Below are 72,089 nucleotides of genomic sequence, written 5' to 3' on the forward strand. Positions count from 1 at the left end.
AATATACATTTATTTATTGTTTAAGCTATTATATTAATATTACATGCAAATTTGATAATGAAAGCTATTGTAAGACATAAATATCCACTCAAAATTCCTTTGTATCCCCCTCATTATGCCATCTCTATTTTTATTCCATAGACACCTATTTATCCGAATCAAATAAATAATAGAATATTATTATCCTCACCTATTTGTAACTCCCATATCTATTCCCATCCATTGAGATTGAATCTCCACTGTTCACAATCCTCTTTCTAGCTCTATAAATCAATTCCTTTACACATCATTTCAAGGCTTTTTTGAATGATCATTGGCACATGCATGTTGTCTATAATTCAATTCCTTTAAATGTCATTTCAAGGCTTTTTTGAATGATCATTGGCACATGCATGTTGCCAATTTGGATAATGTAGGTTCCATCTAAGAGAGATCTATGTTGTGATAATGGAGGTTCAAATATGGGTTTTATATTGCATTTCATTTTTGTTTTGCTTTTATTACTATGTTATCTAAGTGTAGTGTATTTTGTATTAGAGTTTTTGGGTTTATATATATTCATCTAACTTGGTTTTATAGCTCATATTTAAGGTCTACAAGGTCTATGACATGAACACTATGCCCATAAATCATTCAAATAATTATAAAAATATTTTACAATGATGATAGAGGACATTAATACCTTTGATTTTTAATAATTATACAAATGTAATTTTTAAGTCCAACATAACATATCATTTTTCCAACTACTAATATACAATAAAAAAGGAAAGCCATTAATTTCTAAAATTCACATCATTTAAAAAGTTATTCCAAATACTAAGCTTTTCATAGACCAGCTAAGAATGAGATCTAAAACCTCACTAAAGAGCTTTGCAACTCTAAACTACTATCTAAGTCCATCTTTAATTTCAAATAAAATAGAAATAAAATGATCTCTACACTATTGTACTAAAATCCCTTAAATTACACATAAACTTATTGGTTCCTACCATGGGAGAGCTATTGCATTCAACTCTATTTTTCAATTAGTTGAACCAGCATTTAAAATTAAAATTTTTGACCAAAAAATCTATATTTTATATTTATTTTATATTTTACATAAATATAAAAATACCATTTTTCTTTTTTGTCATTGACTCATATTTTTTTAAAATAAAAGTGGATTATTCCACTAAACTTTTTTATTAATATTTTTTATTTTTTACACAGGATTCAAAGAGCATACCGGAGGAAAGAACCATGGGAAGAAAACCTCTGGTCACAGCTCATAAAATAAACCTATAGTATCTGACAGATCAGTTTATGCACCCCACCCAAAACCACATACAAAATGTGGTCACAACACATATAATATCAGTTTTGCATAGAGCCCATATGACAATTTGCCAAAAAAACCCATTGGATAATTTTCAAATGTAGACTCCACAGCTACTACCAATGGAAGAAGACAAAATTTTCTAAAGCCCTGTGCCAAATCCCATGAGCCAAAAACCTTCCTGCCAAAAAAGAAAGTATCAAAAAACCTTTGGAAAAACACTATAGTATCAAATACCATGAGCTCGAACTCTCCTCTAGACAACGAACATGAATACTTGAAATGAAAGGGGAAAGCGGGAATAATTATCATCATAAAATTTTACATCAACATTACTCAAGAAAATCATATAGCTATTGTTGCAAACCTTCCCATACCCTAGAAGGAATTTCCTCAAAACCCACCTCTCGCTGATTAGCATTGCTATCAATGGCTAAATTTGCCAAATAATCTGCAATCTTATTAACTTCTCTGTAACAATGGGATACCAAGAAAGATTCAAACAATTCTATTTTTGTAAAATGGGATCAAGTATATACTGCAAATTCCAACAATTGGATTTCTTTTTCATAACACATTGAATAATCACCATAGAATCTCCTTCAATTATTAAGTCCTTAATTCCCAAAGAGATTGCCATATCCAGTCCAAAAGACAAAGCATGAAATTCCGCATAATTGTTAGTTTTAAAACCAATAGCATGACACTTAGCTCGAATAAAATTTGCATTGTGATCATAAATTATCATGCCTACCCCAGCTGACCCAGGGTTACCACGAGAGGCCCCATCAAAATTCAGTTTAAAGTGCCCCTGCGGAGGAGATTTCCATCTAGCAGAGCATCTCTTACCTATTGCATCATTCTTTTTTAAAATTGAGCCATGAGAGGGTAAAACTGACAGCAACTTCCAAACTCTAGTAACTCTACTATCCCAGTGCGAAAAAGAAGTAAGATTTTCCAAATTCTTATAAATAAATGACAAAGCAACCTCAGAGATTGAAGACTCAATTTTTAATAGAACCTCAGACACAAGAGACCTTGTTTTTTTAAATATCATGTTGTTTCTCTCTAGCCAAACATTCCAAATCACAATAGATGGAGATATGATCCAAAGACATACATAAAAAGATGAGGCAAACATAAAGGGCCAAGATCTGAAATGGGAAATGAGATCCTTACCAATAACAAAGGATATATTTAACTTCTCAAACAACCACTGCCAACATTCATAAGCATAATCACAATGTAGGAACAGGTGTGAAGAAGATTCTAAATTTTTGTTACAAAGGACATAGGGGAAAACAACAGTAATACCAAGCCTGTCTAGTCTCATACCTGTAAGGACTCTGTCCTGAACTGCCAACCAAGCAAAGGCTCCAGCTTTAGGAAGACAAGCCGAATGCCAAAACAACTTATAAGGCCAAGATGATAAATCTTTAGCAACCATAAGAGAGTTGTAACCATCTTTAACAGTGCACTTACCAGAAATATTCTTTGTCCAAATAAGTTCATCCTCAGAATCATAAAGAAATACAATTCTATCCCCCAAAATCTTCTCAAAATCTAATTTCATGCTTTGATCAATATCTAAGAAATCAATCGACTTCCATCTAGCTAGCTTAAGGGGTCCACTAGTCACAATTTCAAAATAATCTGCTACAAAAACACCCCAAAGGGAGGAAAGAACAGTGATCAAAGGAGACCAATCCCTAATAATCACCAAAGGTGTGTGTCCATTCCATACTTCATCCCAGAATTTGACCTTTCTACCATTATGAACAATCCATGAGAGATGAGGCAAAATAACTGATCTACATTTACAAAGGAAATTCCAAATAGCAGAACCCGAAGGAAAATTTGAGACTTTAAAAATGTACTCTCTCGGTCCATTATTTAAATATTTGGCAAACATAATTTGTGCCCATGAGGACCTAGGCTTGTCATATAATTTCCAAACCAACTTAGCACCTAAGGCTAAATTTTGATTTCCCAGACTCCAAATTCCTGTTCCCCCAAGTTCCTTAGGCAAACATACCTTATCCCATGCAACTAAAGGGAGTTTCTTCTTGCCATCTTAATTATTGTTCCAAAGAAAATCTCTAAGAGTATCCTGTAAACTAACAATAGCTGCTTTTGGAGAGTTCAAAACAGACATGAGATATATGGGAACAACATTCAAAACAGACTTGATGAGAAAAATTTTACCCGCCAAAGTTAACCATCTATGATTCCATGAGAGAATTCTTTTAGAAATGACCGAAATAATCTTATCCCAAAAACCAATCTTATCCTGTTTAACAAAGAAAGGAATCCCAAGGTAAGTAAATGGAAGATTTCCAGTCTCAAATCCCCAAAAGGATTGCAACCTATGCTGAACCAGTTGTGATGTATTAAGGAAAAAAATCTTTGATTTATCACCATTCACTTTCTGACCAGAAAACGATGCATAATTTTGTATCATTCATTTAATCACTTTTGCCTCTACTAACGAAGCATGTCCAAACAACAGAGTATCATCTGTAAAGAGACAATGAGAAATACTTTGGGGAATATTTTGAATCCTTATACCTTTCCAAAGCCCCCCCACTTTAGCAGCCCTAATAGCCCAACTAAAGGTTTCAGCTAGGAGAGTAAACAAAAAGGGAGAAAGGGGATCTCCCTGTCTTAAACCCCTAGAGGAAGTGAAAAAACCACAAGGACAACCATTAATTAAAACCGAGAATCTTGCAGAAGAAATACATGCACGAATCCATTTGACCCAGGCCTTGGAAAAACCTAACTTCTCAAGAACAACACATAAAGCCCCCCACTCTACTCTATCATAAGCCTTCATCATGTCTAGTTTAAGTATCATGGTCGGGGTGCTTTGGGTGGAAATAGAATGCAGCACCTCATGTGCTACAATTGCACCCTCTGTCATCTCCCTTCCGGGAACAAAACCACCTTGCTCCAATGAAATGATCCTAGGTAGAATTTTTGCCAACCTAAGGGAAATTGCCTTCATAAATATCTTATACAAAGTGTTACATAAAGCAATGGGGCAGAAGTCAGCAAAAGTCTTAGTATCCTCTTTTTTAGGAATAATTGCAATCATTGTAGTATTAAGTTTTTTTAAAATAGACCTATTTCTCCTAGCTTCCTCGAGAGCCAATAAAACATCATTTCCCACAAAATCCCAACATTTCTGAAAAAATAAAGGAGTAAAACCATCTGGTCCCAGAGCTTTATCCGGATTCATGGCAAAGACAACACTCTTAACTTCTTCTAAGGAAAAGGGAGACATCAACATCTTATTGTCTTCCAAAGATACTAAAGGAGGAATATTAGATATAATATCATTGCTGAGATTTTCATTTTCCGAAGATAATAATTACTTAAAATACCTAACTGCCTCTAAAGCAATGTCCTCTGGCTCTATCAATAAATTCCCATTCTGACACTGAATACAAGATATTATATTCTTACATCTTTTAATCTTAGTTGAAGAATGAAAAAAATTTGTGTCCCTGTCACCATCTGAAAGCCATAATTCTCTAGATTTCTATCTCCAATAGATTTCCTCTCTAGCTAACACCTCCTCAAGCTGTAATTTTAGTGACTTCAATTCATCAAAAACTTGTGGCACCATACCATGTTGAAGCACATGAGTATTAAGACACTCAATCATATCTTGAATCCTTTGTTTCTCCTAAATAATGTTCTTAAAATGCGAGATATTCCATTCCCTAATATTCAATTTCAAATAACTTAACTTCTTAGCAATCTGAAACATACGTGACCCAGAACAAAAAGGAGCAGAATTCCACCATTTCATAAGCAGAGGCAAAAAGGAAGAATCCCTAAACCACATGGGCTCAAATTTAAATGGAGACTTAAAAGAAGTCCTATCCTCAATAACTGAAAGGGAAATTGGAAAATGATCAGAACCCGAGACCGGTAGAATAGAGGAAAAGAATTCAAAATCTGAATCAATCCAATTCTCAGATAACAAAAATCGATCTAATCTCTCAACAATCTGAGAAAAATCCCTTCTCATGTTTGTCCATGTGAAAACTCCATTCTGAGACTTACAATAAAAAAGGCTCATATCAGAAATGAAATCCCCAAAGTCATCCATAATCCTTTTATTAGGGAAAACACCTCCATTTTTCTCGTCTAAATCAGTGATAGCATTAAAATCACCCCCAAAGATAATAAAGGAACCATGTTTTAAGGGAGAAGAAATCCTCTTTAATTCACCCCATAACTTACTCTTCCCTTGAATACTTGACGGAGCATAAATGTTAAAAAGCTAGAAATTAAGCTTCGAAATCTTGCTTATAACTAAAGCCAACATCCAATTTGTAGCAGATGCCACTAACTGTACATCAATATTATAATTATTCCAAAGCAGTGCCAAACCTCCTGAAGCACCACAAGCTGGAGAAGAAAGAAAATTCCACCTTCTCCAAGATGAAAAAACCAAATCAACAGACTCCTTTGACAACTTTGTTTCTTGCAACATAAAAATATCACACTTAATTAAGTCCATCTGGGACTTAATTAAGCGTCTCTTGTTAGGGGCATTTAAGCCCCTAACATTCCAAGAAATAATTCTCATTGTCCTCAAGGGGAGGCCAAAGCTCCCCTCTTCCCATTAATTGGAGAATTTTTGCTTTCCCCAAAGCAACCTTGCAAATTACGTTTCACAACCCCTGATCTTGTCACAGGAGGACTAGTCACAAATATATATAGAAAATAATGAGCAACTCAAAAGTGTTGCAACAAATTGAAAGAAAAAACCAGATCAACCACCAAAATAGATGACACTATAACAACTATTCAAAGGTCCCCAAATAATTCTCTTAAGGTTTCAACCACCAAGCTACATCATCAACATGCAAATGACCAATCTGGAACTTAATTTCTTCCAATATCTTGTTGCAGGCAACCTTTTTCAAGTGGTAACACAAAAAACAAATTGTAACATGATGTCACAGTAAAATTTTACTGTAGCATATCCATTTATTGACAAGTAATATGATTAGAGAAAACAACCAAACATCTACTTTCCCAAATATGAAGCAAGATAGATTGTCTCATTGAATCAACAATAATATTCCTTGTCAAACCAACACCAAAAATTGCTTCCTTCCAACCCAAAATATGGTTGAAAATGGCAGGGAAATGCTAAAAAATCGAAGTCCATTTTTTATTGGCCCAAACATAGTCCCAAAAAGAATGTTTACAAAAAGGGCAAGGAGATGGAACAATCTTTAGATGCTTTAATCAGTCACCTGCAGGTAATTTATGATGTAAAATTTTCCATGCTAGAATTTGAGCATTTGAATCGACCTTGGTTTTCCATATTTAAACACTAAGACTCCTCCATTTTTTCTCTTTAAACTTACAACCCCATTTAGCATTAGGATTAAACTTCAAGCCTCAAAATAAGGCCAAGTACCTAAATCTTTTTCCAGGGAAAATTGGCAGCCACAACCAATCTTTAACAACATTAAGTTGAAGGGGAGCGAATTTTCACAAGCAAATGAGTAGGGACCATGATAGAGTACTTGAAATGACTCCATACCTGCGAACCGAACATTATATGCATGTAATATTATTTATTTTAATCACGTACTTTATCACGTAGTAAAATTTATTCGCGTCTTGTATGGGACTACCTAGGGTCTCCGTCCCTGTGCATGTCAATAAGGATCTTTTACGTTTTTTAAATTTGTAGTTCTTGAAATATTTAAATTTTTTATGTTTATCTAAAGTGTATCTTTTCTTTTTAATGACAACTTAATCTATGTTCAAACTGTTGCCAATATTACATTATAACAGACAATGAAAGATTGTTGACATTTCAATAAGGATATTGAGAAGGTTGTTGATGATTATGGACATAACTGATTAAAGATGTTTTACTATCTTGATATTATTATTTTGTCATTGATGTCAAGAAATTGATTTTCTAATTCAGTATGATGTTGCCATATCTTAAGAAACATGATATGAAGATCATAAAGAAGTCAGTAAAGACACAGGAAAGAATATGATGAATAAGGGGATAAGTTATTCAATGGGCAACTCTACCGAGTCAGACAATGATGAGATCTTGATGTTTTAGATTGTTTTAACATCATACATGTGTTGTAAAATGTAAAGGTTAATACTACACAATGATATCAGGCAAACAACCTAGTCGGTAAATCCTAAGGTTATCGCTATCGGTTAATGAAGATAGAATGTCTACCGAGTGAAGTTTATTATTCACCGAGTTGTAACCGAGCTATAACAAAATGCATTAAATGTTTACATGTGATATTTAATGAAAGATGTTGATGAGCTGGAGTGGATCAATGATTGGTAAGCCGTGGAAGAAGTTTGTTAACGAATGTAAGGCAATGGAAAGTCGTTAGGAAGATCTACAGCTCAGATTGAACCGCATTACCCTAACACAAGTTCCAAGGTGAATGTGCAAGTTCCAAGGTGGGGTAAAACATTTTCAGATCAAAATATACATTGAACCTGGACAAGATTGAAGATCTGATGGCTATGATTGATCATGGGAAATGTGATCAAGGAGATTAAGCGGTTAGAAGATTGTTTATAAATAAGGAATTGTTGATAAACAATGTATGCGGGCAAGTGTATGCACAGGGATGCTACATAGTGATCACCGAGCACAGAAGCTTGAAGATCTGTTGGAATAACAGAGTATTGATGCCCAGCAGATAGACCAGATTAGTTCTATGTCTAAATTGTGATTGAACAAATAAGAATTTGCTTTAGCATTTTAGATGTAAAGTTGCAGATAGATTGTATTATTGTTAGCTTGTGAAAGTAACAGGAAATCTCTTAACTGAGTGGACTTAACAGTCTTATAAGTAAATCCTCTAACAAGGTGACATTCTAAATGAGTGTTTGAAATCCTTTGACAAGGTCACTTCTAACAAAGTGAAGATCCTAACAGATCTGAGGGAAATCCCTTAACCGGGTCACATCTAGCAATGTGTTTTGTAATCTTTAACAGGATTGGCTTTTAACTGAGCATACTCTAGAAGAGTATATTTCTTAGTGGGTCCGAAATCCCACAGTGGTTTTTCCCTATTTGGGTGTCCACATTAAATCTGGTGTTATGAGGTTTATATAGTTCATATGCTTTTGAGTTTGCATGTTTGACAGTTTTATTCTATGACTGATATATGTTACCGAGGTTGAATCTGATGTTTTCATTGATGATTAAGTTTGTATGATTCACCCCCCCCCCTCTCATCTTGTTGGCTATTGGATCTGTACTTATACTAAGTATCAAAACTATCAATTGGTATCAGAGCTTTGGACTCCGAAACAAAAGTTTAAAGGCACTTGAGTTAAAAGATCCAAAGATGTATAAGAGGGATGCACCCAAGCTGAATAAATCAAGTTTCTCTACATGGCAGAAAAGGATGAAACTACATCTATCAGGAGTTGGAGAATATGCTATATACTATCTGGAAAATGATTTTGTTACACCGAGAACCTATCCATTGACTATGGAAGAGATAAAGGCAAAGCAAGAACACATTCAAGCAATGATTGAAATAACATCTGCATTGACCGATTTTGAATTTAATGATCTAGAAGGCTACAATGATGCAAAGGCTATGTGGACTAAGCTCATATCTATATATGGAGGAGATGAACATGTTCAAAGAGCAAAAGTTGATAGTCTAAGAGGACAACTTGAATCTATGAGGATGAATGAAGGTGAGAACATAACCCAGTACAGTACAAGACTAAAGGAGATTGTAAATCAAATCAAGGGAGCAGGAGGAACTATTGAAGAAAAGGATGTGACAAGTAAGCTGTTAAGAACCCTTCTACCTGCTTATGCAATCCGAGTCTCTGCAATCAATGAATTAAGGTCTATACCAAATATGTTAGTTTCCTTGGATGCTACTATTGGTAAGCTACATGCATTTGAGTTAAGTAATTTTGATAACAGTGGGTCATCGGTAAATAAAGTTGAATCTGCATTTAGTTTTTTTCATTTGAATGAATCTAATGATTACAATGAAAGAAAGTATAAGTACTCTGGAGGAGATCATAGTGGAGCAAGTGAAAGATTTCGAAATAACATGGAGGAGGTACACAAACTGTATGAAGAAATCAGAAAGCAAGAAGAGTTTGAAGCTCTATTGGCCAAAAGGCTACCAAGAGGCAAAGGTAAGTATAAGGGAAAACTACCCTTGAAATGTTTCAATTGTGATAAGATTGGACATATGGCTTCTAACTATCCTGACAGAGATTTCACTGAAAAGAGAGATTACCAAGATGACAGACAAAAAGATAATCATTACAGAGGTCACCGAGACTTCAGAAGAAGAGATAGAAAGACCTGCTTAATTGCTGATGAGGAATATGAAGATCATAAATCAGATGAGACTGATACAGAGGAAGTTGTTTATGTGGCTATCAAGGATGGATTAGATGAAGAAAGGTATGAAGAAAAATCCCTAATATCTCACATAAACACTAATGATTCTTGGATTATAGATAGTGGATGTTCACATCATATGACAAGAGACAAACACAAGTTTGTTATGTTAGAAGATTATGATGGAGGCTATGTTAGATTTGGTAATGATGCACCATGTCCGGTAAGAGGTAAAGGATCCATAACACTTCTTGATAAAGCAAGATGCAATGATGTTTATTGGGTTGAAAGTTCGAAATATAATTTGTTGAGTGTAGCACAGCTAAACAACACAGGTTACCGAATATAATTTCAGAAAGGAATTGTCAAAGTTCAAGACAAAAATGGAAAGTTAGCTGCTACCGGGACACAGACAAAAGGTAATACATTTCACCTTGACTCTACTCACAACAAGTGCTTGCATGCAAAGATTGATAACACCTGGTTATGGCATAAAAGGTTTTGTCATGTTAATTTTGATAATCTGATCAAGATAAGTAAGAAGCACAGAGTAAGAGGTCTACCGAGTCTTGAAAAACCTGAGAATGCTATATGCCGAGGACGCCAAATGGGCAAGATGACAAGATCCAGCTTTACAAGTAAGTCCTACACTTCTAAGGGAATTTTAGATCTTGTGCACACTGATCTTTGTGGTCCTATGAAAGTTCAAAGTTATTATGGTGACAAATATTTCATATTATTTGTGGATGATTATTCAAGGATGATGTCAGTAATGTTTTTAAACGAAAAATCAGAAGCTTTTCAAATGTTTAAATGGTACAAGGCTAGAGTTGAAAATGAAACAGGAAGACAACTGAAATGTCTTAGATCAGATAGAGGAGGAGAGTTCACATCTAATGAGTTTAATCTATTTTGCAATGATCATGGTATTAAAAGACAAGTCTCTGCACCAAGGACTCCACAGCAGAATGGAATAGCTAAAAGAAGAAACAGATCTATTGTGGATTGTGCTAGAACATTGATGATTGAGAAGAAGGTTCCACAAACATTTTGGAGAGAAGCAATAAGCACAGCTGTTTACACCTTGAACCGAGTTCAATTGAAGAAAGGTACTTTGAAGACACCTTATGAAATCTGGTATGGCAAGAAACCTAATATAAGTTATTTTAAGATCTTTGGAAGCAAATGCTATGTTCATAAAGATGATAGAAATGGCAAGTTTGATCAGAAAAGTGAAGAAGGAACATTTCTAGGATATTCCTCTAGAAGCAAAGCATTTAAATGTCTAATCAAATCATCTAACAAAATAGTAGAAAGTGCAAATGTGAAAATTGATGAATTTGCAGAAAGAGCTAATGATAGGGATTCGAAAGAACTAGAAGACTATGATGAATTTGTCTATGTGCAACCGAAAAGTCTTACTGAGATAACTATTGAAGGAAATGAGGAAGATATCCAGTTACCGAGTGATGAAGAGGATCATACAGAGCCTACCGAGCCTGTATTAGCCAAATATGTCAGAAGACATCATGCACCAAGTCAAATTATAGGAGATAAGGATGATCCAGTGATGACAAGGAACAAACTGAGACAGAACACATGTTTGATATCTGAATTTGAACCGAGAATAGTAAAAAAGGCATTTAACAGTGAAGATTGGATAAATGCTATGACTGAAGAGATTGATCAAGTCAAGAAGAATGACACATGGACATTAGTCCCAAGACCTAAGGACAAAAATGTAATCGGTACAAAGTGGATCTTCAGAAACAAGCTAAATGAGAAAGGAGAGGTCAATCGGAACAAAGCAAGATTGGTTTGCAAAGATTATGCACAAGAAGAAGGAATTGATTATGGTGAAACTTTTGCACCTGTTGCCAAACTTGAAGGAGTTAGAACATTGTTGGCATATGCTGCTTTCAAAAACTTCAAGGTATATCAAATGGATGTCAAATCTGCATTTCTGAATGGAATATTAGAAGAAGAAGTTTTCATTGAACAACCTGAAGGATTTGTTGAAGACAATAATAAAGATCAGGTATGTAAATTGAACAAAGTTTTATATGGTCTGAAACAAGCACCTAGAACATGGTATGAAAGACTGCACTCTTATTTGATTAAGATTGGTTTTATAAGGACAAGTGAGAACAACAACATGTACATGAAGAATGATGAAAATGGAATACTAATCTTAGCCATATTTGTTGATGATATTATATTTTGTGGAAATGACTCTTTATGCAAAAACTTTGGTAATGAAATGAGCAAAGAATTTGAGATGTCATTAATCGGTGAGATAAAGTATTTTATAGGCTTACAGATACTACAAATGAAAAATGAAATTTTCATTACTCAATCTAAATACATAAAGGAAATCTTGAAGAAATTTGGAATGGAGGATTCAAAGCCAATAAGTACTCCTATGACTACAAACTGCAAACTATCAAAGAATGATGAATCTGCATCTGTTGATGAGACACTCTACCGATCCATGATTGGAAAACTACAATATGTTGTTCATAGCAGGCCTGATATAGCACATGCAGTTGGTATTGTTGCAAGATTCTCTGCAGATCCTAAGGAAACACACATGACAACAATCAAAAGAATTTTCAGATACTTGAAAGGCACATAAGCTTATGGCTTAGTATATCAGAAAGGAAGTAATTTTGATTTGAAAGTCTATACTGATGCTGATTGGGCAGGCAACATTGATGACAGGAAAAGCACAAGTGGAGGAGCTTTCTTCTTAGGAGAAAGACTAGTGAGTTGGCTTAGCAAGAAACAAGGATGCGTTTCTCAGTCAACAACCAAAGCTGAATATGTTGTTGCAGCACTGAATTGTACCAACATTGCATGGATCAAACAATTGTTGGAAGGTATAAATGAGAAAGTTACCGAGCCAGTAACTATATTCTGTGACAATACTAGTGCCATTAATATTTCAAAGAACCCTGTTATGCACTCTAAGACAAAGCACATATCTATCAAATATCATTATCTTAGAGAAGAAGCTCATGAAAAGAAAGTGGTGTTGGAATATGTTAACACTAAAGAACAAATAGCTGATATCTTCACCAAGCCACTACCAAAGGAAATTTTTGAATATCTCAAAAGTAAGTTAGGGGTCCTACCCCTATCTCTTACTCACTGACCGAGTTCGGTGAAAGCATCACTTCGATGAATCTATTGAATATTTTTTTAGGGAGCTGATGCTGGAGCGATACACTTTAAGAATGTTTTCTGAAAGTGTACTGGAACAATATTGAGATAATACAGACAATGATACAGGGGACAGGAATTGTAAACAAATGCTCTGACCGAGACTCAGTTGATACACAACAGCAGGGAATAACTTCTTACAGAACCAACTTATGTTTTAAGTTCTTTTCTTTTTGGCACTGTTGTCAAAGGGGGAGAAGACTACCCAAGGGGGAGAAGACTAACGGAGGAGAAGACCTGAGAAGATTGAGAGAAAACCAGAAGAGAAGTCTGATGTATGGGGGAGAGCATTTTGCCTTTTCAGAATCACAGCAATCTGAATTCTTAATGATCAAATCAATTGGTTTTGCCATCAATGCCAAAGGGGGAGATTGTTGGCAATATAACAAGGATATTGAGAAGGTTGTTGATGATTATGGACATAAATGATTAAAGATATTTTACTGTCTTGATATTATTATTTTGTCATTGATGTCAAGAAATTGATTTTCTAATTTAGTATGATGTTGCCATATCTTAAGAAACATGATATAAGATCATAAAGAAGTCGGTAAAGACACAGGAAAGAATATGATGAATAAGGGGATAAGTTATTCAATGGGCAACTCTACCGAGTCAGACAATGATGAGATCTTGATTTTTAGATTGTTTTAACATCATACATATGTTGTAAAATGTAAAGGTTAATACTACACAATGATATCAGGCAAAGAACCTAGTCGGTAAACCCTAAGGAACCTAGTCGGTAAACCCTAAGGTTATCGCAGCCGGTTAATGAAGACAGAATGTCTACCGAGTAAAGTTTAGTATTCACCGAGTTGTAACCGAGCTATAACAAAATGCATTAAATGTGTACATGTGATATTTAATGAAAGAAGTTGATGAGTTGGAGCGGATCAATGATTAGCAAGCCGTGGAAGAAGTTTGTTAACAAATCTAAGGCAATGGAAAGTCGACAAGAAGATCTACAGCTCAGATTGAACCGCATTACCCTAACACAAGTTCCAAGATGATTGTGCAAGTTTCGAGGCAGGGTAAAACGTTTTTCAGATTGTAAGATACAATGAACCTAGACAAGATTGAAGATCTGATGGCTATGATTGATCATGGGAAATGTGATCAAGGAAATTAAGCAGTTAGAAGATTGTTTATAAATAAGGAACTGTTGATAAACAATGTATGCGGGCAAGTGTATGCACAGGGATGCTACATAGTGATCACCGAGCACAGAAGCTTGAAGATCTGTTGGAATAACAGAGTATTGATGCCCAACAGATGGACAAGATTAGTTCTATGTCTAGATTGTGATTGAACAAATAAGAATCTGCTTTAGCATTTTAGATGTAAAGTTGCAGATAGATTGTATTACTGTTAGCTTGTGAAAGTAACAGGAAATCTCTTAACCGAGTGGACTTAACAGTCTTATAAGTAAATCCTCTAACAAGGTGACATTCTAAATGAGTGTTTGAAATCCTTTGACAAGGTCACTTCTAACAAAGTGAAGATCCTAATAGATCTGAGGGAAATCCCTTAACCGGGTCACATCTAGCAATGTGTTTTGTAATCTTTAACATGATTGGCTTTTAACCGAGCATACTCTAGAAGAGTATATTTCTTAGTGGGTCCGAAATCCCACAGTGGTTTTTCCCTATTTGGGTTTCCACGTTAAATCTGGTGTTATGAGGTTTATATAGTTCATATGCTTTTGAGTTTGCATGTTTGACAGTTTTATTCTATGACTGATATATGTTACCGAGGTTGAATCTGATGTTTTCATTGATGATTAAGTTTGTATGATTCACCCCCCCCCCCCCCCCCCTCTCATCTTGTTGGCTATTGGATCTGTACTTATACTAAGTATCAGAACTATTAATTGGATCTGTACTTATATTAAGTATCAAAACTATCAATTGGTATCAGAGCTTTGGACTCTGAAAGGAAAGTTTAAAGGCATTTGAGTTAAAGATCCAAAGATGTATAAGAGGGATGCACCGAAGCTGAACAAGTCAAGTTTCTCTACATGGCAGAAAAGGATGAAGCTACATCTATCAGGAGTTGAAGAATATTCTATATACTATCTGGAGAATGATTTTGTTGCACCGAGCACCTATCCATTGACTATGTAAGAGATAAAGGCGAAGCAAGAACATATTCAAGCAATGATTGAAATTACATCTACATTGACCGATTCAGAGTTTGATGATCTAGAAGGATGTACTGATGCAAAGGCAATGTGGACTAAGCTCATATCTGTATATGGAGGAGATGAACATGTTCAAAGAGCAAAAGTAGATAGTCTAAGAGGACAACTTGAATCTATGAGGATGAATGAAGGTGAGAACATAACCCAGTACAGTACAAGACTAAAGGAGATTGTAAATCAAATCAAAGGAGCAGGAGGAACTATTGAAGAAAAGGATGTGACAAGTAAGTTGTTAAGAACCCTTCTACCTGCCTATGCAATCCGAGTCGCTGCAATCAATGAATTGAGGTCTGTACCTAATATGTCAGTTTCCTTGGATGCTACTATTGGTAAGCTACATGCATTTGAGTTAAGTAATTTTGATAATAGTGGGTCATCGGTAAATAAAGTTGAATCTGCATTTAGTTCTTTTCATGTGAATGAATCTAATGATTACAATGAAAGAAAGTATAAGTACTTTGAAGGAGATCACAGTGGAGCAAGTGAAAGATTTCGGAAGAACATGGAAGATGTACACAAAATGTATGAGGAAATCAGAAAGCAAGAAGAGTTTGAAGCACTATTGGCCAAAAGGTTACCGAGAGGCAAAGGTAAGTATAAAGGAAAACTACCTTTGAAATGTTTCAATTGTGATAAAATTGGACATATGGCTTCTAACTGTCCTGACAAAGATTTTACTGAAAAGAGAGATTACCGAGATGACAGACAGAAAGATAACCATTACAGAGGACACCGAGACTTCAGAAGAAGAGATAGAAAGACATGCTTAATTGCTGATGAGGAATCTAGCGATGATAAGTCAGATGAGACTGATATAGAGGAAGTTGTTTATGTGGCTATCAAGGATGGATCAGATGAAGAAAGGTATGAAGAAAAAGCCCTAATATCTCACATAAACACTAATGATTCTTGGATTATAGATAGTGGATGCTCACATCATATGACAGGAGATAAACACAAGTTTGTTATGTTAGAAGATTATGATGGAGGCTATGTTAGATTTGGTAATGATGCACCATGTCCAGTAAGAGGTAAAGGATCCATAACACTTCTTGATAATGCAAGATGCAATGATGTTTATTGGGTTGAAGGTTTGAAATACAATTTGTTGAGTGTAGCACAGCTAAACAACACAGGTTACCGAATATAATTTCAGAAAGGAATTGTCAAAGTTCATGACAAGAATGGAAAGTTAGCTGCTACCGGGACACAAACAAAAGGTAATACATTTCACCTTGACTCAACTCACAATAAGTGTTTGCATGCAAAGATTGATGATACCTGGTTATGGCATAAAAGGTTTTGTCATGTTAATTTTGATAATCTGATCAAAATAAGTAAGAAGCATCGAGTAAGAGGTCTACCGAGTCTTGAAAAACCTAAGAATGCTATGTGCCGAGGATGCCAGATGGGTAAGATGACAAGATAAAGCTTTACAAGTAAGTCCTACACTTCTAAGGGAATTTTAGATCTTGTGCACACTGATCTTTGTGGTCCTATGAAAGTTCAAAGTTATTATGGTGATAAGTACTTCATATTATTTGTGGATGATTATTCAAGGATGATGTCAGTAATGTTTTTAAAAGAAAAATCAGAAGCTTTTCAAATGTTTAAATGGTACAAGGCTAGAGTTGAAAATGAAACAGGAAGACAACTGAAATGTCTTAGATCAGATAGAGGAGGAGAGTTCACATCTGATGAGTTCAACCTATTTTGCAATGATCATGGTATAAAAAGATAAGTCTCTGCACCGAAAACTCCACAACATAATGGAATAGCTGAAAGAAGAAACAGATCTATTGTGGATTGTGCTAGAACACTGATGATTGAGAAGAAGGTTCCACAAACATTTTGGAGAGAAGCAATAAGCATAGCTGTTTACACCTTGAACCGAGTTCAATTGAAGAAAGGTACTTTGAAGACACCTTATGAGATCTGGTATGACAAGAAACCTAATGTAAGTTATTTTAAGATCTTTGGAAGTAAATGCTATGTTCATAAAGATGATAGAAATGACAAGTTTGATCAGAAAAGTGAAGAAGGAACATTTCTAGGATATTCTTCTAGAAGCAAAGCATTTAAATGTCTGATCAAATCGTCTAACAAAATAGTAGAAAGTGCAAATATGAAAATTGATGAATTTGCAGAAAGAAATGATGAAGGAAATTCCAAAGAACCAGAAGACTATAATGAATTTGTTTATGTGCAACCGAGAAGTCCTACCGAGATAACTGTTGAAGAAAATAAAGAAGATATCCAGTTACCGAGTGATGAAGAAGATCATACAGAGCCTACCGAGCCTGTATTAGCCAAGTATGTCAGAAAACACCATGCACCAAGTCAGATTATAGGAGATAAGGATGATCCAGTGATGACAAGGAACAAACTGAGATAGAACACATGTTTGATATCTGAATTTGAACTGAGAATAGTGAAAGAGGCATTTAACAGTGAAGATTGGATAAATTTTATGACATAAGAGATTGATCAAATCAAGAAGAATGACACATGGACACTGGTGGGTGAACTCACAATAATGGTTCCCACTTTTTTGCCACTTTTGACACTGAGATGAACAATTTTAAAATAATCTTCAACTTCCGACAACTATAACTTTTAAACTATTAAGAATTTGAAGATGATGTAACTTAGTGATTTGTAGAATTTTGTATGTAGATTCTGTATATATTTTTTTCAAATTTTTTTGAAGGATTTTTTAAATTTTTTTTCCCATCTCCCTTGAAAAGTAGTTTTTTATAACAAACTACATTTTTTAAGAGTGATGTGCCTCCCGAAACGCATAACTTTTTTTCTATACATGATAAAAACTCAATTCTTTCGAATTTTGGTTTGTAACATCAATATCCAAGGCTTGCAGTTGGTTTGATAGTGATATGTTCAATATTTTTTATTTTATTAAGTTTTGAAGTCCGACTAGTCATAATTCAGACATAGGTTTACGTTTGAACACATAACTTATTCTATATATATCGAAATTCAATTTTATTTTATTTGTTAGAAAGAAGACATCAATACCCAGGGCTTAGATATTTTTTAGAATTTTTTTGAATTAGTTTCCTATTTTTCCCAATGCGTTGAACAAAGAAGTTCATGTTCGGTGAAAAACCTATATTTGGTAAAATTTAAAAAACAAGTTCATAATAAACTCAATATGTAAAATAATTATATTCATTGGAAAGCTTGCTTCGAGGACTATAATACTATATTTTGGGTTGTCAAGATCATTCCATTTGAGCCTTCAACCAGAGGTTTCAAGGCCAAAAATCTGCAAAAAAATGTAGAAATCTTCAGAGAAGTGTTTAAAAAGGGGTTTGAACGAAGGGGGGTTCGAGCGAACCCCCCATTTTTAGGGGGGTTCGAATGAAGGGGGGTTCGATCGAACCCCCGCGCTATAACTGAAAAATGACATAAACGGGCATTAAAGGTGCTTCGCTCGAAAGATGGGGTTCGAGCAAAGTAGGGTCTTCGCTCGAACCCCGAAGGGTATTTCGTTTGAACACCCCCACTTCGCTCGAACCCCCCGTAAACAAAATTTTCCACTTTCGCCAATTTCCTTCGTTGGCAAAAGTGGGAACCAGCTTTGTGAGTTCACCTTGGTCCCAAGACCGAAGGACAAAAATGTAATCGGTACAAAAGAAGAAGGAATTGATTATGGTGAGACTTTTGCACCTGTTGCTAGACTTGAAGGAGTAAGAACATTGTTGGCATATGCTGCTTTCAAGAACTTCAAGGTATATCAAATGGATGTCAAATCTGCATTTCTGAATGGAGTATTAGAAGAAGAAGTTTTCATTGAACAACCTGAAGGATTTGTTGAAGACAATAATAAAGATCAGGTATGTAAATTGAACAAAGCTCTATATGGTCTGAAACAAGCACCTAGGGCATGGTATGAAAGATTGCACTCTTATTTGATTAAGATTGGTTTTATAAGGACAAGTGAGAACAACAACATGTACATGAAGAATGATGAAAATGGAATACTAATCTCACCCATATTTGTTGATGATATTATATTTTGTGGAAATGACTCTTTATGCAAGAACTTTGGAAATGAAATGAGCAAAGAATTTGAGATGTCATTAATCGGTGAGATAAAATATTTTATAGGTTTACAGATATTACAAATGAAAAATGAGATTTTCATTACTCAATCCAAGTACATAAAGGAAATCTTGAAGAAATTTGGAATGGAGGATTCAAAGCCAGTAAGTACTCCTATGACTACCAACTGTAAACTATCAAAGAATGATGAATTTGCATCTGTTGATGAGACACTTTACCGATCTATGATTGGAAAGTTGCAATATGTTGTTCACAGTAGGCCAGATATAGCACATGTAGTGGGTATTGTTGCAAGATTCTCTGCAGATCCTAAGGAAACACACATGACGACAATCAAAAGAATTTTCAGATACTTGAAAGGCATTGAAGATTATGACTTAGTATATCAGAAAGGAAATGATTTTGATTTAAAAGTTTATACTGACGCTGATTGGGCAGACAACAATGATGACAGGAAAAGCACAAGTGGAGGAGCTTTCTTTTTAGGAGAAAGACTAGTGAGTTGGCTTAGCAAGAAACAAGGATGTGTTTCTCAGTCAACAACCGAAGCCGAATATGTTGCTACAGCACTGAATTGTACCAACATTGCATGGATCAAACAACTGTTGGAAGGTATAAATGAGAAAGTTACCGAGCCAGTAACTATATTCTATGACAATACTAGTGCCATTAATATTTCAAAGAATCCTATTATGCACTCTAAGACAAAGCACATATCTATCAAATATCATTCTCTTAGAGAAAAAACTCAAGAGAAGAAAGTGGTGTTGGAATATGTTAGCACAAAGGAGCAAATAGCAGATATCTTCACCAAGCCACTACCAAAGGATACTTTTGAATATCTTAGAAGTAAGTTAGGGGTCCTACCCCTATCTTCTACTCACTGACCGAGTTCGGTGAAAGCATCACTTTGATGACTCTATTGAATATCTTTTGGGGAGTTGATGTTGGAGTGATACACTTTAGAATGTTTTTCTGAAAGTGTACTGGAAGTAATACTGGAATAATACAAAGAATGTTACAGGGAACAAGAATTGAAGACAAATGCTCTGACTGAGACTCAGTTGATACACAACAACAGGAAATAACTTCTTACAGAAACATATTATGTTTTAGTTCTTTTTGGCATTGTTGTCAAAGGGGGAGAAGACCTACCAAAGGAGGAGAAGATTGAGAGAATATATGGGAGGATTGAGAAAAGACTACAGATTGAAATAAAGACTGAAAACAAAAGATAAGTCTAATGTATGGGGAGAGCATTTCAACATTTCAGAATCACAGCAATCTGAATCTTTTAAAGGTCAAATCAATTGGTTTTACCATCAATGCCAAAGGGGGAGATTGTTGGCAATATTACATTATAATAGATAATGAAAGATTGTTGACAATTCAATAAGGATATTGAGAAGGTTGTTGATGATTATAGACATAACTGATTAAAAATGTTTTACTATCTTGATATTATTATTTTGTCATTGATGTCAAGAAATTGATTTTCTAATTCAGTATGATGTTGCCATATCTTGAGAAGTATGATATGAATATTATAAAGTCGGTAAAGACACAAGAAAGAATATGATGAATAAGGGGATAAGTTATTCAATGGGAAACTACTATTGAGTCAAACAATGATGAGATCTTCATGTTTTAGATTGTTTTAACATCATACATATGTTGTAAAATGTAAAAGTTAACACTATACTATGTTATCAGGCAAAGAACCTAGTCGGTAAACCCTAAGGTTATCGCTATCGGTTAATGAAGACAAAATGTCTATCGAGTGAAGTTTAGTATTCACCGAGTTGTAACCGAGCTATAACAAAATGCATTAAATGTTTACATGTGATATTTAATGAAAGATGCTGATGAGCTAGAGTAGATCAATGATTAGTAAGCCGTGGAAGAAGTTTGTTAACGAATCTAAGGCAATGAAAAGTCGGTAGGAAGATCTACAACTCAGATTGAACCGCATTACCCTAACACAAGTTCCAAGGTGAATGTGCAAGTTCCAAGGTGGGGTAAAACGTTTTCAGATCGAAAGATACATTGAACCTGGACAAGATTGAAGATCTGATGGCTATGATTGATCATGAGAAATGTGATCAAGGAGATTAAGCAGTTAGAAGATTGTTTATAAATAGGAAACTGTTGATAAACAATGCATGCGGGCAAGTGTATGCACAGAGATGCTACATAGTGATTACTGAGCACAGAAGCTTGAAGACATGCTAGAATAACAGAGCATTGATGCCTAACAGATAGACAAGATTAGTTCTATGTCTAGATTGTATTGAACAAATAGGAATCTGCTTTAGCATTTTAGATGTGAAGTTGCAGACATATTTCATTACTATTATTTTGTGAAAGTGACAGGAAATCTCTTAACCGAGTGGACTTAACAGTCTTATATGTAAATCCTCTAGCAAGGTGACATTCTGATTGAGTGTTTGAAATCCTTTGATAAGGTCACTTCTAACAAAGTGAAGATCCTAACAGATCTGAGGGAAATCCCTTAACCGGGTCACATCTAGCAATGTGTTTGTAATCTTTAACATGATTTGCTTTTAACCGAGCATACTCTAGAAGAGTATATTTCTTAGTGGGTTCGAAATCCCACAGTGGTTTTTCCCTATTTGGGTTTCCACGTTAAATCTGGTGTTATGAGGTTTATATTGTTCATATGCTTTTGAGTTTGCATGTTTGACAGTTTTTGGTTATATGACTGATATATATGTTACCGAGGTTGAATCTGATGTTTTTATGGATGATTAAGTTTGTATGATTCACCCCCCCACTCTCATCTTGTTGGCTATTGGATCTGTACTTATATTAAATATCAAAACTATCACAAACAAGAGTAATTATTATTATTATTATTACTATTAATTATCTTTTTTTAATTTAACTTCATTCCATTTCAAATAATTTAAGTACAATTTATTGCATGAATTTATGTTTATACTATATATATTTTTTATAAATTTATATTATGAATTTAAATGTAATAAAATTATAATTGTCAAAAATGATATAAAACTTTTATTAATGACAAATAATAGCATCACAATAAAGTTGTAATATTTTTTGAATTGTCTTCTAAAAATAAACTGATAATATTTGAAATATAATTTATTTATTTGTTTGTTTTAAAATATAATTTTAATATTAGCTTTACGTACTATATATATATATATATATATATATATATATATATATATATATATATATATATATATATATATATATATATGAGATACTAATCTTGTGTATGAGTTTTTTCCATTAATGTTTCGGATCACACTCCATGATCCATCATCAGAATGATGCATGCTCTCTATTTGTCATCTTGATGATGGATCATGGAGTGTGATCAGAAATGTTGATGAAAAAAACTCATACACAATTTAATCCGGAAACACTCAAGATTAATTATAAGTGATGTTTACTTTAAAATATAAAATATATGATATAAATAACTAAGTTAATAATATGTTTGTAAATAGTTAATTGTCTTTGTAAAATTTTAAAATTTAATATTTGAAAATTTAATTTATATGTTTCTCCATATACTTCTTACACACAATATATATAAAATTATAAGTGATGTTTACTTTAAAATATAAAATATATGATATAAATAACTAAGTCTATGATATGTTTGTAAATAGTTAATTGTCTTTGTAAAATTTTAAATTTTAAAATCTTTTTTTTTTTAAATTTATATATTTCTCTATATACTTCTTACACACAATATCTCTACCTCTCATAATACCCCTCTCTACTATTTGTCTTTATCACGAAATTCCTCTCTCACTTTTCTTTCTATCTGTAAACTAACCAAATCTTTTTTAGTTTTACTCTATACTAACTAGGGGAAATGATCCAGTAGTTGAGCGTGTTCCAATTCTTGTGATAGAAGTTGTTGATTTAATACCCTCATACTTGCTGATTTAATGTTCAACTTTTGAACAACATTGCACCAATAGTTGTATGATAGGTACCACTAATTGAATGAAATATACCATTTGTTGTGAAAAGTAACCAATTATATGATGCCACATCAGCTGCACAAATATTGGGGCCTTTTTGCACACCTATTGGTCTCACTTTTTTTTTGGGTTGTTTTGGACACCATGGCAAAAACCATGCTGATGTGGCATCATATTTGATGATGTGACCCTAAAACCTTAGTTATAAGCAGGGGACTTGTCAAGTAATCATTGTAAAAAAATCAGAGTGATTTGAAATTTCCTTTCCCTTAGACTTCCACAATAAACTTGACTTGACGCATTGCGTCCTTGTTTTCATTTACACATATACTTACCTATTCACCTGTTTATTAAAAAGGAAAAAGTGGTTTATTTCTTTTGATTGCCACCCTTCAACAGAAAACACTTGTTCCGTAGCGTTCACTAAATCTTACTCGTGCGCAGTGAGAGATAGATGGCAAGATAGATAATCTTCAAAAAGGTCGTAAGCAAATCGTACGTGTACTCAAAACCAAGTTGCCCCGCGCCTGCAGTTATTGAGGCAAGCTTTGTGGCGGCGCTGGCAGAGGACGCCATTGATGTCCTGAAAATCATTTCAAATTCCCGCCTTTTTTCAGTCATAACTTGATTGATATAACTGGGCCAAGACTGCAAGTGGGTTTTGTTAAGAAACGGCATTTTATGATGGATTTAAGAGGGATAGAGAGATGCAGAGGTAAAAGAAGCGAAGATTTAACGAGTTTCCCATTTAGAACATGGAAATCATCTCTTAGAAATAAGCGCAGATCCATGAAACAATTTCGTAAGGTAATGGCTTTTTCTACAAACTGTGATATGTAGTATCTGCTATGTGGTAGAATTTGGATTTTCTGGACTCTGGTCAATGGAAGGTTTTTGCACTTTCTCATCTCAGTAATCTACTGCATAACATTATGATTTAACAGTCTTATTTGCTTAATTTCTGTCTTTTATATGCCCAGTTGTAATAGGTGATGAATTTTGTATCTTTTGTGAACTATAGCTTGTGGGATTCTAATACTTTGTTCAATTTCATTTTCTTTCTGAATAGTATGGCTCTTCAGACTCTCAAGAGTTATCCATTAGTCTTTGGGTAGTTTTATGCCGCTCACCATGAGTTTTATCTGATATATATGTTATAAACATAATGGAGGACAACAGAATGCCTTGTCACAGTTGTAACTGCAAGATTGTACTAGGCAAAGTTTTGTAAAATAATCTGAATTAGATTTATCAATAAAGAGGTCCCTTTGATGAATAACAATGTTACATCAAAATGCAAAGAGAAATGATGAAAAGGTGTCATAGAAATTACAGTAAACACTATCAGTTTTGCTGTATGGGTTCTTTGTTTTGCTGTATTCCACATTTACCAGAAAGTAATCATGTTAAGTAGTATTATCATTGTTGAAGGTATGTTCTTCAGAATATTGAGACTTGTGTTTTATGGCATGGCTTCTTGTGCTTGGGATGATCTTGAACCCAACATTCGACAGAAAGAACCGCCATTGTATTGCATGGTGATCAAAGTGCTAAATGTTATTGGAATAGTTGCCTTTCCTTGAGAAAGCGATGTTCTCGATTGCTACATGTTGAGAGAGAAGATGTGGATAGTGTTCTAGCAATATAAGGTCGACTTATTTCCCTTAGGAAGGAACTTGACCTGCTTAGATAATTTGTTTTGGGTTCCTTGTGCGTTTGCCCTTAGTTTCAGTAGCTTGATCCTCATTTATTAGTATTGTTCAACTAGCTAAAGTTCTTTCGTTTCCAATAAAGGTGTGAAAATAATGGCTCAAGGATTTTCCATTCAAGAGTACATGCAAACCAAGATAAGTTAGAAGGATGAATTGAAAGGTGTAATCTCCAACCATTCTTAGTAATGGTGTATTGTCTTTACTGTAGATGGCGGTTTTTGTAGTAACACCCATGTTTCCTTTGTGCTGCAAATGAAACATAGCATATGCACACTTTTGAATTCGTGTGGCACTTGATGTCATTGTACTTCTAGAAAATGGGGTTCCACTTCTTGTTGGATGTGTTCAATTAATTTAGTTATTTTATCAAATTCCTTTTGTGTTGAAGAAATTACTACATTCATGGCAATAAATGTTGTTACATCAATGGGCATCGATTGTTGGAAACAAAGACCACCCTCAAATGAGCATTCATCCTATTTGTGATGCATCTTGGAACTGTACATTTTGAGAAGATGAGTAAACATCCTTTTAACTGCTTCTATCTGTCCATCAATTTGAGGATGAAAAGTTGTAGACTTGGTCAGTTTTATGTTTGTCATTAATCAAAATGCTTTTTGGAAATTGCCTAAGAATTTGGAATCGCAATTAGATATGATGGTGGATGTTAATCTAGAGTTAAAATACACATTTTAAAAAGAATAATCGAGTTGTTCCCTAAGTTGATATACGCTTCTTACAAGGCATGCGACTCTCAATCTTTGAGAAACTATCAATTACTGCATACACACAATTACACAATCATTATATGCTTGCTAGTAGCTTAATTGGGTTATTTGTTTTGCTGTATTCTACATTTACTAGAAAGTAATCATGTTAAGTAGTATTAACATTGTTGGAGACATGTACTTTAAATATTGACATAGAGAGTTGGGGGTTAGTCTTTACATATCTCAAGATCAAGTTTTGTGATCAATTTGCATTGTTAAATCAATCCTCGATAAAGGGTAATTGATATTTCTTCCTTCTTTTAGTCTCTAGCTTTAGCTTAGAATCATGTCACTTCTATTTTACTTTTAGCTAAATGATTTATTTTCAGATAAATTTATACTTATGTCTTTTTGCTTTTGTAGTTTTTGATTCTAGTTAGTTTTCTATAACAAAAGCAAAAAGACATAAGTGAAAATTTATCTGAAAATAAATCATTTAGCTAAAAGTAAATTCTAGTTAGTTTTCTATAACAAAATGAAATAAATGGTATACCTAGTCTCTATGAGTTTGAGAAATCCTTTATTTGAAAAAGCTTTGAATATAATAAGTGAGGTTTGATGGTTGCAAAACAGCAATTGGATATGTCTAGTTTTTGTCAATATGTAGCTCACCAAATCTTTCATAGGTCTTTCAATATGTTGTTCAACACATCAACAAAATTTTGGTTCAAAGATGTGCTTATAAGCACCCTTCACCACCATGCCAATTAATTTGCACGCTTGTGCCAAATTAGTGCCCACTTGTACAACATTTGAGGCCCCAAACTTTAATATGACCTCTCTCAAAATGTGAAATTGGAAGTCTGCATTTTTATGTTTTCTTGAACAATCAATAGTTTTTAATAAAATAAGAGCCAATTATACATTTGATTATAATGTCAATGAGTTCTAAATGTCTAATACTTGTCCACCCATCTATGACAACATAAAATCCATCCTAATCCATGTTGGAAATTAAGGTGTCTCAACCTTGGTATTTCTTAGCATTGATTTATTTATTAAATATATTTATTTATGCCTACATTTGTATTTTCTTGCACATCCTATTTTGTCTTCTAGTGTGGATTAGCACAATGAGTTGTCATTATGTTGAGAGCTTACATGGGGGGTGACAAGGATGTCTTTGTCCTCACACGAGGAGGTAGGTGTCCCACTTAGTGGTAGAGATTCTTTGCCCTATGTCAATAGCTTAAGCAGTGTGTAAGAGGTTATGATGACTTGCGATGAATAACAAATTCCTATGATAAGTTCTAATGCATAAGAACTAGATTCTATGGCAGAATGGACAAGTGTCATGAGGCATCTTTGCTCGGAGAGGGTAGGCACCTAAGGTGGATGATGATAGGCTGTAAGAGAATCAACTATTAATAGTCAGTTATGACGGATTCTCTCATAGTTGTAAGGTGTGTAAGAGAATTTGCCATACCTATTTATGACAAATTCTGGGCACCCAAATTTGGAGGTATGTAAGAGGGGTTAGAGAATGATGTACAAGTGTGCCACATGCACCCATCTCTCTTGGTTCTCTCCAAAGCTTCCTCTTGGCTTGTATTCTTTATATATTGGATGTCTTGAAGAGCATTTTGTATGTTGTAATTTGCAGGAGATGGCTCCAAATAGAGACAATGTGAACTCCTATGAAGAAGACTTGCTTTGCAAGTGATTGTAAAACCATTGTTTATCTTAATACATTGAGCAGGCTTTTGGAGTGTGGGGTTTTTCTCTTGAAAGGGTTTTCCCCATGATTCACGTTGAGTTATGGTATATTGCTTTGTTGCATGTTGTTTTATTACTGTGTGTAGGTCATTACTATAATTGTAAAAGGTTTTAAGAAAAGAATGCACTATCTCCTTTCATTAGATTGGTGTAGGAAGCATATCCATGTGCCTTGCTTTCTTTCAATTAAACTCTTTGATGTCCTTAATCACCAAATTCATCTTAGAATATGTTTTAGCAAGAAGGTCAATTTGTAGATTGTATTCTCCAAGGGGTGGATCGGGGATCAATAAAAGCTACTTCTTTTGAACATTTGTTTAAAGAAATACATACTACAAAAAATGGGATGGTATGGGCATAATTTTTTTTTGACAATTGAAGACTTTGTCACATTCTATGCTTGTATATTGAAGTCAATTTTTTTTCCCATTTCATATTCACTACTTCGACTATTGTTTGTGTTTTGTGAAACTAAAATACAAATGTAAATTAAAAATGAAAAAAAGGAAAAGAAAATCAAACATTTCTTCTTTAAAGCTTTGAAAAAGTTCAAAAATAATAAAATAAAATAAAGAATATATAAACTCTATTATTTGTTTTGTTATTTCATTGGTCATTGTTCATTAATGCTGCCTTAGATTTGATTTTTCTAATTGCACCATCAAAGTTTGTGGTGTGGGGACCCAAAAAAATAATAAAATATTTTTTGATTGATTTTGGACATTTTCTAAGTGTTGGCATGGAGATAATCAGGGGATGGCAGTTGTCTCGGGGACATCCGGCCATCTTAAAGTCCTTATGTTTTTGGAGGCATCCTTGCATCTTGAAAATGTCTCCAATACAGGCATGGGGCAGTTTTTTATTTAAAACGTGTCCCTTAGGATCCTAAATTTTTTTCTTTAATGAAACCCATCAATTTTATATTTTTCTGAATTATCTCAAAATAACTCTTTAATCTTGCATTCAAGTGGAAGAATGGGATGCCTGCTTGGATTGGAGTAGGATGAAATCCTTGGGTTGCACTAAACCCCAATTCTTGTAATAGCTTTTGACTAAACTTATATCCCTACTCTATCAAATTCCCCTCTACAATCATTCTCACTCACAATAACTAGATCCTTTTCGTACAATCATTCTCACTCACAATAACTAGATCCTTGTGATATTTTCTATGTAACGATGTCCTTGAATGATTGAATCCAATGCCTACATATTTCGGCAATTCAAGCTATAACTTATTTGTCATTCATTTGAAATTGCTTTCTAAAATGAGAATCCATTAATAATGAAAAAACTTGTATATTTAAATCCTTATTCAACTTAAATGCTTAATCCAAGGGGACTGTATGCAATCTGATGCAATTTATTGCAAGAATAGTATCCTCTTTTTGAATGTTAGATGCCATATGTTCAAAATCATTCATAATATGACATTCTTGGTAGCAATTTTTCATGTTAAACATGTATTTCTTTTGGCAGGTAGTAAATAAATATTTGGAACGATTAAAGGAGGGTGAAAACAGAGAACCCACACGATACTTGAATTGCCACAACTTCAACACTCGTTCTTATATAAAGGTATGCTGTGATTGGATTTGTAGAAGCTTGCTCAATGAGAATGACCTAAGTGTTTGTGGGTGGACTTGAAAGATGACATATTTTGATATCATGCTTTACAATTTTATTTAATCCCAACAACTTGCTTCTTTTGTACTGATCTAATGTAATGCATTTAATTGTTAGCTTTTTAAAAAATTTATCAAAGGGGCGAGTATGATTATCAAGCAGTCAAGAGATGGACAACCCATAAAAAGCTTGGCTATAACCTACTTGATTGCGACTCCGTAATGCCTTCACTTTTCTCTCTTAATTACAAGAGAAATTTATATATTTCTGAACTATCTCAAAACAACTCTTCAACCTTACATTCGAGTGGAAGAATGAGATGCCTGGGATTGGAGTAGGCTGAAATCCTTGGGCTGCACCAAATTCCAAATCTTGTAATAGCTTTTGTCTAAACTTAAAGATTCTTGTGATCTTTTCTATGTAACGATGTCCTTGAATGATTAAATCCAATGCCTACATATTTCAGCTTTCAAGATATAACTCATTTCTCATTCATTTGAAACTGCTTTCTAAAATAAGAACCCACAAATAACCCACAAATAATGAAAGCTAACTTGTACATTTAAATCCTTATTCAACTTAAATGCTTAATCTAAGGGGACTGTATGCAATCTGATGCAATTTATTTTGATAGTAGAGTGGTGTGCTGTGACCCTAAAGACCATTATTCTTGACTTATATAGTGGGTGCTTTTTGGTCATCAAAAAGTACCTTGATGAAGATGGATGCTTTTGGACATCAGCACAGGTAAAAATAGCGAGTCCCAGTGACGTTTCCTGCCTTTCCTTAAACATCCTAAATACGTGACAGACATTCGTGTAACATTCAGAATGTCATTAGACGCCCAAACCTGAAATGCACTCCACTTAACTTGAAGCTATACTTTTGTTTTAAAGTTGGCCATTGTGCATTTACCAGAAGTTTACATGCTAATGTTACAATCCACAGGAATTTCTTGATAAGTTCTATTGGTTCCTAGAAGATGCTATAGAAACATGATAACATTTAACGGTATTTTTTACCCCCAAGACAACAAAGATGACATTGATATCATGTTACAATCTTCTCTTTAGTCTTTTTTGGACATTATTATAGTTTTCATTATTCCTTTTGCTCCTTTGCTTTATTGTAGATGATTCATGTAATTTAACGTTTATTTGGTTTGCTGTCACAGGATAGGGTAAGAAATGAGTTTTCTCCACTTACTAAGGAAGAGGAGGATGAAGTTAATAATGCTCTATCGGCCTCGGACAGGTAATATGACAGTTGCATCATACTATCGATTTTCAATAGAGTACGAGGGACTTATATAATAATCTTTTCATTAAAACTAAGTTAGTTATGAGCTAAGATTTCAAGTGTTGATATGTTTTTGTTCAGCAAAAAAGTCCTGGTGATACATCAAGATTCAAATATAAAAATTACGAAAGAAGACATTCGATGCCTCTTACTTGAGACATGGTTAAATGATGAAGTAAGTCGTAGCATCCACTTTTTCAAAGTGAGATGCTATATGTTCAAAACCAGTCATAATATGACATTCCTGGTAGCAATTTTTCACGTTAAATATGTATTTTCTATTGGCAGGTAATAAATCTATATTTGGAACTTTTAAAGGAAAGGGAAAATAGAGAGCCCACACAATACTTAAAGTGTCACTTTTTTAATACATTTTTTTATAAAAAGGTATGTTGTGATTGGGCTTGCAGAAGCTTGCCCAATGAGAATGACCTAAGTGTTTGTGGGTGGACATGAAAGATGACATATTCTGATATCTTGCTTTGCGATTTTATTTAATCCCTCCAACTTGCTTCTTTTGTATTCATCTAATGCAATGCATTTAATTTTTAGCTTTTTAACCAAAGGGGCGAGTATGATTATCAAGCAGTCAAGAGATGGACAACCCATAAAAAGCTTGGCCATAACCTACTTGATTGCGACTCCGTAATGCCTTCACTTTTCTTTCTTGTTTACCTTCTTTAATGTGGAATGTAATTGCAGTTGTAATGATTTATATTGTCTATGCAGATTCTTGTTCCTATTCACAAGCATTTCCATTGGACGTTGGCTGTCATAAATATCAAAGAGAAAAAAATCCAATATTATGATTCATTAGATACAAGAGACAATCATGTCTTTAATGTCTTGGTGTGTATAACTTCCTTTTCAGGCCCTGGTTGTGCTTTGAATTGTTTTAAATTTTTAATATTCTAGTTGTTGTTTATAATGTATTTATTATAAATTACTTAAAAATTATTTTCTTTTCTTTTCTAGACCAAATATATTCAAGATGAAGTGGAGGATAAGTGCAGGAATCATCTGAATTTGGGTGGTTGGAAACATGAACACATGGAAAATATTCCCTTGCAGGAAAATGGGTAATGCTCAAACGCAACAAGATAATAATTTGTGTTTTTCTAATGATTTATATGCATGTTCATCAAATGTAAGTATATTTTTTTACCTTGATGATGTTCAGTCTCATCTACATTGTGCCATTAAATTTAAGCCACTTACTCCTTTGCAAGCATATTCTCACCTTTTAAATTATTCCTAGGTGTTCTCATATATCATGTTATTCTTCACTAACTTTACCCCCGTCAAAAATAACATAGTATTATGACATGGCCAAAAGTAATACATTGATTTTTTGGCAAGTTTCAGAAACAGATGAGCTGAAAGAAAGCATTTAGCATGATAAGCCTCATGATTTTTTAAGGAATCATTTTCCAAAAGATCCGCATCTGGTTGAACAGTCCTCGACGATTAGCCTATCCAGCAGCTGATCTATTTCTTTGGTATTTTTACATATGTCATTAGTACACAGAAGTTAAAACGAATTGGCAGACACGACATGGTCACAAGATAATAGAAGTAGTGAAGACAAATGCTAAATAAAATAAGGCAGTTAAGGATTAAAGAGTTATCGAAAGATGCTCTCCTCATTGCATATAAGCATTGGCTTGATTGTATTTCCTTGTCACCTTTGTTGCTGCCTCATGAAATTTCCATTTTCTTAAATCAACTTAGTTACAATGATTTATAGTTTTGGAGGTGTATTTTTCATCTTAGGGACATGTCTCTTTAGTGTTTGAGTAAATCTCCACTCTTACAAGCAAATACATATTCAAAACTTTTGGACTATCTTCCTCAATTTTTATTTTAAAACAAGTAAATTAATCTTCCATTGATTCATGTTGAAACAGGGAGTGGAATTTCCACTTTATTTATAGAGTTGAATATATGGCTTTTTTGGGAGAGATACTTTGTTGCATGTCTTTATTTTATGATAGAAAATGCCTAAAAGATAGAGCTTTGCCCTGATATAGCCCGCCTTCTAACATTGATGACAGAGATAGTTTATTGGGTGACAGAGCTTTGCTGGGTCAGTTACAAAAGCCACTTGCAAACTCAGTCAAACCAATGATGGATAATGGCCTACTGCAACTCAGTCAAATCAATGATGGATAATAGCTTCTCGTTGCCTCACATTAAGTCTCTTCCATTTGACTGTAACTTCATTGAGTCTCATCACCACCATTGCTTGATAAGGTCATTTCCTTGTTTTGTTTGTTCAAAAACTAAGGAATTGAAAAGTAATAACTCATTATATGCAATTGTAATGTTCCTTAATTATCTATTGGATATATGTCCAGTTCATCAGTAATATATTTTCAACACAGCCAGTGAGTTATTGGCAGAATAATGAACAAGTTCAAACAATGATATTTTCATAAACACAATCTTAGTTTCCATTCCATTGGCTGGTATTTCATTCATCGACAAAACAAACATTCCGGCTGATGCATAAATAACTCCTCATCAAGGTCGCCATAAACACTTCTGATTTCCTAGAAAGCATATAAATCCATACTTTTCTTGTGCAATCATCAAGAAATGTTACAAAATAGTTAGCTCCTCCAATGGAGGTTACCTCGGTTGGTCCAAAAACATCCGAGTATACAAGCTCCAGCGGTGTTGTTTTTGTGTCACGCCCACCTTTCAAAAAACTGACTCTTTTGTTTGCCATAGAGGCAATGTTCACAAAAGGCTAAGTCCACAAGCTTGAGGCCCGGTAGCTGATTTCTTGTATGCATAACATGGAGACCTTTCTTGCTAATGTGCCCAAGTCTTTGATGCCAAAGATCCGCTTTGCTGTCCTCAATCACCATTGCAGCTCCCACTTCACCATGAGTCTTAAAAATGTAAAGATTTCCCATTTTATTACCATTTGCAATCAGCATGGTACCATGTGTTACTTTCCATGTATCCGGAAGAAAATTGACATTTAGACCTTGACCAAAGAGCTGTCCAACGGATATCAAATTCCGCTTCAATTTTGGGATATGGCGAACATCTTTCAGCAGCCATATTTTACCACCTTCTAATGGCAGCAATACATCCCCTTTGCCTGTAATTTCACAAGCTTTGTTATCTCCTAAAAGAACATTGCCAAATTGCCCTTCATGGTAGTTGATAAATGCTTCAAGACATGAGGTAGCATGATAGGAGGCACCGGAATCAAGCACCCATGAATCCGAAGTAGTGTCGGTTGTTGAAAGGATTAAGACGCTATCATCTTTATCATAAACGGTATTTGCTTCGCTGTCCTGCACTCTTTCTCGTGCTCTTTTGAAATTTCTGCAATCCTTTTTCACATGACCCACTTTGCCACAAAACCAACATTCACCATTTCTGTTTCTAGACTTCGATCTCTTTGCTGATTTCGAACGTCTATGGTAATTATTTCTGCCTCCGTTATGACTTCTACCTCTATTATCGGTGCTGACCACCGTTAAAGCTTCATCGGATGAAGGTTCATCATTCTTTTTTCTCAAATCCTCGCTGAGAAGAGTAGCTGCTACATCATTAAAAACTACTTTATTTTTACCAGATATAGATGTGCTAACTGCTGTTACAACACCATCCCAGCTGCTTGGTAAAGAACACAATAACAAAACAGCCTTGCTTTCATCATCTTGTGTCATCCCCACCGAAGTCGCTTGACTAATCAATGTATTAAATTCATTGATGTGGTTTGCCATAGCACAACCTTCCTTCATTTTTAGTTTGTACAAGCGCTTCATAATAAAAACTTTATTTGCAGTCGAAGCCATTTCATACATGGCTGAAAGTCTATCCCATACTTCTTTTGTTGTTGCATCACCCATGACATTGAAGAGAACATTATTGGACAGCGAGAGAAAAATTGTCGCTCTCGCCTTCTTGTCCAATTTTACAAAATCTTCATCAGCCATCCCAGCTGGTTTCTTTGCTATCCCTTCAAGCGCGATTGAAAGGTCTTGCTTTATCAGCAAAGACTCCATCTGCACTTTCCATAATCCGAAGCTCTGACCGGAGAACTTATCTATCTTCGATTCTTCCATGATTCTGGAAATTCAAACACCAAAATCTAAACAACGATCTAACCTGGCTCTGATACCAATTGTTAGGATGAAGAAATCGAATTGAAAACAGCAGATAAACACAATTAAATATACACAACACAAACAACAAGAACACACAGATTTATCGTGGTTCGGCAATTGCCTACATCCACACTTGAAGCAGGGGAATCACTATATTATTCACCAATTTGGTTTACATCTACACAGTTGCAATCAGCTCTGGCAATCAACTTTAGAAAATGAATTACAATCAGCTCTTAAAGAGCTTCCAGGAAGAATATGAATAGCCAAGAGTTTTGGTGGCAAACAGGGAAGGAGTCCGTTGGACTTCAACGTTGGACTTCAACTTCCAACAAAATTCATGTGAGCCTTGCATAAAATAGAAAATAGTAAAATGATGTGGGCTATCCCAATAAAAGTAGTATAGCAGCAAGACACCCAATCCTATTGGTGCAATGAGGAAGAATCAGATACTCGTAACAAATCTAAGAGTAAAGGCCCAAGCTAGAAGAAACAAACAGAGCAATCTTGTGACTTATACGGAGGAAGAGCATCTCATGGCTTCCAAGGCCACGGATCCTTTATAATTAAAGAAAAATGGTCATTACCAAAAGCTTGAGACTAGCGCACAAAGCATTGATTTCATCTATTGTATCTAGTATCACAGACAGCCTATAGTCACATGCACAGAGGACTTTTATGTGTGATAATTGACCTCCAATGGCATCTTATTAAAAATAAATTAGGTCAAGTCAAGTTGGATGCTGGCAACCTTAAGAATCAACAACAACCACTTGAAAGCAAATATGGCTGTCTTCTGATGGTAATGAAAGCGTAAGCCCAAACAACTTAGGCATAAACTCAAGAGGAAAACAAAGCTTTAGCTTATGTTCCTCGCTTTGAAAATTATACCCAAAAAAACTTTGGAATTTAATTGTTGACTTCTAAAGTCAAACCAATGCTCGTCCAAGAGATTATGGAATCTAGACATACTGAATACATATAGGTTATAAATCATCCTTCTTGTCAGTAGTATAGTCTCGGGCTTTATTATATGTGCATCCTGGTATATATGTTTAATGGTCAATGACTCTAGTTTAACGTTCGAGTGTCTTCCACGATTTAAAATGATTAAATTTACTGAGCCAAAAAAATAATAATCATACCAATATAGCGAAGAATATTTTGCGAAAATGTTTCAGCCTGTTGTTTTGTGGTTTCATCATGTCTGTCAATTCCAATCTAATTATCTTACTAAAAGCAATTCATCCTGCAGTAACATGTAACCACTTGATACTGAGGTGCTATTAAATTGAATGATGTTTCAATTTGTTCAAGCGAAACTGATTAAAAAACTTGAATGGTAAATAAGTTTCTTTGTATTCTGTTATCCATGCCTATTCTAGCTAATTTCAAATTTGCAGCTTTTTGTTATAAAATCAAGCTATATATAACGAGAAAGAATAAGGATCATTTTGAGTTTAAGAACCTTGACTAGTTGAGAATTCAAATTAATCTTCGTCTAGGCCTTCATTGTCAGACTACTCCAACCCTCCAACCAATTAGTTCATATCCACTAGCATACTGCTTGCCTGTGATCAAATGGGAGCTTTCAACAAGGTATGAATTTCCATCTCCCCAGTGATGTGCAGAGAATAGGTGCCATTCCCTTAACAAAAATGTCAGCGTTCCAAGAAACTTTTAAGGAAATATAATTGACAGGTGCAAAGCAAGCTTTCACAACCTTCACTGGTGATCTCCACATTGGATATGTGTCGGAATTTGTAAGCATTGAGAAGGCATGTGGGCTATTTTTCAATCTGTTGTGTAATTTTACAACACGCCCCATTTGTTTCTAAAGAAATGGGGACCCATGACATTTTTGAGGTTGAAATGTTGGAAATCTCTAAAAGGCGGGCTGAAAGGTTAAGAATTGGGCTCATGGTTGGAGAGATGGGAACAGTCATCTTTTAATAGAATAAAACTTCTAAGCAGTGATGGAATAAAAGTTTCAATATTTCCCGCTATCCACAATGAGCAGATGTAATATCAGGCAGAGCACGGGGAAGTTTCAATAACTAATAAGCAAATGAGCAAGAAAAGTTAAATGGAATAGAAGAGGAGAATACCCCGCGACCCGCGTGGTATAGCTTAATGGGGGAAATAACGATGGAAAGCGGAGAGCAGAAGAAATAGGAAAATGTTTTGGTAAACCCTTTTTGATGTTTGGATAAATGGGTGCCCCGATTCTTCGAAAACCCGCATCTAAGAGGTTAATCTTAGACCATGGCTTAATAAGAAACAACGAAATACTTTGGTAAGGAAGCCTTGGCAAATGTCGGGGAAATTAAGGAAAAGATTCAAACATGAACAACTTATGGTAACTCATCGTAAGAAAAACTACATCCCGACATTAAAGTACAAGTTGCATTAAAATTGCCGTGTTTTTTCGAATCCATCGCTTGAAGTATAAGGCTTTCTCATGAAGCAAATCCGTGTAATTCTCTCCACATTGTGCTGTAGCTGACTTTTTAGGGCTTCTCAAGGAAGGAATGTAATGGTTAGATTAGATTAAGGGTTAAGTGCTTTTCAAAAATAGGGTTGTAGGTGGGATACATGAAGGAAAAGATTATGGAGCAATTCGTGCCTTATTCAACTTCAGAAGGTGACTCAACTAGCGATACAAGTAAGTACCTAGAACTTCACTCTAAATTATGTGTTACTCGGGTAATAAGGAAATTAACCCAATTTTCAGAACAAAATTCTTCTGTAGGACTAGTAGTAATTGTAGTATTTTATTAGGATTTGTAGAAGACAACGTGGGTATCAGGAAGATGGAATTTAGGCGTGAATTTGAGTGGAAGTTGCCTCAGATACTACTCCAAAGGAAATTTTTCACCGATACTAATTTGGGTGAGTGCCATTTAGGGGATCTGATTGACAGATTAAGAGAACCCATAGCCACAAAGGAAATGAAGAATTTGGGGAGAAGTGGGTTAGTTGAAGCAGCTGGATTTCTAGTAGCTGCGGAAGCTCATGAGTTAGTTGAACAAAGCCTTTGTTGTTATGATGTCAGCCAATGCAAAGTGATTAAGAATAACAGAATATATGCAAATTTGACACTAGGAGGAATCATAGACTTGCTGGGAATACCTAAACCTAAGGCCATCACCGCCATGACTAGAATCCAGGCAGAAATTGATTTCAACAATGCAAGGTCGGCTTGTGAGAAGACCGTTTGAGAGGAATGGTACAAGAGGAAGTAGGGAAGGGTGGCAGCTAAGTCACTGAAGCTTGTACTTAGGTCGGACTTACATCAAGAAGTATACGGAGCTATCACGTTCTTGAGCAAAATTGCAGGTTTGGAATTTAGCAGACGGCTCCAAGAATGGATGTTTGCTTATATATAGGGTATTAGGAGAAACATAGGGTCCTTCGATTGGGCTCAATTCGTAAGCAACTCGATTCATGATTTTGTTGTGCAACCATTAAGGAGCTTTTATATTTCTTCATATGTAGTCTATGCTTGCGCAATCAAGGCTAATATTCAGGGTTTGAACACAATGAGTATGTTGGGTACTAACCCTGGTGAAAATACAATCTATGCCTATTATCCACAAATTACAAAAGATCAAGTATTGTTGCATTTCAAAGAAGTTAATGATTATTTTGTAATGAAGCTCACCAGGGAATTGGAGAGAAGCGTTGGAGATAGAGTTCCCAAAGAAGTAGAGGAAGTGATTAGATACTTTGGTGGATGGTATACATAATTTCCCACATGGTCATATTTGAGAGCGCAGGGGTTTTCTGGTCAATCATTTAAATTACCTAGATATCCCTCCACATGGGCCTGGTTAACAGAGTTTTGTTGGCTAATGTTAGAGTTTCATGATACATATCTTAGCTCTCACCGCAAGCTAGGGTTTAAATTTCTGGTGAAAATGAGGGATTTTGTATGCAATGCTTTACAAAATGCAAGGAGGGTTGAAGAAGATCTAGTAGCCATACACTTGCCATATTTTTAGTATCAACGTAAGGACTACGACCCTTTGCGAAGGATATACCATCATATTACCAAAAAGGTGGTCCATGTTTCAAATTTGGAAGATTATTGGATAGATTGCAAGAATGAGGAGGTAAGGAAAAGGCAGTACCAGAGGTTGACTTGCATCAAATATTGGCATTGGGGCCGAATAAAACAGGAATTGAAGTTCCTCCGCAAATAGTGGATGATGATGAAGAGGTCTTATGACTTGATTATGTAAGGGATGGAATTGAGGATAGGCTTATTTTAGAACCTCGTCCCACTGATTTCGAGATAGTATCTCTAGATGTGCTAAATCAACCCATTCTAAGGGCTACCCAAAAGTGGATAGAAGAATACAAGGCTGAATTGCGGAAGCAGGGGCAAGAGATCACTTGTAAGAAGAGAAAGAGGAAAGAGAAAAAACATGTCATATATGATGACTTTCTGATACATAAAAGAAGCATAGATATGACTAAGGTGTTAGACTCAGAGCAAATGACAAAAGACTTAGAGGTCTACATGGAAGGAGTTGAGGTTATGACAATAGATGCAGACTTAAACCAATTGGCTAGAAGTAAGATTGCAGAATCTCAAGACAAAGGAAGTAGAAACGTGGAGGCTTTGACTTTAGAACCCATCAAAGTCCAACAGAAGGAAGAACAGCAAACACAAGTGCTTCAGGCTATACCCATTGTCCCTTCTCAATCGGTAGCCCAATGTTTACTTCACCCCCATATGTAAATAACGCCTCGAATCAAATAATAGGCTCAATGCCCCTATCGGAAGAAGATCCCGCAAGGATCCAAATGTACCAAGAATTACACCAAGTAGTGGCAAAATTTACAGCCGCAAGAAATCTAGGAGTTATGTACTCGAGATTGGAAAAGGGGAAAGCTCTGCAGGTAGAAGAATCAAGAGAACCGGTTGTGCAAAAGGAAATGGCTAGTAAGAGCACAGTGGCAAAATTTATAAATATAGATCAAGAAGAAACAAAAGAATCTGAAGATGAAGAACTTGTGGAGGAAGAGGAGATGGAAACTCCGCTAGAGTCAGGAAATGCTTAGCTGGATTGAGAACAAATTGGAGGAGGGATTTCAACATTTGCGGATGTGTAACAAGTTTTAAATGTGCAAGAGGAGCATGGCTCACAAAAGGAGCAACAAGGAGAGATGGAAAGTGAAAAGATAAATGGAGGGAATGAGATAAGTGAAGAAGCTCCATAGCAGAATGTTTTGTTAGAAATTACTAGTGTTGTGTAGAAGTGGCTCTGTAGTAGAATGTTCCGCCAAAGATTATTAAGGAAGTGCAAAATGTTGATTTAGAGAGTTCAACCAAGGATGTAGAAAAATTTGAAAAGGATAAAGTGGTGCAAGAGCACCCTCAAAGCAAATCAACACTCATGGAATGCCATGAGTATAAATAGTGTGATTAGGTGTTAGGCTTGTGTCAATGCCCTATGGACCATTTTGATTTTGGATTGTAATAAGGACCCAATTGTAATGCCATTGGCATGTTCGGTATTCATAAGCCTACATAGCCAAATCTGGTCAAGGGGTCAATGATAGGTAGGAATTGTTGTTTTTGAGTCTTTTAGGTGATTTTGGATCATGTGGAATCCAATTGATCAGGTTGATAATGTAAGTGATCAAAATTGTCAAGTTGACAAGAATGTTGCTTGACAACATAATGCAACCATTGTCTTTCGGCCAACCACTCCTCCCAACGGTCACAAACTTTCAAAAATCAGTTGGGGGAGTTCGTTGACACCTATATAAGGTCTTGGAGGCCGAAGACATGTAATGAGGTTGAATGTTGGTGATTGCAAAAATCGGTTGGGGGAGTTCGTTGACACCTATATAAGAGGCCTTAGAGGCCGAAGACATGTAATGAGGTTGAATGTTGGTGATTGAAGTTAATGATAATTCTACATTTTCCTGCAATATCACGCTTTGTGCCCAATTTTGTTTGTGTTATCAGATTTGTGGTGGTCTAATTTGTTCATGGATGCATAGTAGGGTGAACTAGGATCGTCTTGGTTTTGGTCCCATCCATTTTGGTGAAGTTTGAAGCGTTTGGTGAGCAAATTCCTGCTACCGGGTTTGAAACCTTCTCTTTTCCTAGGGTTTTGGTTTCCAATGCCTCTAACTTGACAAAACTTCCGGCCTTGAGGGAAGAACAAGTTAAGGGGATGTATTTTAAGATTCCAAAGGCCTTTTGCAGGAAGGTGTTGGCAGGTGTGAGTTTTTGTTGACCCTAGCCAGGCATCCTCATGTGATTGACTTGTGTTGAAGCGCAAATTGGTGTATGAAATACAAGTTTGGGATGGATCAAACATTCTGATGGTGGATTTGGTGTTCCTGGAGTGGGACAGCATTGTTGAAACCATAACCTTAATTTGTTCAAGCCCCTAGTTGGCACTTTCTTTGTAACCTATCCTAATTAGGCCTAATAGACCTAATAGGCTCAATTTGGGGTTCGGATATCAAGAAGGAGGATCAAAGTTTGAAACTTTGGAATCTCAAAGAACTCCCAAAAGGGTACTCAGATCATCCATTTGTTTTTGGGGTCCTTTGGAAGGTTGGAGAGATAAGGTGGAAAAACCAATTAGGTCGACCTAATTCAATTAGGCCTCCTTCACTAGCCCAAAGTGAACAGTTTAGGTTGTAGACCTCAAGGGTTGCCAAAAGTCATCAATTTGGTGTATTTCAGTCATGATAGAGCCCCCTGGTCCATCCCACCTTGTTGCATAGTCATTTCACGCTTGTTGGTGTTAACCTAGCCTATGTGGGAGTAGGTCTAGATTGAGATATATGGATCATCACACAAATTATGTGTGGATGATGTTCTTTGCATTGTGAAGTCTCGAAGATTGTCCTAAGAGGCTTGAGAAGTCCGAGAATTCAAGTGGTTGTTGTCATTCAAGGGGTAGTTGTGACTCTAGGTTGTGGGTGTTGGTCTATGTTGGCATTTTTGTTGTTTATGCTGTGATTGTCATTGATGGACACACACTTGTATTGAGATCCCCTTTATATGTATGAGCTTATGCTCAACCGGTATTTGTTCCAACCACTAGTCTAGAGACTAGTGGTGATTTTGCAGAATGTGTTTCCCGGTCTGAAGCAGCATGTCGACCCCAAGCGGTTTGCAGATCACAAGCAGTACGAGGGAGCAAAGCGGCACAACACATTCTTACCAGTCTTCATTTTTGTCAAACCGACAATCGGTATTTTGTATGAACCGGTAATACTCTGTGATGAGTTACCAACCAGCATTTTGTGATGAGTTACCAATCCACCGATTGTTTGACGGTGCCGACACATTGACGGTGCTTTTTGTGTCGTGTTACTGAGTATGACTAGATTCATTGAACCTAGGAAATTGTAATGTAATCCTATTGGACCGACATGAAATCAGATTCCTTTAAAAGGACATAATGTCTAGGGTTTTGAGTTGTTGAAGAAGTTGCTGAAAAGGGTTAATGTCGAGCTAGGGTTTAAGGTGGAAGTTGAAAACAATCTTATCTGAGAAGATCAAGTTGTAACTGTGAGGGAGAGAGAGAAGACTGAAGTAATGCTGAAATGCATTAGCTGTGAGCAATACTGGATCTAACCAAGCAGTTTGTGCTATTAGATTGATCAAACACTTGTTGATTACTCACATCTTTGACAAGCCTGTAGCCCTTAACCGGGTAGGCCTCAAAGCCTTTGTAAAATCCTCTAACAAGGTGGTTCACACATGTGAATCTAAAATCCTCTAACAAGGTAGTCTTTAATCGGACTTATCTCCTAACAGAGATTGAGATTTCTAACAGGATCTGTTCTGGTGAAGAACATTGTAAGACCTTAACCGGTTTGACCTTAACCGGTCTGGTTTCTATTCTACAGATAGTGACTTGTGAGTTCCATCTCACCGTGGTTTTTCTCAGTTGGGTTTCCATGTCAAATATATTGTGTTATGGTTGTATTGCTTTTTTGGGTGAATGTTTTGTTCGCATTTTGGTTTGCATGTGTGGTAACCGGTTTGACTGTCAGACTGTTTTACCGGTTTATCTTTAGACTGTGTAAGTATTTTAGTGCAAAGATTTTTGGCATACTAATTCACCCCCTCCTCTTAGTATTCATCAGTCTAAACACACCAAGTTTCCCTGTTGGCTCTGTATCAAAAAGTAACAGTGAAAAGGAAAACCCTGAGCATAATGAGGAGACAAACGTCAATCAGGAAGTTGAACAAGAACCGAACAATCAAGAACGAGGGGAAAAGAGAGAAACCCTACAAAAGAGGAAGTTCTTAGTTAGAATGGGAAGTGGTAATATACCAGATTGGTTACAACAACAAACACCGTCCAGGGAAAATGTAGAGGTAGTGCCGCTAGACTTTAATAGTTTGCTGGCCGATGCTCCTAGCATAAAGAAAGGGAGGAAACCAAAAATCAGATATGCTACCCAACTAAATGTGGAAGGTGAACAAGAGTTGTACATTGTAGAGCCAACAATTGGTAAAGATACTCAAGAATCGACCGCATAGGATTATCAGATCACAACGGTCTAGTTAGACAAGCCCTCAAGATTTGAAGGTGCAAGAATAACTAGGGAAGGCGTGGCTATAATGGAGGACAGGTTGCGTAGAGACCAAAAGAAATTAAAAGAGCAAAAGAGTCAGAACAATTGGTCCAATTCATCAGGGGAATTATTCAACCAGGGTTAGGCCCGCAGGCGATACCACAGCATCCAATGTTGGTGTCTAAAGGCGAGGCAGATGCAGTAACCACTTCGAAACATAAAGCAGGCGTAGCAGATGAATGGATTAACAAAGTGTTGATGCAGGCTAAAGCTGTATGGCATAAGGCGGTATCAAGGTGTTTTGCATGGACATAGCTGATAAGGAGAATAAGCAGGACTCAAGGCAGGTGTGAAAAGTTGTTGGAACAAATTGAAAGGGAATCAAAGAGTTTGGATGAAATGGAAGAAATACTCCCCAATGAATTGATAGAACGAGAAATATTAAAATCTGAACAAGTAGATGAAATGTAGTCGTGGAAAGTTTTGAATGAGTGGCAAGCAGATAGACTGAACAAGTGTAGGATTAAGTTGCAAAGTACAACGAGGAATGCTACCGAAGCCAAAGGACAAAATGGAGTACTCATAGAAATTTTGATGGAACAACTGATTGAAGATGCAGTACGTCTAGGAAATGTAGGGATATTACCAGAGTTTGAGAGCATTTGGAAAAGAAGATTATCTAATCTAGAGAAATACAATAGCCCGTAGATTTTAAGGGATGTCGCGCAAGTGTAGTCAGTGGTTTGAGAATATGAAATTAATATGCAGCATCTCTGTCGAGTTCAAGAACTCAATTGCTCCGTAGTTGAAGGATGTGAAAAGGCTGACATAGCTCAAGCTGTAATCACCTTCGAAGCATATTTGCTACAAAAGCTGAAGACTGATGAGCCTAGTAAAGGAGAGGAAAAGGCTTGACTTAGTCAAAGTATAAATATTATGAATCTTGTCTTATGTATGTTAGTTGGTAATTTTGTCCTATTCCGAGTTGTCGCTATGAAAGTGACCTTAGGTTTGTCAAGTTTGGGAATTGTAGACTTGAGTGAGCTCAGAAATATTTTCTGAAGCTTCGTTTCTTTATTTCCTTGTTATAGTTGATGCATTTGGTGTTTTTCTTTGCAAGTAGTTGGATTGGTGAAGTTTAAATTCAATTTCTGAAATATATCAGACTGTAAATATTGTTATTGTTTTTTTCTTTTTTGGTGTGTTATGCAATTTTCTTTGTCAATAGCCATTTCCTTTAAAAGATTGCACAATTTTACAAATAGTTGTGAGATTGTTTTGGTTATTTGTGAAATCTATTTTTCACTATTTCAATTGTTTCAGAAAAGCATTTGATTGTGAGGCTAGCCAATAGATAGGAATTCATTTTACTTTCACATGTTCTTTCTTTTCTTTCATTTCATGAAAAAATACAGTTTGGTTGAGTGATTCAAAAATAAAATACTCCAGGATTTAAAAATTTGTTTGTGAATTCTAGTGAATCACCAAGAATCCCTTTGTAATAACAGTTGATACATGAGTACTAACTACTAAGTGAACACCACAGGGTCAAACACTGGATTAAGATTTTTATTAATCTTTCAAGTAAATAAACTCATTTCGGAGTGAGTTGATTAAGTTGAAGTGAACTCAAAATCCACATCAACACAATCTATCTCTTTTATTTTATGTCTCTTGTTTCCAACTGTTTTTAAGGCGTTTGAATGATACTAAAGTGTTTCTTGGTATCATTTGTCGGTTCCCCTTTTTATCTTTATGAATGCCACAATACAATAATATATCAATTAGCAACACGCTTTTGTATTTAGTTTGACTTATGATCCAATAATGACACGATCCCTTTAGGTTTCAATTTTAGGAAATTATATACAGGTGAAAAACATATATATATATATATTATAGAACTTAGTTACATGACTTCAAGTGTATGTGATTCCATCATGACAGGTTAAAACCTTTCCTTCGATGATATTCTCTCTTAGACTCGAGTGTGTCTCTGGTTTTTGTCAGACTAATATAATTAGTCATCATCGTCATAATCATTCTTCAAAAAATAGTAAAATATTTGACATAATCCCAACTGCCTTTGCCTAATTGTTAGCTATTGACTAGGCTAATTAAATGGGATGCGACAGCACGAGTTGGATTTATCTTTTGAAGCAAAAATCTGAAGCTTTTGAAACTTTGAAGAAGTTTTACATTATGATTAAAAATCAAGTACAATCTCAAATTGGTGCTCTTCAAACAAAGAATGGTGGAGAGTTTACTTGTATGGTTTCTAAGGATTATCTTTGTCGAAATGGGATTCAACATCATCTCACTATTCCAAGCACTCTTCAACAAAATGGTGTTATTCAAAAAATGAAGATAATTGTCATAAATACGTTAGAGCAATGTTATATTTCAAAAGAATCAAGTCACATTTTTGGGGCTGAACAACAGTTCATCTTTGCAATAGATCTCCTTTATCTGCTCTTCATTAGGAAACTCTGTATGAAGCTTGGTTTAATTATCCTTTCTTTATTTGACATATTTAGAATTTTGGCTCCACTTGTTATGTTTTGATTCCAAAGCAGAAAGATGTATGTTGCATCACCGAAGGTATACATAATTTTTTAAGGCTATTTTGAATCGTCCAAAATTTTCTTATTCCACGAGATTTAATATTTTGTAAATCATCCAAAAATATTACAAATGTTAACTATAAGTTACAACTTGTGCCAAATTTATATCTTGGAAAGAACATTCATGTGAGGAACCACATATAGAATCTCTAACCCAAAAGATGTTCCAAGCATAAGATGTCCAATTTCTGCATCTCAAAGAAGAAATCCCCTCTAATATTGACTTAAATCTGTAGATGAATCAGGATATTATGGCTCTAAAAGATTTTTGAAGATTTTTAAACGTATCAGGTTTCATCCGCACAATTCTTTTGGTTAACGATCAATCTGTAATCAAATTGGCCAAGAATTTAGTCTTTTATGATAAAACCAAACACATCTTGACATCATGTAAAATGACAGTTTACAACTTATTGTCTTTCTGCAGATCATTTCACATATATTCTTACCAACATATTTAGACAAGACAAGTTTGAGAAATTCCAATAAATGTTTAATTTAACCATAATTTTTATGTTTAAAGATGTTATTGTACTAATCTTCTGAATTAACACAATTTAATTCTCTACAATTTTTTTAGTTTTCCCTTTTGACAGTTCAACTGTTATATCACTTTCAATAAATGAATCCATTTTTCATTTTGAGTTGATATAAAAATGAAGGCCCTTTCTACTTTTCTTATATCCTGGCCCGACAAAACCTCCATCCTTTCTTAGCCACTGAATTCTGACACATAAGTTGTTATTATACAAGTTTTTGTTTATACCTTGTTTTGCTTAGCATCACCAATGATGTCCACAATAACATTATCTCGTTTGATACGATGGAACGGTTCACATCTCTCACCACAATTTCTCTTGCAATAATGTTCGAGATAAACTTGGTTCCACAATGGCAGTTACTGCATATGCCAAGGTTCTTGACGACTCTAATGGTTCCAGATGATGGTTTTAACAACCCATATGCAGTTGGTAACATCTCACCTGATGGGAGAGAAATAATTCTTTCTCCTTCGTGCTCACATTATTCAAATATCATTCGATACTCTAAATCCCACTTAGTAAAATTCATTTGATTGACCTGCTCCATGATTTCTTGCTTCTGAAGATGCCTGAAGGTAAACTAATTAGAGATATATCATATTCTGCCAATGGCATGCTAGAACATCTCTAATTAGCAGTTTGTCAATTGAATTGTTGGTAGGATGGATTATGCTGACATTTTTTACATTTGACAGCTCCGACTGTGGAGTGTTTATGTTGAAGTATGCTGATTTCCATAGTCGTGGAATGCCACCGGACTTCACACAGGTATGTTAGTTGGTGCTCATTTTCGTTAAATATTAAAAACTAATGGAGTATGATGCGCAAAGAATCGTAGTACCTAGTTTTAGTTGGATTAATCATCTGAAATTAAATTATAAGCAAAGACTCGTTCAATTTAAAAAGTATGCTTTCAAATTTTAAATTGAGAAAAACGTTGAGATGTTTTAGATGTTTCTTACAGGCTAACATCGAGTACTATCGTAGGAGAATGGCTAATGAGATTTTGAAATTACGAGTAGAATGAAAGACGTGTTTTTGTGGGTTATATTTTTTAACATGGAATTTGTAAAGCTAAAAGGAAAATACCAAGTGACAAATTATTCTGAAGACGTTAAGGAAAAGCTTTTAGCAGCTTGGGGTTACAGAAAGCAAGATTTTTGTGAAAGTGTCAAAACCTATGACAGAAACATATATGGCCAAAGATATCCAAGTCAACAGGCGGTTTAAGGAATCAGGTAGACAATCAACACGAACAGGTGTGTTGTGTGGAAAGAGATTAATTGTGGAACTTAATTCTGTAACGTCAATGTTCATTATAGGAGTTTCCGATAGTGCTCTCTTTTTTCTTTGCAGGCAAACATATACTAAACTTGATGTTTGAGCGTCTGATATAGCTGAGATATTTGAGCAACGAGTAAAATAACACATCACAGGAAACAGAGGACCTGTTTGTAATTCTGAAAATTTGTTTACGTTTCTCCACTTGGACGTAACTTAGATATCCAACTGTTGGAGCAGCTGTTATACGGACCAAACTGAGCAAACCCCCTGTTGGAGCACAGCTGTTATACGGACCAAACTGAGCAAACCCCTTAGTTGAGATCATTTGAGGTTGTGGTGTTCTCAAGCTGACTCTTTATGTTCATAAATGTTTTCAAGGACAACGCAATAAATAGAGAGTCCTAACACTTATATCGTACCTATATTCTTTCCTTGTCACACTACTTGTTTAGTACCATATCTGCACCATCCAAGTGCAAACAAATAAATTAAGAAAATGGATTTTGTTTAGGCCCAATGATTTTGGAGTCATAATTCATATACAAAGTTAATAGTTACAAAGAATGTAAGGATTTATTTTTAAGTTTGAATGATTAAGTAATTTATTATTACAGTTGTTTTTCATATTTATTATTTTTGTTGTCATTGAATATTGTAGATGGTAAAATAAATTAAAAAAATGGATTTTGTTTAGGCCCAATGATTTTGGAGTCATAATTCATATACAAAATTAATAGTTACAAAGAACGTAAGGATTTATTTTTAAGTTTGAATGATTAAGTAATTTTTTTAAGGCAAATAATAATGAATAATTTACTTTAAGGATAATTTTAAAATTAATATAAGATCTATGTAAATATATATTTTTATATTACATATGCTATATATTTTATATGTTTAATGCTTGTTTTATTTTATATTAATACATTATTTTTTTAGTAATCTTCATAACTATTTGTTTTTTATTATAGTTTTAACACTGTTTAATATCAATTCTTTTTATTTGATGTAATTTTATTAATTAATATAAATTTTATTCTATAAATACTTTGTAAAAACTTTATTGAAAATCAGTTACAAAGAGACCCAAGGCCCCAAGGCCCTAGAAAAGAACCACAAGCCCAACCCAAAATCAACCAATCCCATACCCATCCAAGTCTTCAGCTAACTGCCAATGAACCACACTCACCTTCTGCTCTATTAACAAGTTCACCACAATTTGTGAATCCGATTCATAGATAACCTTTTTACAACCCAACTCCTAGGCACACTCCAAGGCATAGAGAATAGCAAAGCCCTTTATAAAATTATTAGAATGCCACCCTTTATGAATTGAAAATAAGAGGACCACCTCCCCCATACAATTCCTACCCACACCACCAATCCTAGTAGGGCTTGGGTTACCCCTAGAGGAGCCATCGGTATTAATTTTGATAATCTCATCTCGAGGAGAGATCCATCTTTCGATCCTTTGAACCTTCTTCAAAGAATGTCTACCTCTCTTGACACAAGCAGAGGCAGGGGACAATTCTTGCAGCCCCAACTTGTTCACAATATCTGCCTCTTCTTTATTCAGAGGAAAATGCACCTCGCATTTAGCTTCCACCATCTCTCTGATCATAACTACGATTCTATTCCACACCTACCGAACCATCAGTCTGACCTCACGAAAGATCCTCCTGTTCTTCTCGAGCCAAATTTGCCACAAAATGAAGATAGGTCCAATGTACCAGGCAGTCTGGAGGAAGGAGGAGAAGAAAGGTCTTCCCAAGCTGCTCCAAAACTCCACCAGTGAATTCACGTGAACACAAGGATGCTTCCACACCCCCCACTGATAGTGCCATATAAGCATAGAGAAGGGACATCTGAAAAACAGGTGCGAGGAGTCTTCCTCCCCATTATCGCACAAGGCACAAATGGAAGGCCCCAAAAATCCTCGCTTGCTGATATTGTCTTAGGTTAGGCATCTGTTCAAGGCCAAAGTCCAGGCGAAGCAATTACACTTTGGCCAAGAAAGAGTATTCCACACCTGTTTCCACCAAGGCACCTCTCTTCCCTCAAGTCTCTGGTTCAATAGTACCCGATATCCACTGGCAACAGTAAAGATGCCCTTAGGATTCGGGAGCCAAGCAAGTCCATCCCTACTCTTGAGAGAACTACAGTGTCTATTCGCTAGCATGCCATACAACTCCGCACACTCTTCCTCCATCCCAGCAATCGACCACTCATTAGGGGCCTTCCATCGCTCCATCTCCAGCCGCCCACACCTATAGACAACCTTGAAGTCACTCACCCTAGACCACCCCACCTCCAAAAACCTCTGGCAGAGAGTCCCAAGGTTGGGAAACTGATCTAGGATGGGGGGGTAACCATCCCAAGAGTTGTTCCAAAATAGGACCTCTTCCCCCCTCTTGCAAATCCAAAAGAGACCTTCCTTAATAAGGGAGGCCCCTTTCTTGAGAGTACTCCAAATCGTTGAACCTTTACCCTCAAGTGGATATCTTGGAATTTCCTCCATCAGGATCCTGTGCATATATTTGTAGGTCAAAATCCTAGCCCAACCATGATCCTGCTCAACACACCACCTCCAGTACAGTTTAGCCGCCAGAGCTTCCCCAAATAAGATAGACTGCCTTAGACCAAGCCCCCCCAACTGCTTCGGGCTACACACCAACTCCCAATTGACAAGACTCCATTTGGAGGAGGAGAGGCTACCTGCCCATAAGAATTGCCTAACCAGAGAGTCTAATCCCTTCAAGAACCACTTAGGAGCCACTTGAAGCATACATCGAAAAGTCGGAAGAGCCTGAACCATCGACTGAATCAGTTGAACCTTCTCAGCAAAGGATAACCATCTATTAGTCCAGTGATCAACTTTCGTGCGAAATTTATCCAAGATGCCTTGCCAAGATTCCTTAGGAGGGTTACCAGGAGAAATAGGAATACCCAAATAAGTCGAGGGCAAGGAGCCAACTTGGAATCTCAGGATAAGAGCAATCCTCCTTTGAATAGGACTCGAAGTGTTGAAAAAGAGGATAGAAGATTTATCTTCATTAATCATCTGGCCCGAAGCATCAAGATAAATATCCAAAACCTTTCTCAGATTAGTGGCCTCTTTGATCCGAGCAAGACCCATCAGGGCCGTGTCATCAACAAACTGCAAGTGAGATTGCGGTTGCAAGTCATTACCCCAGCTCCATCTGTGAATAATCCCCGACCCACATTATGTTTAATCAACCTCCCCAGACCCTCAGCCAAAAGAATGAATAGGTATGGCGATAGGGGGTCCCCTTGGCGAAGACCCCTAGACGCACGAAACAACTTAGTATGGTCGCCATCGATTAGCATCGAGAAAGATGTAGACGTCACACAACTCATTACTCATTGGATCCATTCGTCAGCAAAGCCAAACGCCCTGAGAATCTTCTGAAGGAAGGACCAACGAACTCTATCGTAAGCCTTAGCCATATCCAACTTAATGAACATAGCTTTTTCCTTGGAATTTGCCATAGAGTGAATAGTCTTCGTACCTATGACCACCCCGTCCAAGATTTGGTGCCCTTCCACAAATCCACTCTGCTCCTCAGAGATAACATCCCCCAGACACTTTTTCAACCTATCCGCTATCAGCTTAGATATAATCTTGTAAATCACATTGCAGAGAGAGATGGGTCGGAATTGGCCTAACCGGTCAGCCCCATCACACTTGGGGATGAGTGCGATGAAAGTTGCATTCAACGCCTGAAGCATCTACTTATTCCTTTGGGACTCCCGAACTACTTCCCATAAGTCCAATTTGATAATATCCCAGAGCTCTTGAAAGAATTCAACTGGGAACCCATCCAGACTAGGGGCCTTTTCTTTTCTCATGTGAAAAACAATCCTCTCAAGTTCCTCCAACGAAATGGGACCCATAAGCTGCTCATTCATCTCCCTAGTAACTAAAGAAGGGATGCAATCAAGAACTTGATTCTCCTCCACTGGTTCCCCCTAAGCCTCCTCCCTGAAGAGGGCCCGGAAATAAAGTAAAGACTCCCTAGAAATCTCCTGTAATGATAAGAGTTGCTCACCTCTATCATTAACCAGAATCGGAATGGCATTTCCATGTCTTCTAGTTTTCACTGAGTTGAAGAAGAAAGCCGTGTTCTTATCACCCTCTTGCAGCCAATCAATACGAGCTCTCTGTTTCCAGAATGTTTCCTCCCTAAGCTCCCTTTCCTCTAGAGCCTCGACAACCCTGTCTTCCTCCCTAAGCAAGGCTTCAGACAAACCATGCTCTCTGATGTCACTGGTGATTGCATTTAACACAATCTGAGCAACTTTCTTAGCATGGAAAATATTTCCGAAACCCCGACTGTTCCACTTTTTAAGCTGAAACTTAACAAATTGCAATTGCTTGGCAAAAGTATACATAGCAGTGCCGAAGGTCGGGCTCCCTTGTCTCCACCAATCTGCAACAAGAGTCTGCAAAGCAGGATCCCGAAGCCACATAAGTTGGAATTTGAAAGAAGAAGAGTGAGCGACTCGAGAAGAAGAAGAAGCCAACTTGATGGGCCAGTGATCGGATCCTCTCCAATCAAGAATCTTCGAGCTAGTAGACCACTCCCCACCAATCCAAAAACTAGAAACCAAAAAAGATCCAACCTTTCCGCAATCCGATACTCCCCTATCCTCCTATTGTTCCAGGTGAACAGACCATTACCAGGCTTAATGTCAACAAGATGCAATGAAGCTATATTATCTCGAAAAAGGAGAGACGAAGGTTCTAACCGCATAACACCCCCCTTCTTTTCACTCAACTCAAGGATGGCATTGAAATCGCTCGCCATAATCCAAGGATGCAAAGGGGCAACCTCTGCATATCTGAGATATGGGCCCATAAGTTTTGCTTACCCTGAAGATCAGTGGGGGCATAGATGTTAGTAACCAAGATATATTCCCCAATCTCAAGACTAGAGACAACCCCAGATAACGAAGATTTGGAGGCCACCCACCAGTCAGGACGAATCCTTAGAGGGTTCCAAAGACAGGCCACCCCTCCCGAGGAGCCCACAACACCAATACACTGACATTGGCTTCTCCCCTAAATCTTTGGCACCAGATCCATCATACTTTCCATAGAAAGTTTTGTCTCCTGCAGAAAAAGGATATTAGGAGCATGGCTCCTTATCAACTCTCAAACAACTTTTTGTCTAGGGCCACTGTTCAAGCCCCTCACATTCCATGATAAAACAATCATTTAGGGGGATTGGAAAAGTGCGAATCTAGAGTCTTTACTGACCCTGACTCAACCAAATTCTCCCCCATCAATTTGATCTTCTCTAAGTCCTTTTTTCTTCCAGCCTTAGAACTCTTCTCCGATGATCCTTTCTTAATGTCCTTCTGGTGGAGACCCAAGTGTACACCCATCTTGTTACTTTTGGCCCTAGCAGGTTCCATTTTTTGAGCAGAAGGAGAAACCTCCTCCCCAACCAACTCCACTACAACACTAGGTATGGATCCCAACTGGGCTAGATCTGGCTGATCCATCTCCATTTGTTGGCTCCCCACAATTTGCAAAGCCTGGGTCGAGTCCCTAATTACACTATCATCTGCCAACCCTGGAGCACCCTAATCTAAAGGATTCAGCCCAGGGTTTACCTCCTGTTGGGTGAGGTCGTCCAGGGCTTCAAACTTGTTGAAAGTATCCTCCTCCTGTCTCACATGTAAGGGCCTCTTTTGTCCCCGATTCCTGTTCTTTGTCTTAACTGGGACAAAACCATCAGTACCCACAACTTCCCTAGTCATGGCGGCTTTTCTTTTATCAACCCCATCTGTGTTACGGGTCGATTGTTGAGATTGTTGCACCATCGGTTTATACCTAGGGTACTTGCGCTGCAAGTGACCGTACTCATGACATAGGCGACACCGGAAAGGTAAAGTCTCATAATCCAGTTGCTGAACCCAAGAATAAGAACCCGCACACATATCAATAGCATCTGGCAAAGGCTTACTAAGATCAATCTCAACACAGATGCGAGCGAAGGTCATTACCCTTCTCCCCAGGGTTTGCGAGGATGCTCCAACTGGCCTCCCAAGCACTGAAGCGAGCATCCGAAGCACATCCTCCCGACAACATTCCACCGGAAGGCGCGATAAGCGGACCCACACTGGGACCCTATTCGGGAGTTCCTCCGAAGGGTTGAAACCTGCATGCCAGGGTTTGATAAACAATCCCACTTGGTTGTAAAAATACGACCCTCCTTCAAAAACCCTACTCTGGTCCTCCATGCAATTGAAGGTAACCATGAAATAGTTGTTCGCCTGTAACATGATCTCCATTTCCCCTTCCGGAGCCCAAGTTCTCTGAGCCCAGTTTTCCAAAAACTGCAGAGAGACACTCATCCCCAAAAACTTGCAGTATAATGAATGTTTGGAAAAGTAATCAACATCTTCCGCTATCATCTCCGGAGGAATAATCACCCTAGGTCTCTCGATGCACTTCTCCAGGTAGCCATTAATCTTCGAAATCCGCAAACCCTCGACGTTTCCAGCCCCAGACTCTGAGGCATAAAGGTTATTATCATAGGTCTTTAAATTATGGGATCGAAGTTTCAAACCCCCCGTAGCCCGAAGCTCCATATCATGAGGCGCCTTCGAGGCCTCACCACCAGATCTATGCATCTCACCGCTCGGAGAGCCCACCTTCCGAAGGGAGCTGGCCAAAGACTCCGAACCCTCCATGCAACAAACACCTCACCCCACCGTGAAACTTGAGCCTCCCCCAACCCTACCCCACACACAGATTGCAGATCCGCAGGGACCCCGAGCCCCTGCCCCCTGCAACACCTACATCCCCCTGCAGCCACCACACCACCTTCCCCCGCAGCCCACGCCAACAACCCTTCCCACAGCAGCACCCCCGTCCGCAGCCTCCACCCACACTCCGTCGCACCAGCCAACAGGCCGCCTACGTGCTAGGGCTGCGATGCCCTAGCTCACGCTCGGCTCCCATCGCACGCAACGCCGCCATCAAACTCCTTAGCCAATTTTTCCTTTTCAACCCTCTACTCTATAAATACTTCAATTGTTAACATAAACTTTATTTTATAGATATTTTAATTGTTAAATTTTTTTTTTATGTCAAATAACATTGGTAATGATTATTCCAACATTTAGTGATGACAATGGTGAATTTTAAATTTTTAATAAATTAAATTAATTCATACAATCTCTAATAAAAATAAAAATTTCTATGCAATTTTTTTTGGTTTTCCAAGTAATCATCATAACTATATGTTTTTTCATTATAATTTTAACATTGTTTAATATCAATTATGTGTGATATATTATTACTAATTTGCTAATTTATTATTTGTCAAATAGTATTATGAGGAAGATGATGAATTTTAATTTTTTTAGTAAGTTGAATTAATTTATACATTTTATAAAAATATTTTTGTTTTCTACATAAAATAATTTTTTTTCTAAGTAATCTTCATAATTATTTGTTTTGATTAATTAAAAACAGGTTTTTGGAAGGAACTCGGAACCTTGATTACATAGCAGGATAAAGATAAAGCATTAAAGTAGAAAGAAATAACAGTGCCTGGACACCCATACAAAGATAAGATCCCAGAAAAACAAAAAGGGATCACAAGACAAAGAGAACAGAACAAGACAACCTGAGGACAAGACAAAGACAACACAAAGACAAGGACAACTAGATGTTTTTTATGAGTTCTTCCGCATGAACCACCATCTGCTTCATATTGACTGCAGAGTTCTTCATATCATCGAGCTCTTTTTCTTTGATGCCCATCTGTTTTCGGGTGTTGGCGCTTGTTCTTTTTTCATTACCCGTCTTCTCTGTCCGTTCTTTCTCATCTTCCTTACCTTTGATCTATTCAAATTTGTTTATCATCATGTTAACATGATCAACAGTGGCCTTAAGGATCTGGAAATTTTGCTCAACAATATTCTTCATAGTAAGCTCCATCTTATCCACTCTATTGACTAGGTTGTTCAGGTTAATTTCCAGAATTTTATTAACCATTGCCTCAATAGCTTTAGCCTTATTAATAACCACCATTAATTCTTTGATGTTCTTAGAGAGAGGCTTCTCACCTATGGTTGCCCTTTTGATCATATTGAGATCAGTCTTCAAATCACCAATCTCTTTCGCCATTTTGCTTATGACCGCACAAAAATCCTTAATGCTATCATTACCTATGGCACCTTGGCAGACATTTTAATTGCCCATGTTGTTCTCCGGATCCTCATTCTGCATTCTTTGTGTGTTCAGGTTCTCCCCATGGTCAGCTTCCCGCATATCATCTTCCTCCTTACCCTTGTTCTTGTCCATTTTTTCAACCTCAGAGTCATCAGAAGAAATAATAATCTTCCTTTTCACCTTATTTATCCCCTTACTGGTCTTCTTGCTCCTTTGGGTTTGCTTACCCATTCCCTTTCTCTTCTTACTTATTATGATTTTATCATTAGAAGACTCCTCCTCAGAGTCCGAGAGGTCAGAATCCACAGTAGTCCCCTTGCTCTTTCCCTTGGTCTTCCCCTTGTTGCTAAAATCTTTAGACTCACCCTCAGTTTCAGAATAAAGATTGAACCACTATCCTCACTTTCAGTATCATCATCCCTAATTTGTTTGCCTTTACTAATGTGTTTCTCAATAATTTTCCATTTCAACATCTTATAAACTAAAACCATTAAACCCTGAAGAAGGGCGTGATCTCATTGAGAATCTTTATGCATTTCATGAATGGTATGATCCATAGAGCAAGCAAGGTAGTAAGGTAAGCTAACCTTATCACCATGACGAAAGTGGTTGAGCAGCACGAAGTGATGCCCATAAGCCCTTGTGAATCTCCCGTCCAGAGTAATGTAGCTGATGGTGGCAAACATCACAAACCTCCACAACCTACAAATATGCTTAGGGGAATAGTAGGGGTTATCCGCCTTAACCAATTTCTTTTTTTCACCATTCGTGACAGGAAACCTATCCGCAGCCTTGTCAGACACACTTCGATCTCTGTAAAATTTCATACCATCTTTCACCATACCCGTAGCTTCCGCAATGACATCCTCATCCACTTGCATCATCTGGGTGCCAACAAGAATCTTACCACTCTTCGAGTTTTTTATGAAATGATTAGTGACAGTAGGGTCTTTGCCACAAAGCCTTTCCATAAAAACATTCAAACCTCCTTCTTGAAGAATCTCCCATACTTCTTTGTTTTTCTTCTAATCCGAGCAAGAAGCTGGTTCAAACCTCTTTTTATTGCCCCCCATTTTATCCTTGAATTCCCAGTTCTTCCGTATCATAACTCTATTATTTTCTCTGCGAACTCTATGGAAAAACATAACAATTTTGTTGTTGTTATGCAGAGCCACCCAAAATCCCTGCCAAATAAATATGATATGACAGATAAAACAAACCTCGCCGTTGTTGTGATCAATCATAGACAAGTGAGGATAAGGCATTAGAGATTATGATTAGTCAAGGCACGTTGCTTCATCTAGATCCGGTCCAGTTCAAACAAAGATTTCACCTCACACTTGAGATTACTCTCACCATAAAGAGTAATAAGTTTGTCAGAGCGACAAGCCAGGTTGGCAACCTAGTCAGCACATTTGTTAGCTTCTCTATATGCATGTGTAAAAATACATATTTCAAAGGTTTTACTTATATCCTTCGCATTTTTGATGGCATTGTGTATAGACCAAGAGGGAGGGAAAACATTATTCAAGCAGTTAATAATGTTCAAAGAATAGCCTTCAACCCACACTTTAGTGCAATTTGAGTCTTTAGCAAGAACCAACCCTTGATAAGCAGCAATGGCCTTTGCAACATGATTGGTTTGGTGATCTATAGGAATACATTTGATAGCTTTACATATTCCCCCTTCATCTCTTAATACCACACCACACCTTGTATTACCAGGATTACCCTTGGAAACGCCATCGAAATTGATTTTCATCCATCCTTGAGGGGGTAATTCCCATCTCACCTCATCTCTAGGATTAGCATGTGTGATTTCACTCCCCTTTATTCTCTAATTCTTAAAAATGATGTGATCCCCTTGATCTTTGTGATTCATTATTCCACCAGTGATGTAGAGGATCTCCACCATATGTCTTTTTATTTTCTCAAAAATAATTTGGGCTTTTGATGCCTTATCTCTGAACACTATCATTTCTCTCTCTCCAGATTCCCCAACAAATATGAGGTAAAGAAAATTTCTATAGCAGATTAACTGAATTGTTCCTCGAAGGGTGGAGCCAGGAATTGAAGACATCTTGGACAACTTCAGGGAAAACCCATCTAACATTGAAGTTGTCCAGGCATCTAGCCCAAATATCCGCAGAGAAAGGACAATGGATAAACATGTGATTAATGGTTTCCTCATTCTGCATACAAAGATGACAAATACTAGGCAAACAAAGCCTCTTGTTTTGAGATTATCAGTCATTAGAATCTTGTTTTTGAGGAACAGTCTAGAAAAAAATATTAATTTTAGGAATAAGACCTTTCACCCAAGCCTTAGCCCAACAAGGACTTTCCTGACTAGAATATTGTTGAAAATAAAGAGAGGAGACAGAAAATTTACCATCAGTAGTAAGTTTCCAGATAAGCTGGTCCTCATCATCAACCACCACCATAGAATTCATAATTTTATTCAGACGTTCAAGAGAAGGATCAACAATTGATAGGTCCTTCCATTGACCTAAATTCCAGTAGTCAGCCACAGTAGTACCAAATTTTTCCTTACATTGATCCTGAAACTTGCCCCAACTAGGATTGTCACTAATGGGAGAGTCTAACAACCAAGTGTCTTCCCAAAATATAATAAAATTGCCTTTCCCCACCTTCCATTTCACTCCTTTGAGTATCATGTCTCTAGTTCTAGTAACATTTTTCCAGATGTTGGAGCCAATTGGAATATCTTCAGCGTTGAGGAAACTATAAAGGGTCGGGAGCTATCTTTTGTACTTATTATCCCATATCAGTTTCCATTCTCCCTCAGTTTTATAACCTCTCCATATCTGATTAGCCATGAGAAACTCATTCATATCTCTGATTCTTCTAAGACCAAGTCCTCCTTTTCTTATAGGTTTGCACACCTTATCCCATGCAATCAAATTCATTCTCTTCTTTCCCTCAACCCCAGTCCAAAGAAAGGTTCTCTGGATTTTTTCAATAGCCTCTGCAAACTTAACAGGAATTCTAAAAAGACTGATGGCATAAAGAGGGATACTCTGGAGGGTAGATTTCAGAAGCTGGACCTTTCCGTCTTGATTGAGCAAAGAGCCTTTCCATCCAACTAACTTCTTATGAACTTTATCCACCAGAGCACCCCAAAAGGTATCAGGAGGAACCTGACATAAAGGGAGGCCAAGATAGGAAGCAGGGAGATTCCCAATGTGGCTACCCAAAATATCACCGATCTTTGTCTGTCTTCTCTCAGGAGTATTTATGAAATAAACAAAACTTTTAGACCAATTAATTAGTTGACCAGTTGCACTCCCATATCTATCCAAAGCTTTCTTTAAGATTCTAGAATATTTCACAGAAGAATTCTCCATAATAATTGAATCATCCACAAATTGCTGATGATAACACACTTGGTCTATAGATGAAGGTTTAAGCCCTCTAAACTCTCCCTTCTCAACAAGTTTTCTAATAAATCTTCCCAAGCATTCCGCCATGATTATAAAAAGAATAGGGGAGAGAGGATCCCCCTGTCTGAGACCCCTAGAGGACTTGAAAAAGAGTGAGGGAGACCCATTTACCAACACAGAAAAAGAAGCAGAGGAAACCAGTTGCATAATAAGATAGATGCTTCTTGAACAAAATCCAAAGGCTGAAAGAACAATTTGCATAAAGCCCTAGTCAAATCTATCATAGGCTTTAGATAAATCAAGCTTCAAAAGAAAACCTTCTTTTTTAGCCCTAGAAATAAAATGAATGTTCTCATGGACTGTGATTATCGAGTCCAAAATTTGCCTCCCAAGGACGAACTCACTTTGCTGGGGAGATATGATCAAGGGGAGCATAGTTAGAATTCTAGAGGTCAAGACTTTAGAGATAATTTTGTATAGGGAATTGCACAGGCTTATAGGTCTAAAAAGATCCATGGAGTCAGCCCCCATCTTCTTGGGAATAAGAGCAATGAAAGTACCATTCAATTGTTTCAATATTCTCCTAGCACCAAAGAATTCTTTCACAACATTGAAAACTTTCTTTCCAACAATATGCCGATACATTTGAAAGAAAAACATAGGGAAGCCATCTGGGCCCGGGGCCTTATTTCCTTCAAAAGAATTGATAGCCTTCAAAATCTCATCATTAGTAGGGATAGCAGTAATATAGGAATTCTGGTCTGCATCCAAGATAGAAGGGATGCAATCCAAAAGATCCCTTTGAGCTTGAAGGTCCAGATTCTGATCCTTAGTCAAAAGATTGGAGAAGAACTCCAGAGCAACTTTCCTCATGGAATCTTCATTATCAATAATTCTGTCATTGACTTTAAGCTGAGAAATCCTGTTGATAGCTTTGTGTTTCAAAGTGGATATATGAAAGTATTTGGTATTTCTATCCCCCTCCTTCAACCATATATTTCTCTATCTCTGCTTCCAAAAGGTTTCTTCTTTAGCTATGATATCATGATATTGCTTAAGGATCTCATCTTCAGCCTCTCTAGAGACATTTTTGTAGCCATTATTTTGAATCTCATCTTGGATATCTTTCAGATCTAAGAGAGTGGCAAATTTGGACACAAAAATGTTCCCAAAGGAGTCCTTATTCCACCTTTTAACATTGTCTTTCACAAACTTCAACTTTTTGACCATCTTATACATAGCATTTCCTTCAACTCTAACCTGCCACTAATCCTTGATTTTGCTTTCAAGGTCCAGGTGTTTGGTCCACATTCTTTCAAATCTATAAGGGAAATGTCTCCTTCCCTGCTTGGGATCAACATTAAAAGATATAGAATAATGGTCCGACCCAACCCTGATATGAGGAGATAAAGAACAATAGTAGGAATTAAACCAATCATGAGAAATTAAAGCTCTATCAAGCCTAACCTGAATTAAGTCTTCACCATTCCTTCTGTTGGTCCATGTGTATTTAACCCCTTGCAAGTCCAGATCATAGAGATCATGGTTGATAATGAACTCCATCAAGTCTAATCTGCTGTCCAGATTGGTTTGGCTTCCTCCATTCTTCTCATTTTCTCTCAGAGGGGTATTGAAATCCCCCATAATAATCCAACTATCTTCAACAAACTTACTTCTAATCAAAGATAGGTTCTTCCAGAAAATACTTCTGCCAGCTTTAGTGTTAGGGGCATACACATTGGTCAAGACCCATGAAGTACCATCTTTCAGATGTTTAAATCTAATACAAGCCATATTATTATTCTGAATCAACACCTCTCCCTTTACATTATTATTATTCCAGAAAGTAGCTATACCCCCAGATGCCCCTTCAAAACTACCGCCACTAACTTCCCCATTACTAAACATTTTCAGACATTCAACCTTTTCCCTAGACATTTTAGTTTCTTGAATCATAATAACATCCAGGTTTTTGTCTCTACTCATACTTTTTATTAAGTCTTGTTTATGAGGATAATTGAATTTTTGTATATTCCAGGAAATAATCTTCATGATTTTTTAGAAATACTTGCTTCAAAGATGGTTCTTTGAGTACCATCTGCTAGATTCTTACTGGCTTCCATGGCCCTCTTCTTTGCATTTGAATATCTTCCAGGTGATGTGTGTTGATCCCCCACATCCCCTAGTCCACTTCTGGTGTTTCTGGTAGTTTGATGGTTGTTATTATTATTACTTTTTTTTTTTTTTTGTTCTTGCCTTTTATATTTTCCTCCAATGTCTCAACCTCCTCTTGATTTATCCCACTCTTTCTCAGGGCCTTGTTTATGTCATCTTCATTTCCCCATATTGGAGCACTTTCCTCCGGGAAAGTCGACTTGAATTGGGTCGGAGAAACCAACGATATCTCCGAAAGTCCTTGCTCTAGGACATTATCATGTTGAGCATCTTGAAACCAACTTTTTCCATTTTTTGACCCTAAAGAGTTAGGAACATCTCCCTCCTCCTTATTGTCCTTGGTTTGATTGTCTCCCTTATCCATCTGATTACTTTCCCACTTTTCACTCTTAGCTATATTCTAATTTGTTGTATCCTTTTGGTCACTTAGGTGGTTCTTCTCACTGTTATTAGAGTACTCTCCAATTTTCTCCTTCTCGTTTTCCTCCTGGGAAATCTTATCTTCCATTCTATCCACCGTCTCCCTTCTTGTTTCCCTGGCTGATTCCTCCTCATTTCTTCCCATCTGGGATTGTTTCTCTTGATCCGGACCTTCAGAAGGAGGAGCCTTCAAATATTTTTCTATTTTTTTATCTGGGTTTATTTCCACCTCTTTCCAAACCCTAGTTTGGGTTTGAGGTTTAGAAAATTTGTTTGGGCACTTTTTATCCCAGTGTCCCACTCTTTTACAGTGAAAACAAGCAAAGGGGATAGATTCATAAACAATTTTTTGCATCCGTTTACCAAGTTTTGAGTCTATCTCTATTTCCTTTGGCATATCCGTATCAGACCCAACCCCTATGCAAATTCTGGCATAAATGAGTCTTTTTCTAGACGTCGTCACTGGGTCAATGGAAAGAAGCTCCCCGAAAGCATAGCTATCCCAACAAACACATCTTCTTCCCAGTACTCCATTGAAAGACCTGAAAGCTTTATCCAAATAGGCACTTGGACCACAAACTCATCATCCTGACCTGAGTTAGGATACCATTTCTGGATATACATTAAGTATTTTCCTATCATCCAAGTTCCATTGCAAAGAATCTGTCTGCGATCTTCTTCACATGAGAAGGAAAAGGAGATACATCCTTTATTCATAGCTACTACATCCACCTGACCTTTTAGATTCCATTTTCTCTTCACGAATCCACGAACAACCTCAATATTAGGTCTCACCCCAAAGAATTTGCCTATCAGGGTGCTTTCCATCGGAGCAATATTATGATCTATTATTTGATCAGGGATGGATATGACATACTTTCCCTTAGAAATATTTGATATATTTTCAACAGGAGGCAAAGTCGACTTACCTTTAGGTTTGATTCCAAACAAAGAAGACCATTTACCAATCTTCTCAAGCCTAGGTCCACATGATTTGGGACCCCCACCTAGGTCCCCCGAATCCAAAGGGGCATCGGGTTCCAAACCTTCTGATCCATCCCCCTCCAAAGGGTCAGAAAATCCACCTACTACTTGCTATCCTGATGCTGCTCCAGGTCTCTCGCCCAAAACATTTGAATTTTGGCCCTGACCATTCCTCTTGTCCGCTCCACTCCGCTTCATAACTATTTGTTTTTTTATTAGAATTTTAACATTATTTAATGCTAATTCTATTTTATTTGATATAGTATTATTAAATAATATGCACTTTATTTTATAGATCTCTTCATTGTTAACTCAATAGCATCCATAATGCTTACTCCATCGATGACTTTTAAAAATTTAACAAGTTGAATTAATTTACTCTCTCTCTCTCTCTCTCTCTATTTGTCTGTCTCTTTATCTCCATTTCTCTACTTTTATATATCCCTCTACCTCTCTAATTCTTCATCTAAATCTCCCCCTCTTCATTTCATCTCTACTTTTGTCTATTCTAATCTAATCCTAATCCTTACCTCTTAAGGTAACCATCATGTCCCCTCAAGCATTTAATGCTTCCTACCTCTCCTCTCAAACAGTCTTATGTTGACAATTGTCACCATTTCATTGGTGAAAATTGTAAACATGGATTGATAACTTTCAATCCTGACCCTTGATAACTCCTCCAATCTTGACCCCCCATTGCCCTATTTTCACTATAATAGAGCTCTCCATCCCTCCATTTTATCATCCAAGCTTTTAGTATCTCATTTATGCTCAATTTTAGCTTGCATTTAGCCTCTCTTTGCAATATGAATTAATCTAATATGCATTTTAGAGTATTTCTATTATCATTAGCTTAAATCATTAACTAGTATATCATGTTAGGATAGTATTTCTACTAACCTTGTCATCTTATAATCCAGTTTAATCCATTTTGTAGAAACATGCATAAATAGGATGCATTCATGTTAGAATTAATCTAAAACATCCCTCATTCTTGCATTAGTCATCCCTAAGTCACTTTGCTCAATAATCTGAGAGCAAAGACATCGGCTTGAGGGACCTTGTGAGATAGAGAACCTGGAACCAACCTTGGGAAGTTGAGCTATCCTTCATAGCTCCATAACTTGCACCAAGAAGTTCCATGTGTGTGTGTGGACAAGTCTTTTGGAATATTTTCATATATTGAGTTTCATCAACCCACTTTCCCCGCATACATTTCTGGCGCCCACCGTGGGGCCCTACCCCACTAATCAAATCGGTTTTTAAATCTAACCACTTTTGCAGGTACGCAGGAAACAAGAATCAGTGCATGGGGAACATCCCTTAGCGCATCTGGTTAACATTATAGCGCATCTGGTTCACTATTCAGCGTGTGGGACTCATTCCTTAGCGCGTACAGACTATCACTTAGCGTATTAGCTTTATTAACATTTTCCTGTAGGTCTCGACGCGGGAAAACAATAGAGCAACGCATTCAAAAAAATAGTTCAGCTCATCAGGTCTGTCCGATAGCGCATCTAGGTTGTTTTGTAGTGTGTAAAGTCCTTTCTGTAGCGCATCACAGACAGAAGGCAAAAATTAAAATTGTAACCAAGTTTAAAGTTAGACTTGTTGAAGTCCACAAAAACCCGTATTTTTCTAATTACTGTGGTGGGTATTTTTACAGGATTTTTGACATCTTATTGCAGGGAGGAGCTTAGTCTTATTTCTAGAACTATAAATAGTTTAAATTTTTACTAACTTGTTTAAGTTAGTTAGAATTTAAAGTCTTTTTAATTCTTGTTAAATAAAATTGAACTCACCTTATTTGGGCTATAAAAAGAACCACAAAAACAATCTTTTTTTGCTTTTCTAGGAGAGAAATTTTCAATTGGGCTATAAAAAGAACCACAAAAACAATCTTTTTTTGCTTTTCTAGGAGAGAAATTTTCAATTGGGCTCTAAAAAGAACAAAACAATTTTTCCATTTTGCAAAGCAAAGGTGTTTAAAAATAACTTCACCATCCTTTGGTGCATAAAAGGATCAATTTTAAAAAATTTCAAGGAAAAAGAACCACACTTTAATTAATTAAATTTTTTTTTTTCACAATTAAAGAGGGAAGATCTTCCCCTTTTGATCGATTTCTTTTGTTGACCAAACATCAAAGTTTTGCTTTGTTGACCAGGTTCTTTCCTAGATTAGAAAATCATTGCTTTGAAGGGATAAAATAAACACCATGTTTTTGTGGAGCAACATCTCCATATAGATTTTAGAAAATCACCGAATTGAAAGGATAAAAAGAACAACTTGATTGCCTTATCTCAAAAGTAGAAGGTATATGCTCTCCCCTTAACTGGGTGATCAAAAAGCCATACTACTCTTACGCTTTCAGTCATTTAAAGCATTTACATCCTTTAGCAGGCCTGCCTTCCCGAGGGGTTGAAAAACTCTTAAAGTCATTTATGGCTGGTGTGAAGGGAATGACCTAAGTGGGAAACGACTTTGACGCCAAGTGTTCCAACCCACTATAATTAAAAGTGGAAAGTGACGAAAGTCCTTTTCAACGGTTGCGCGCAGCGATTAGCCTTCCCCCAATATCCTTGAGATACGTAAAGCCTTTGTTCTAAAGGTTGGGAAGCCTCCTGAGGGAGTTTATCACTGATGGCCAAACAGGAAGCTTGATTACGAACCTTAGAAATAGAAACCTTGAGCCGAGTCAATAACCAAACATTTGTAATATCATAGTGCAAGGGTGGGGAAGAATCCGCCCCCAAGATCGCTCACCATATATCTCCCATGATAACTACTCAATTGTGAAGTAATTCACTTTGAGTTAATTTCTGGCAAAAGGCAAAAAAATGGGTGCCCTCTAGGGGGTGACACGGCTGTTTGAGCTGACGGAGTATCGAGACTAGTGGGCTATGGTATTACTTATGACCTTTGAATAAAGAGTCTTTTGAAGTGTATTCATTGTAACCAAACCTATTAAAACATTGGGGATTTGAACACATCCTCGCAGAATATACACTTATTGTTTAGATTAGGCAAAAATGGTTATGCATTTTGTGCTGTGTTTGCATTTGTTACTTCAGAAAATCATCCATCAGTATTGAAAACTTGAGGCAAAACACCAAAATCACAGAAAACAGTCAAAATAGGGTAGTTTAGCGCGTAAGAGCAACATCTTAGTGCATATCAACCATTACTTAGCACGTCAAGTATTACACTTAGCGCTTCACGTATTCACAGTAGCACTTCATCACAATTTGGAAACAATAGGAAACAGTTAGTGCGTCCGAAAAATAGCTTAGCGCGTTGGAGCATCAGATTAGCGCGTGGGAGTCGAACACTAGCGCATAGAGTTGATCAGTTAGCGCTTAGCAGACCCATACTAGCACATGACCTTTTGAGTAAAATAGAAAACAAAAATAAACAGTCTAAACCAGTTACTACGTAGCTGGGGGCAGCCTAGCGTGTGTGGTCTTTTCCTTAGCGCATTGAAAACTTTCTGTAGCGCATCCCGTCTCTGCTTTAGCGCGTGATCAAAACCAGAAAAACAAGGGACAAAACAGTGATAAATTTTGAAAATTTTGAAAACATTTTTGAAAACCTCCTTTCATCAGCTTCATTTTTTGTCAAACCAGAATATCAAAATAGAGTGTTTAAAACTATTTCTAGAGCCAATTTCTAGTTAAACAAAAGTTGTCCAAACATCCAAAACTGGTTACACGATAAACATATCTATTCTATCAAAATCGGGAAACATCAACACAAGTGACAAAAAGGTCCTTATCTCACGGATTTTATCCCAAACACACTTGTTCAAAACTCCAAGTTGTCAAATCAAGTTTCCATATCGGGAAACTTTATCCATATCATTTGGCACACTTTCTCATGAGGGGGCATCTAAACCTTCACTTTGATAAAGTAAAACTTGAAGTCTTCAAAACAAGATAAAATGAATCCAAAAACAACTCAAAAGAAACCATTAAATCACTTATGCATGACTAATCCTCATATTATGAGATGAAAGAATATTTATCGTAACACTCAGTTGAAGAAACAACAACCAAGTCCTTTGAAATTTGCCAAAAGAAATAAATTTTTATACATCAATCTTCAACTCTTCAAATCTCATCGAACATTTTTTCGTCACGTACGACTCTATATTCAGAACAAATCCAACGAATTTGACAAAGAACCTTTGAAGACTAGAGCATTCTGCCAGAAGTCTGCATTCAGTTAACAAATCAATCAAAGAGGAAAGATCAATCCTGCATTCTTTCCCGATGAGTGCATCACTTACAACATACCTTAATTCGAACCACCAACCCCTGAGCAACACATCGAAGAGGATTTTATCCCCTTTATCACATAAAGTTTTTACTAGATGCCTATTACTCGCTCTCAACGAAACAGACAAAGCGAAATAATACCAGAATCAAGCATGAATCGAAGGTTATCTAATCCTTTTGAAGGTCCACATCTAGAGGAACCTGAAATCACTGATGAACTCCTTCGAGAATGTCAGGAAAGCGCTTCCTTTCAAAAGCTTGTAGAACGACTCATGGAGACTGACAAAGAAAAATATCTACTCATGCTCACAAGTAAAGGAGTTAAACTTCCCGAAGACTTAGACACAAACATTATTGGAACAACATCTCGACATTACGAATATCAAGAACGACAAAGAGAAGAAGAAATTCGAGACCCCGAACAAAACACACCTGAACAAAATATCCCAGAACTGAATATACCCGAACAAAACATACCAGAGCAAAACATACCATTCAACACACCTTTTCAACTGAGAACCAATGCAAGGGGAGATTTCTTCCCTCGACAAATGCAAGATTTACAACAAGGAACAATGGTACGGTACTCACTAAATGAAATTTTCCCTTATCCGTTTGACAAATGATTGAACATGGTCCCTTTTCCTCCAAATTCAGACGTTCCCAAATTTGACAAGTACGATGGGAAAAGCGATCCCCATGATCATGTGTGAGAATTCTGCACCATGAGTCTTGAATTCGCTCATGACGACACCTATCTGATGAGGTTATTCCCAAGAAGCTTGGGAGGACAAACAATGGAGTGGCTATCCAAAATCACACCTCCTGTCAGATCATTTGATGAACTAGTCAACAAATTCATAACAGAGTATTCCTATAACATTCAACATGCTATCACCATGCTGGATGTCTGTAACACCAAATAGAAAAACAATGAAACATTCATGGTATTCCTTCAATGTTGGCACCGTATGGTTTCACGATATCCTCGCGATATTTCTAAAAAGGAGAAATTGGAAATTTTCATCGATAACTTGAATAGTGAGATGAGTTACAGGCTCAAGCTCCAATGCATAACGTCTTTCGCTAAATTGATAGAAAATGAAATTCAAGTAGAGGAAGCATGTGTCAAGAAAGGAACACTCAAATTCTTCAAAGAAGGAATAGGTTCATCAAATTACAATAACCAAAACAACAACAGCTTAGACAAATCCAGATTCTGGACCAGAAACAAAAACAATGGAAACGAAGGAGGCAATGAACCACATGATCCAAAATCTAAACAACCTGTGCTTGCCTTATCAGGAAATCCTCAAGCTACAAAGAATCCCAAAGATGCTAACCCAGATACTAATTGCTTACGCACCAAATACCAATCAAAGTCAACCCAATACCAACAACAACAATAACACCAACAATGCTCAAAACAATAACACAAATCGAGGGCCTAATAACAATTTGTGAGGTAACACTAACAATTTTAAAAAACGCATCTACACACCATTGGGACAATCACTAGAGTCAGCATTCAGAGAACTCCTGGCAAACAAAATTATCTCTTTACCCGCAATCAGCAACTATGAACCACAAGTCAAACCACCTTGGTGGAATGACTCGCATTTTTGTGATTTCCATTGCAATAAAGGCCATCAAACGAATGATTGCATGAGATTGAAAAACATTGTTCAAGACATGATTGATAGAGGTGATTTAATAGTGGATGGTCTCAAGACAAATAGTGACCATGGAGCCTTTAAGAATCCTCTTCCAAACTACAACAAAGATGGAGCTTCAAGTTCAAACGATACTCGTGGGGCTCGTATCAATCACGTTTACAATAACACCATCAATCATATATCAGTTGTAGACAATCGTGTAAACATCATCACAGTCCGAGACTAGCATAATTATGAATCTGTCAACGTAACAACCAGAGCTCAAAAATATGTCTTGGAGGGACATATGTCAACAACAAACACTGTACCCAAAATTCAATATGATTTAGTCAACCAACTGCGCAAAACTCCTTCTCAAATATCTATACTAGAGTTGGTAAAACTTTCGCCGAAACACAAAGACATATTGGAACAAGCACTATTGGAAACCAATGTACCTCAAGATCTGGATGCTGACAAATTCCAAACCATGGTCGCTCATATGACAGGACCCCATAATCTCACCTTTTCTGAGCAGGATAATATCTCATTAAGCCATCCACATAACACTCCTCTCCATATTGAAGTCATCGTCTATAAACACCGAGTAAAATGAGTATTGATAGATGGAGGAGCTGGGCTTAATATATGTACCTTAAAACTTGTCTGTGCATTAGGCTTCTTAGAGGAGTCTATTGATCCATGCAAAAGGATTACTATAAAGGCATATGATGATGAAGAAAGATCATCTAAAGGAACCGTAATGTTGCCGATTCAGGTCGGACCAATACAGAAGGATACTATGTGTCAGGTATTAGACATAGACCTTACTTACAATATCTTATTAGGTCAACCCTGGATCCATGAAATGCAAGTAGTGCCTTCTACCTATCACCAGTGTGTAAAATTTCCCTACAATGGGCAAGAAATTTCTATATCAGCTGATCACAATCCATTTCAACATTGCAACACAATGGGGGCAGCCCAAGACAGCCTGGTTTTGCATAATAGAGAAAAACAAAATTCTTTAGCACCAGATCTTCAACAAGACAAGTCTACGTCACTGTCTCGAGATTTCAAGCAAACACTGAAAATCAAAGAGCACGACATGGGAGAATACTCTTTAGAGCCCATGTGTTTGGCTAACTTACCAACATCACCTAAATCCCATGGATTACCTACAACATCAACACATCAAGCAATTCAGCCCATCACCAAGTTTGATGGCACATTCATCCAGCTGGGCACTTTGGAAAATGAATCAGAGGAAAAGGACATCCTTAGTTGGTTATACAAGGATGAAGAGGAAAATAACATGGCAGCTGCCATGGAAGTAGTCCTACCCATACACATGTATGGAAAAGTTTACTTAATCATGCAACAAATGGGATATAATGGCAAAGGACCTATCAGAAAATGTAAAGAAGGCGTCACCGAGCCAATAGATCCTCATTCACAGTTCAATAGAGACAAAATGGGATTGGGTTTTGAATTCACTCTGCCACTAAGAAGGACACAACACAAATATCAAAAACCTCAGTGGAAAGTAAAGAAGAAGTACAAAGAAGAATCCTGGAAGGAGGCATTATATGAGTCAGCAGAGAAAATACATCAGGAATGTGAACACCAAGAAAGGAAACAAACTCAAACAAAACCCATCATTCCAAAGAAGGCAACATCTACAAAAGTACATTATGTTCAAAATCCAATATCCAACAAAGAAGAATCAAACATAGAGAGTGGAGGCAGGATCTGACACAGAATCCGAGAAAACTGTAAAACTTGTATCAATCGTCAAAGACCTGTTCTCACCCTACAACATACCAGTTCACAGCTCTGATAGAATGTGGGATACTACCTCTGAAATTGATTCCAATGAATATGAATGGGGCAGTTGTTCTATTGCTCCTAAGGATATCTATGCAAAAGAAAGCCATACACCCACGTCTCAAGAAGCACGCAACACAGAAGATAGACCACTTGAATTTGGTCCACAAAATATCTATGACGCCAAGGAAAATGAGAAGCACCATTATGAACAAGTATATACAGAAGATGATACCATCGAAGACCTCGACGAAATCCTTAATTTCTTCAACATCCAGTCCAATCACGAAAATACCTCCATCATGACACTTACAACAACAGAGCTTGATCTGCCAAACGATTCCTTACCGCTTGTCTTTCCTGACCTAATTGACTGGGATGAACTTGAAATACATGATATACCAATTTTCCCGAACGATAAATCTATTATCCACTACCTATGTACCGTTAATCCAGAAACAGGCTCTACCAGTGAACAAAGTGACGATGTCTGCAACCAAGGGAGTGCCAAGTCTCTCAGTCGCAAAAATGAACCAAATAAAGGATCTATTGCTGAAAACCAGTCAATGACAGCTATAGATCACAAAAAAGTAAAAATAAAGGATGCATCTCAGGGTGAAAACCTTTTTAAGGCACCTAAAGATGGGAGACTTGACACTCTTCTTGAACATTTTCATGAGCAATCACCCATATTGCCACTCAATCAATCAATATTGGTACTACAGAAGCAGGCAAAAACATACACCTGGTAGAATCTCTGACAGAGGAAGAAAAATCAACATTTGTCAAATTTTTTAAAGAAAAGCAAATCAACTTTGCTTGGTCATATGCAGATATGCCCGAAATTGATCCACACTTAATCATGCATCACTTGTCCATTACTCCAAGAGTTAAGCCCATTAAGCAAAAACTGTGGAAGATGAATCCCCATGTGGCACTCATGGTCAAAGCTAAACTAAAGAAACTATTAGATGTCGGATTCATTCGACCTATCGACTATGCAGAATGGATTTCCAACATCGTTCCAGTATCAAAACTAGATGGTAGTATCCAAATATGCACTGACTTCAGAGATGTCAACAAAGCCTGTCCAAAGGATGACTTTCCTTTGCCTAGTATTGACATAATTGTAGACCTCACAGCAGGCCATGAAATGTTATCACTAATGGATGGTTTTTTAGGCTATAATCAAATCAAAATAGCCCCAGAAGATCAAGACAGAACAACGTTTACCTGTCCTTGGGGAACGTACTATTGGAATGTTATGCCTTTTGGCTTAAAGAATGCAGGAGCTACTTATCAACGAGCAATGACAACAATCTTTCATGACATGATGCATACCTTCATGGAAGACTATGTGGATGATTTACTAGCTAAATCCTTCACCAGAGCAGAACATCTAAGCATCTTAGAAAAGATTTTTGATCGATTGGAGAAATTCCAAGTCAGACTCAACCCTAAGAAGTGTGTCTTTGGGGTTACACTAGGCAAGTTACTAGGCTACATAGTCTCAGCTAAAGGTATTGAAGTAGATCCAGCAAAGGTACAAGCCATTATGGAGATGCCACCACCAAAGAATATCAGTCAACTCAGATCTCTACAAGGATGACTTCAATCAATCAGGCGATTCATCACTCAACTAGCAGA

The 72,089-nt window shown here is 36.7% G+C and overlaps 1 protein-coding gene across 3 annotated transcripts; it reads left to right on the forward strand.

The window, feature by feature from the left end:
- The first annotated feature begins 23,675 nt into the window (after positions 1–23,675).
- LOC131061988 (ubiquitin-like-specific protease ESD4) lies at positions 23,676–47,997 on the forward strand. Of its 3 annotated transcripts, none has more exons than XR_009110633.2 (11): positions 23,676–24,029; positions 28,900–28,998; positions 30,221–30,300; positions 30,427–30,520; positions 30,634–30,732; positions 30,898–30,990; positions 31,075–31,194; positions 31,321–31,424; positions 46,902–46,974; positions 47,171–47,465; positions 47,563–47,997. XR_009110633.2 is itself a non-coding variant. In XM_057998588.2 (10 exons), exons 1-10 carry the CDS (start codon positions 23,904–23,906, stop codon positions 47,231–47,233), a joined length of 951 nt encoding a protein of 316 aa, XP_057854571.2. In that variant the 5' UTR covers positions 23,676–23,903; the 3' UTR covers positions 47,234–47,997. The 3 variants fall into 3 exon arrangements, 1 of the variants encoding a protein (XP_057854571.2); XR_009111271.2 differs by having other exon boundaries at positions 47,171–47,444; XM_057998588.2 differs by having other exon boundaries at positions 47,171–47,997.
- Positions 47,998–72,089: the final 24,092 nt, after the last annotated feature.

This window comes from Cryptomeria japonica, chromosome 2 (assembly GCF_030272615.1).
Source record: "Cryptomeria japonica chromosome 2, Sugi_1.0, whole genome shotgun sequence".
NCBI lineage: Eukaryota > Viridiplantae > Streptophyta > Pinopsida > Cupressales > Cupressaceae > Cryptomeria > Cryptomeria japonica.

Bases quoted from the DNA above. Each gene is read 5' to 3' on its own strand.
- LOC131061988 (XM_057998588.2), top strand. From the start codon at position 23,904: ATGATGGATTTAAGAGGGATAGAGAGATGCAGAGGTAAAAGAAGCGAA. The intron at 24,030-28,899 runs GTAATGGCTTTT...TTCTTTTGGCAG, and splicing joins CCATGAAACAATTTCGTAAG to GTAGTAAATAAATATTTGGA. The intron at 30,301-30,426 runs GTAATATGACAG...GTTTTTGTTCAG, and splicing joins GCTCTATCGGCCTCGGACAG to CAAAAAAGTCCTGGTGATAC.